Source organism: Sander lucioperca, chromosome 16, assembly GCF_008315115.2.
Source record: "Sander lucioperca isolate FBNREF2018 chromosome 16, SLUC_FBN_1.2, whole genome shotgun sequence".
Taxonomy (NCBI): Eukaryota; Metazoa; Chordata; class Actinopteri; order Perciformes; family Percidae; genus Sander; species Sander lucioperca.
In genome coordinates this window covers 4,236,243-4,308,331 of record NC_050188.1, presented here as the reverse complement: position 1 = coordinate 4,308,331, position 72,089 = coordinate 4,236,243, and the positions used below count along the sequence as shown (strand labels likewise).

At 37.9% G+C, this 72,089-nt stretch overlaps 1 protein-coding gene and 1 long non-coding RNA gene across 3 annotated transcripts in view; one reads left to right on the top strand and one right to left on the bottom strand.

Annotated features, from left to right (window-relative positions):
- Positions 1-20,453: 20,453 nt before the first annotated feature.
- LOC116041267 (solute carrier family 66 member 2) lies at positions 20,454-51,522 on the bottom strand. Of its 2 annotated transcripts, XM_035993038.1 has the most exons (5): positions 50,687-51,522; positions 49,317-49,450; positions 44,315-44,365; positions 33,995-34,211; positions 20,454-21,527 (listed from the first exon to the last, which is right to left on the bottom strand). In XM_035993038.1, the coding sequence occupies exons 1-5, from the start codon at positions 50,887-50,889 to the stop codon at positions 21,317-21,319; spliced, it is 816 nt and encodes a 271-aa protein (XP_035848931.1). In that variant the 5' UTR covers positions 50,890-51,522; the 3' UTR covers positions 20,454-21,316. The 2 variants fall into 2 exon arrangements, with proteins under 2 accessions (XP_035848931.1, XP_031143018.1); XM_031287158.2 differs by lacking the exon at positions 44,315-44,365 and having other exon boundaries at positions 50,687-51,521.
- Positions 51,523-62,452: 10,930 nt separating this feature from the next.
- LOC116041306 overlaps positions 62,453-72,089 on the top strand; it is a 28,123-nt gene continuing 18,486 nt past the window's right edge. Inside the window, exon 1 of the long non-coding RNA XR_004102902.2 lies at positions 62,453-62,488. This is a non-coding gene — a long non-coding RNA (uncharacterized LOC116041306). The remainder of the gene's footprint in view (positions 62,489-72,089) is intronic.

Below are 72,089 nucleotides of genomic sequence, written 5' to 3'. Positions count from 1 at the left end.
ATAGAGGGTTCAATTCTAGTGAGGCGCGTAGAATTTTAAGGTCTAACAGTTAAAGCGAAAAAATGAAATATGATCTAAAACATTTATAAAGTGTGTCAGATTGGATGGCTCAGAGTAATAGAACGCTGGTTTAAAGAACACAGCAGTTGTGGGTTCTATCCTCACAAGGTGTATTGACTTTTAAGGTCTAATACTGAAAAAGAAGATGTAAAATATGCCAGGAGAACAGTCCTAAGAGTAGCAGATTTGGGGGAGAGAGTACTAATTAAACACACTCTATGAGGATTGAACCCACAATCTCTTTGCTCTTCCAAACAGCATTCCATTTCTCTAAAACATCCGATCTGACAATTTACAATGTCAAAAATACATAGTATAGTATGTTAAAAAAAGGCATAAAAACCCATAGTATAGCATGTCGGAAAAAGTCATAAAAAGCCATAGTATATTATGTCGAAAAAAATAATAGTATAGTATGTCGAAAAAGTGATAAAAAAGCCATAGTATAGTATGTTGAAAAAGGTGATAAAAAAACAATAGTATAGTGTGTCGAAAAAGGTCATAGTATAGTATGTCTAAAAAAGTGATGAAAAAGCCATGGTATAGTATGTCGAAAAAAGTCATAGTACACTATGTTGAAAAAAGTGATAAAAAAGCCATAGTATAGTATGTCAAAAAAAGGGATAAAAAAACAATAGTATAGTATGTCGAAAAAGGTCATAGTATAGTATGTCGAAAAAAGGGATAAAAAAGCCATAGTATAGTATGTCGAAGAAAGGGATAAAAAAGCCGCAGTATAGTATGTCGAAGAAAGGCATAGTATAGTATGTCAAAGAAGCGATGAAAAAGCCATAGTATAGTATGTAGAAAAAAGTCATAGTATAGTATGTCGAAAAAAGTAATGAAAACACTATACTATAGAATGTCAAAAAAGTGATAAAAAAGCCTTAGTATAGTATGTCAAAAAAAGAAATACTATAGTATGTCAAAAAAAGTGGTAAAAAAGCCATAGTATAGAATGCCAAAAAAAGTGATAAAAAAGCCATAGTATAGTATGTCGAAAAAAGTGCTAAAAAGCCATAGTATAGTATGCCAAAAAAAGTGATAAAAATGCCATAGAATAGTATGTCGAAAAAAGTCTCAGTATAGGATATCAAACAAAGTGATAAAAAACCTATAGTATACTATGTCGAAAAAAGTAATGAAAACGGCATACTATAGTATGTCAAAAAGAGTGATAAAAAAGATATAGTATAGTATGTCGAAGAAAGGCATAGTATAGTATGTCAAAAAAGTAATATAAAAGCCAAAGTATAGTATGTCAAAAAAAGTGATAAAAAAGCCGCAGTATAGTATGTCGAAAAAAGTGATAAAAAAGCCATAGTATAGTATGCCGAAAAAAGTGATAAAAAAGCCATAGTATAGTATGCCGAAAAAAGTGATAAAAAAGCCATAGTATAGTATGTTGAAATAAGTAATGAAAACGCCATACTATAGTAAGTCAAATAAAGTGACAAAAATGCCATAGTAAAGAATGTCTAAAAAAGTCATAGTATAGTATGCCGAAAAAAGTGATAAAAAAGCAATAGTATACTATGTCGAAAAAAGTAATGAAAACGGCATACTATAGTATGCCGAAAAAAGTGATAAAAAAGCCATAGTATAGTATGTTGAAAAAAGTGATAAAAAAGCCATAGTATAGTATGTTGAAAAAAGTGATAAAAAAGCCATAGTATAGTATGTCAAACAAAGTGATAAAAAAAGCCATAGTATAGTATGTCGAAAAAAGTAATGAAAACGCCATAGTATAGTATGTCAAAAAAAGTGATAAAAAAGCCATAGTATAGTATGTCGCAGAAAGGCATAGTATAGTATGTTAAAAAAGTGATAAAAAAGCCATAATATAGTATGTCAAAAAAGCCATAGTATAGTATGTCGAAGAAAGGCATAGTATACTACGTCAAAAAAGTCATAAAAAAGCCACAGTATAGTATGTCGAAAAAAGTCATAGTAGAGTATATCAAACAAAGTGATAAAAAAAGCCATAGTATAGTATGTCGAAAAAGTAATGAAAACGCCAAACTATAGTATGTCAAAAAAAGTGATAAAAAAGCCATAGTATAGTATGTTGAAAAAGGTGATAAAAAAACAATAGTATAGTGTGTCGAAAAAGGTCATAGTATAGTATGTCTAAAAAAGTGATGAAAAAGCCATGGTATAGTATGTCGAAAAAAGTCATAGTACACTATGTTGAAAAAAGTGATAAAAAAGCCATAGTATAGTATGTCAAAAAAAGGGATAAAAAAGCCATAGTATAGTATGTTGAAAAAGGTGATAAAAAAACAATAGTATAGTGTGTCGAAAAAGGTCATAGTATAGTATGTCTAAAAAAGTGATGAAAAAGCCATAGTATAGTATGTCGAAAAAAGTCATAGTACACTATGTCGAAAAAAGTGATAAAAAAGCCATAGTATAGTATGTCAAAAAAGGGATAAAAAAACAATAGTATAGTATGTCGAAAAAGGTCATAGTATAGTATGTCGAAAAAAGGGATAAAAAAGCCATAGTATAGTATGTCGAAGAAAGGGATAAAAAAGCCGCAGTATAGTATGTCGAAGAAAGGCATAGTATAGTATGTCAAAGAAGCGATGAAAAAGCCATAGTATAGTATGTCAGAAAAAAGTCATAGTATAGTATGTCGAAAAAAGTAATGAAAACACATACTATAGAATGTCAAAAAAGTGATAAAAAAGCCTAGTATAGTATGTCAAAAAAGAAATAGTATAGTATGTCAAAAAAGTGGTAAAAAAGCCATAGTATAGATGCCAAAAAAAGTGATAAAAAAGCCATAGTATAGTATGTCGAAAAAAGTGCTAAAAAGCCATAGTATAGTATGCCAAAAAAAGTGATAAAAATGCCATAGAATAGTATGTCGAAAAAAGTCTCAGTATAGGATATCAAACAAAGTGATAAAAAACCTATAGTATACTATGTCGAAAAAAGTAATGAAAACGGCATACTATAGTATGTCAAAAAGAGTGATAAAAAAGATATAGTATAGTATGTCGAAGAAAGGCATAGTATAGTATGTCAAAAAAGTAATATAAAAGCCAAAGTATAGTATGTCAAAAAAAGTGATAAAAAAGCCGCAGTATAGTATGTCGAAAAAAGTGATAAAAAAGCCATAGTATAGTATGCCGAAAAAAGTGATAAAAAAGCCATAGTATAGTATGCCGAAAAAAGTGATAAAAAAGCCATAGTATAGTATGTTGAAATAAGTAATGAAAACGCCATACTATAGTAAGTCAAATAAAGTGACAAAAATGTCATAGTATAGAATGTCTAAAAAAGTCATAGTATAGTATGCCGAAAAAAGTGATAAAAAAGCAATAGTATACTATGTCGAAAAAAGTAATGAAAACGGCATACTATAGTATGCCGAAAAAAGTGATAAAAAAGCCATAGTATAGTATGTTGAAAAAAGTGATAAAAAAAGCCATAGTATAGTATGTCGAAAAAAGTAATGAAAACGCCATAGTATAGTATGTCAAAAAAAGTGATAAAAAAGCCATAGTATAGTATGTCGCAGAAAGGCATAGTATAGTATGTTAAAAAAGTGATAAAAAAGCCATAATATAGTATGTCAAAAAAGCCATAGTATAGTATGTCGAAGAAAGGCATAGTATACTACGTCAAAAAAGTCATAAAAAAGCCACAGTATAGTATGTCGAAAAAAGTCATAGTAGAGTATATCAAACAAAGTGATAAAAAAAGCCATAGTATAGTATGTCGAAAAAGTAATGAAAACGCCAAACTATAGTATGTCAAAAAAAGTGATAAAAAAGCCATAGTATAGTATGTCAAAAAAAGTCATAGTATAGTATGTCAAAAAAGTGATAAAAAAGCCATAGTATAGTATGCCGAAAAAAGTGATAAAAAAGACATAGTATAGTATGTCGAAAAAAGTGATAAAAAAGCCATAGTATAGGATGTCGAAGAAAGGCATAACATAGTATGATAAAGAAGTGATGAAAAAGCCATAGTATAGTATGTAGAAAAAAGTGATAGTATAGTATGTCGAAAAAAGTGATAAAAAAGCCATAGTATAGTATGTCAACCAAGTGATAAAAAAGTCATAGTATAATATGTCGAAAAAAGTGATAAAAAAGTCATAGTATAATATGTCGAAAAAAGTGATAAAAAAGCCATAGTATAGTATGTTGAAATAAGTAATGAAAACGCCATACTATAGTATGTCAAACAATGTGATAAAAAAGCCATAGTATAGTATGTCGACAAAAGTAATGAAAATGCCATAGTATAGAATGGTAAAGAAAGGCATAGTATAGTATGTCAAGAAAGTGATAAAAAAGCCATAGTATAGTATGTCAAAAAAAGCCATAGTATACTACGTCAAAAAAGTAATGAAAACGCCAAACTACAGTATGTCAAAAAAAGTGATAAAAAGCCATGGTATAGTATGTCGAAGAAAGGCATAGTATAGTATGTCAAAAAAGTGATAAAAAAGCCATAGTATAGTATGTCAAAAAAAGCCATAGTATACTACGTCCAAAAAAGTCATAAAAAAGCCACAGTATAGTATGTCGAAAAAAGTGATAAAAAAGCCATAGTATAGTATGTTGAAAAAAGTAATGAAAACGCCATACTATAGTAAGTCAAAAAAAGTGATAAAAAAGCCATAGTATAGTATGCCGAAAAAAGTGATAAAAAAGCCATAGTATAGTATGTCAAACAAAGTGATAAAAAAGCCATAGTATAGTATGTCGAAAAAAGTAATGAAAACGCCATAGTATAGTATGTCAAAAAAGTGATAAAAAAGCCATAATATAGTATGTCAAAAAAGCCATAGTATACTACGTCAAAAAAAGTCATAAAAAAGCCACAGTATAGTATGTCGAAAAAAGTCATAGTGTAGTATATCAAACAAAGTGATAAAAAACGCCATAGTATAGTATGTCGAAAAAGTAATGAAAACGGCAAACTATAGTATGTCAAAAAAAGTGATAAAAAAGCCATAGTATAGTAGGTCAAAAAAGTGATAAAAAAGCCATAGTATAGTATGCCGAAAAAAGTGATAAAAAAGACATAGTATAGTATGTCGGAAAAAGGGATAAAAAAGCCATAGTATAGTATGTCGAAGAAAGGCATAACATAGTATTATAAAGAAGTGATGAAAAAGCCATAGTATAGTATGTAGAAAAAAGTGATAGTATAGTATGTTGAAAAAAGTGATAAAAAAGCCATACTATAGTATGTCGAAAAAAGTGATAAAAAAGCCATAGTATAGTATGTCAAAAAAAGCGATAGTATACTACGTCAAAAAAAGTGATAAAAAAGCCGTAGTATAGTATATCAAACAAAGTGATAAAAAAAAGCCATAGTATACTATGTCGAAAAAGTAATGAAAACGCCAAACTATAGTATGTAAAAAAAAGTTATAAAAAAGCCATAGTATAGTACGTCAAAAAAGTGATAAAAACGTCATAGTATTTTATGTCGAAAAAAGTGATAAAAAAGCCATAGTATAGTATGTCAAAAAAGTGAAAAAAAAGTCGTAGTACAGTATGACGAAAAAAGTGATAAAAAAGCCATAGTATAGTATGTTGAAATAAGTAATGAAAACGCCATACTATAGTAAGTCAAATAAAGTGACAACAATGCCATAGTATATAATGTCTAAAAAAGTCATAGTATAGTATGTCGAAGAAAGGCATAGTATAGTATGACAAAAAAGTGATAAAAAAGCCATAGTATAGTATTTCAAAAAAAGTGATAAAAAAGTCATAGTATAGTATGTCGAAAAAAGTGATAAAAAAGCCATAGTATAGTATGTCGAAAAAAGTGATAAAAAAGCCATAGTATAGTATGTTGAAATAAGTAATGAAAACGCCATACGACACTATGTCAAAAAAAGTGATAAAAATGCCATAGTATAGTATGTCTAAAAAAGTGATGAAAAAGCTATAGTATAGTATGTTGAAAAAAGTAATGAAAACGCCATACTATAGTATGTCAAAAAAAGTGATAAAAATGCCATAGTATATTATGTCTAAGAAAGGCATAGTATAGTATGTCAAAAAAGTGATAAAAAAGCCATATTATAGCACAGGGGTGGCCAACCAGTTAGGTATAAAGAGCCACAAAAAAAACGCACCATAGCAAAAAGCCATACAACACATGCACGTCCACACTACAACAGCAAGATTAGATTGACTCAGTCGGAAACCTGACAGTCTTTGTTATCCACAATCCTCTTCAGGTCTTGCTTGAACTCGGTTGTGGCCACTCGAAGCAACTCTCTCACTCATTTGTCACTAAAGGGGCTTTCAAACAGTCGGATTCAGCAGTGAAAGGGTTAACGAGGAAGGTGATCTGTGGCCGCTGTTTTTCCTCAGGTTGCAGAATCTGTCCTCAAAACTCTGCTGCATTATTTTCCATTTTAAAATAATTGGCAAATGTATTGGCAGTATTGGCAGATGTATTCAAATGTGTGTTTTTTTACTTATCTGAAATACTGTATGTTTCAGAAAAGTTAAAAACAACAATCAACCAATGACACAGCCCCCAGCCACACAGTAAGAGCCTCACAGGAGCAGGCAAAGAGCCGCATACGGCTCAAGAGCCACAGGTTCGCCACCCCTGGTATAGCATGTCGAAAAAAGTCATAGTATAGTATGTCAAAAAAGTGATAAAAAAATCATAGTATAGTATGTTGAAATAAGTAATGAAAACGCCATACTATAGTAAGTCAAATAAAGTGAGAAAAATGCCATAGTATAGAATGTCTAAAAAAGTCATAGTATAGTATGCCGAAAAAAGTGATAAAAAAGCTATAGTATAGTATGTCGAAGAAAGGCATAGTATAGTATGTCAGAAAAGTGATAAAAAAGCCATAGTATAGTATGTCGAAAAAAGTCTCAGAATAGGATATCAAACAAAGTGATAAAAAAGCCATAGTATACTATGTCGAAAAAAGTAATGAAAACGGCATACTATAGTATGCCGAAAAAAGTGATAAAAAAGCCATAGTATAGTATGTCGAAAAAAGTGATAAAAAAGCCATAGTATAGTATGTCGAAGAAAGGCATAGTATAGTATGTCGAAAAAGTGATAAAAAAGCCATAGTATAGTATGTCAAAAAAGTGATAAAAAAGCCATAATATAGTATGTCAAAAAAGCCATAGTATACTACGTCAAAAAAGTCATAAAAAAGCCACAGTATAGTATGTCGAAAAAAGTCATAGTATAGTATGTCGAAAAAGTAATGAAAACGCCAAACTATAGTATGTCAAAAAAAGTGATAAAAAAGCCATAGTATAGTATGTCAAAAAAAGTCAAAGTATAGTATGTCAAAAAAGTGATAAAAAAGCCATAGTATAGTATGCCGAAAAAAGTGATAAAAAAGCCATAGTATAGTATGTCGAAAAAAGGGATAAAAAAGCCATAGTATAGTATGTCGAAGAAAGGCATAACATAGTATTATAAAGAAGTGATGAAAAAGCCATAGTATAGTATGTAGAAAAAAGTGATAGTATAGTATGTCGAAAAAAGTGATAAAAAAGCCATAGTATAGTATGTCAACCAAGTGATAAAAAAGTGATAGTATAATATGTCGAAAAAAGTGATAAAAAAGTCATAGTATAATATGTCGAAAAAAGGGATAAAAAAGCCATAGTATAGTATGTCGAAGAAAGGCATAACATAGTATTATAAAGAAGTGATGAAAAAGCCATAGTATAGTATGTAGAAAAAAGTGATAGTATAGTATGTCGAAAAAAGTGATAAAAAAGCCATAGTATAGTATGTCAACCAAGTGATAAAAAAGTGATAAAAAAGTCATAGTATAATATGTCGAAAAAAGTGATAAAAAAGCCATAGTATAGTATGTTGAAATAAGTAATGAAAACGCCATACTATAGTATGTCAAACAATGTGATAAAAAAGCCATAGTATAGTATGTCGACAAAAGTAATAAAAACGCCATAGTATAGTATGGTAAAGAAAGGCATAGTATAGTATGTCAAGAAAGTGATAAAAAAGCCATAGTATAGTATGTCAAAAAAAGCCATAGTATACTATGTCAAAAAAAGTCATAAAAAAGCCACAGTATAGTATGTCGAAAAAAGTGATAAAAAAGCCATAGTATAGTATGTCGAAAAAAGCCATAGTATAGTATATCAAACAAAGTGATAAAAAAGCCATAGTATACTATGTCGAAAAAGTAATGAAAACGCCAAACTACAGTATGTCAAAAAAAGTGATAAAAAGCCATGGTATAGTATGTCGAAGAAAGGCATAGTATAGTATGTCAAAAAAGTGATAAAAAAGCCATAGTATAGTATGTCAAAAAAAGCCATAGTATACTACGTCCAAAAAAGTCATAAAAAAGCCACAGTATAGTATGTCGAAAAAAGTGATAAAAAAGCCATAGTATAGTATGTTGAAAAAAGTAATGAAAACGCCATACTATAGTATGTCAAAAAAAGTGATAAAAAAGCCATAGTATAGTATGCCGAAAAAAGTGATAAAAAAGCCATAGTATAGTATGTCAAACAAAGTGATAAAAAAGCCATAGTATAGTATGTCGAAAAAAGTAATGAAAACGCCATAGTATAGTATGTCAAAAAAGTGATAAAAAAGCCATAATATAGTATGTCAAAAAAGCCATAGTATACTACGTCAAAAAAAGTCATAAAAAAGCCACAGTATAGTATGTCGAAAAAAGTCATAGTGTAGTATATCAAACAAAGTGATAAAAAAGCCATAGTATAGTATGTTGAAATAAGTAATGAAAACGCCATACTATAGTATGTCGAAAAAAGTGATAAAAAAGCCATAGTATAGTATGTTGAAGAAAGGCATAGTATAGCATTTCGAAAAAAGGGATAAAAATGCCATAGTATAGTATGTCGAAAAAAGTCATAGTATAGTATGTCAAAAAAAGTGATAAAAAAGCCATTGTATAGTATGTCGATAAAAGTAATGAAATGCCATACTATAGTATGTCAAAAAAAAGTGATAAAAAAGCCATAGTATGGTATGTTGAAGAAAGGCATAGTATAGTATGTCAAAAAAGTGATAAAAAAGCCATAGTATAGCATGTCGAAAAAAGCCATAGTATAGTATGTTGAAAAAAGTCATAGTATAGTATGTCAAAAAAGTGATAAAAAAGCCATTGTATAGTATGTCGATAAAAGTAATGAAAACGCCATAATATAGCATGTCAAAAAAAGTGATAAAAAGCCATAGTATAGTATGTTGAAAAAAGTGATAAAAAAGCCATAGTATAGTATGTTGAAAAAAGTGATAAAAAAGCCATAGTATAGTATGTCAAACAAAGTGATAAAAAAGCCACAGTATAGTATGTCAAAAAAAGCCATAGTATACTATGTCAAAAAAAGTCATAAAAAAGCCACAGTATAGTATGTCGAAAAAAGTGATAAAAAAGCCATAGTATAGTATGTCGAAAAAAGCCATAGTATAGTATATCAAACAAAGTGATAAAAAAGCCATAGTATACTATGTCGAAAAAGTAATGAAAACGCCAAACTACAGTATGTCAAAAAAAGTGATAAAAAGCCATGGTATAGTATGTCGAAGAAAGGCATAGTATAGTATGTCAAAAAAGTGATAAAAAAGCCATAGTATAGTATGTCAAAAAAAGCCATAGTATACTACGTCCAAAAAAGTCATAAAAAAGCCACAGTATAGTATGTCGAAAAAAGTGATAAAAAAGCCATAGTATAGTATGTTGAAAAAAGTAATGAAAACGCCATACTATAGTATGTCAAAAAAAGTGATAAAAAAGCCATAGTATAGTATGCCGAAAAAAGTGATAAAAAAGCCATAGTATAGTATGTCAAACAAAGTGATAAAAAAGCCATAGTATAGTATGTCGAAAAAAGTCAAAGTATAGTATGTCAAAAAAGTGATAAAAAAGCCATAGTATAGTATGCCGAAAAAAGTGATAAAAAAGACATAGTATAGTATGTCGAAAAAAGGGATAAAAAAGCCATAGTATAGTATGTCGAAGAAAGGCATAACATAGTATTATAAAGAAGTGATGAAAAAGCCATAGTATAGTATGTAGAAAAAAGTGATAGTATAGTATGTCGAAAAAAGTGATAAAAAAGCCATAGTATAGTATGTCAACCAAGTGATAAAAAAGTGATAAAAAAGTCATAGTATAATATGTCGAAAAAAGTGATAAAAAAGCCATAGTATAGTATGTTGAAATAAGTAATGAAAACGCCATACTATAGTATGTCAAACAATGTGATAAAAAAGCCATAGTATAGTATGTCGACAAAAGTAATGAAAACGCCATAGTATAGAATGGTAAAGAAAGGCATAGTATAGTATGTCAAGAAAGTGATAAAAAAGCCATAGTATAGTATGTCAAAAAAAGCCATAGTATACTACGTCAAAAAAGTAATGAAAACGCCAAACTACAGTATGTCAAGAAAGTGATAAAAAAGCCATAGTATAGTATGTCAAAAAAAGCCATAGTATACTATGTCAAAAAAAGTCATAAAAAAGCCACAGTATAGTATGTCGAAAAAAGTGATAAAAAAGCCATAGTATAGTATGTCGAAAAAAGCCATAGTATAGTATATCAAACAAAGTGATAAAAAAGCCATAGTATACTATGTCGAAAAAGTAATGAAAACGCCAAACTACAGTATGTCAAAAAAAGTGATAAAAAGCCATGGTATAGTATGTCGAAGAAAGGCATAGTATAGTATGTCAAAAAAGTGATAAAAAAGCCATAGTATAGTATGTCAAAAAAAGCCATAGTATACTACGTCCAAAAAAGTCATAAAAAAGCCACAGTATAGTATGTCGAAAAAAGGATAAAAAGCCATAGTATAGTATGTTGAAAAAGTAATGAAAACGCCATACTATAGTATGTCAAAAAAAGTGATAAAAAAGCCATAGTATAGTATGCCGAAAAAAGTGATAAAAAAGCCATAGTATAGTATGCCGAAAAAAGTGATAAAAAAAGCCATAGTATAGTATGTCGAAAAAAGGGATAAAAAAGCCATAGTATAGTATGTCGAAGAAAGGCATAACATAGTATTATAAAGAAGTGATGAAAAAGCCATAGTATAGTATGTAGAAAAAAGTGATAGTATAGTATGTCGAAAAAAGTGATAAAAAAGCCATAGTATAGTATGTCAACCAAGTGATAAAAAAGTGATAGTATAATATGTCGAAAAAAGTGATAAAAAAGTCATAGTATAATATGTCGAAAAAAGTGATAAAAAAGCCATAGTATAGTATGTTGAAATAAGTAATGAAAACGCCATACTATAGTATGTCAAACAATGTGATAAAAAAGCCATAGTATAGTATGTCGACAAAAGTAATGAAAACGCCATAGTATAGTATGGTAAAGAAAGGCATAGTATAGTATGTCAAGAAAGTGATAAAAAAGCCATAGTATAGTATGTCAAAAAAAGCCATAGTATACTATGTCAAAAAAAGTCATAAAAAAGCCACAGTATAGTATGTCGAAAAAAGTGATAAAAAAGCCATAGTATAGTATGTCGAAAAAAGCCATAGTATAGTATATCAAACAAAGTGATAAAAAAGCCATAGTATACTATGTCGAAAAAGTAATGAAAACGCCAAACTACAGTATGTCAAAAAAAGTGATAAAAAGCCATGGTATAGTATGTCGAAGAAAGGCATAGTATAGTATGTCAAAAAAGTGATAAAAAAGCCATAGTATAGTATGTCAAAAAAAGCCATAGTATACTACGTCCAAAAAAGTCATAAAAAAGCCACAGTATAGTATGTCGAAAAAAGTGATAAAAAAGCCATAGTATAGTATGTTGAAAAAAGTAATGAAAACGCCATACTATAGTATGTCAAAAAAAGTGATAAAAAAGCCATAGTATAGTATGCCGAAAAAAGTGATAAAAAAGCCATAGTATAGTATGTCAAACAAAGTGATAAAAAAGCCATAGTATAGTATGTCGAAAAAAGTAATGAAAACGCCATAGTATAGTATGTCAAAAAAGTGATAAAAAAGCCATAACATAGTATGTCAAAAAAGCCATAGTATACTACGTCAAAAAAAGTCATAAAAAAGCCACAGTATAGTATGTCGAAAAAAGTCATAGTGTAGTATATCAAACAAAGTGATAAAAAAGCCATAGTATAGTATGTTGAAATAAGTAATGAAAACGCCATACTATAGTATGTCGAAAAAAGTGATAAAAAAGCCACAGTATAGTATGTTGAAGAAAGGCATAGTATAGCATTTCGAAAAAAGGGATAAAAATGCCATAGTATAGTATGTCGAAAAAAGTCATAGTATAGTATGTCAAAAAAAGTGATAAAAAAGCCATTGTATAGTATGTCGATAAAAGTAATGAAATGCCATACTATAGTATGTCAAAAAAAAGTGATAAAAAAGCCATAGTATGGTATGTTGAAGAAAGGCATAGTATAGTATGTCAAAAAAGTGATAAAAAAGCCATAGTATAGCATGTCGAAAAAAGCCATAGTATAGTATGTTGAAAAAAGTCATAGTATAGTATGTCAAAAAAGTGATAAAAAAGCCATTGTATAGTATGTCGATAAAAGTAATGAAAACGCCATAATATAGCATGTCAAAAAAAGTGATAAAAAGCCATAGTATAGTATGTCAAAAAAAGTGATTAAAAAGTCATAGTATAGTATGTCGAAATAAGTATAGTATGTCAAAAAAAGTAATGAAATGCCATACTATAGTAAGTCAAAAAAGTGATAAAAAAGCCATAGTATAGTATGTCGAAAAAAGTCATAGTATAGTATGTCAAAAAAAGTGATAAAAAAGCCATAGTATAGTATGTTGAGAAAGGCATAGTATAGTATGTCAAAAAAGTGATAAAAAAGCCATAGTATAGCATGTCGAAAAAAGCCATAGTATAGTATGTTGAAAAAAGTCATAGTATAGTATGTCAAAAAAGTGATAAAAAAGCCATAGTATAGCATGTCGAAAAAAGCCATAGTATAGTATGTTGAAAAACACCATAATATAGTATGTCAAAAAAAGTGATAAAAAGCCATAGTATAGTATGTCAAAAAAGGTCATAGTATAGTATGTCAAAAAAAGTAATGAAATGCCATACTATAGTAAGTCAAAAAAGTGATAAAAAAGCCATAGTATAGTATGTCGAAAAAAGTCATAGTATAGTATGTCAAAAAAAGTGATAAAAAAGCCATAGTATAGTATGTTGAAGAAAGGCATAGTATAGTATGTCAAAAAAGTGATAAAAAAGCCATAGTATAGCATGTCGAAAAAAGTCATAGTATAGTATGTCCAAGAAAGTGATAAAAAAGCCATAGTATAGTACGTCAAAAAAAGTGATTAAAAAGTCATAATATAGTATGTCGAAAAAGGTCATAGTATAGTATGTCGAAAAAACTGATAAAAAAGCCATAGTATAGTATGTTAAATAAAGTGATAAAAATGCCATAGTATAGTCTGTCGAAAAAAAGTCATAGTTTAGTATGACAAACAAAGTGATAAAAAAGGTGAGCGCCCCCTATATGGAACTCTGGTGGAACTGCAACCAGTTCAGAAGCCGGAAGTAACGAGAGAGTGGAACTTCTTCCCATATTAGAAATTCTTTGTTATAGTTCTATGCACGCATTGGCGTAAGGATGTTTTGGACATTCCCGGTTACCGGAAGAAAACATTAGACAGTGACAGTAGACCGTTATGATGGCAAAGATGAAGTTTACAATGTGTTTGCTGGAGTTGCCTAAAGTATCTGTTAATGATATACGGAGGTCGTCCGGCCATCCAGTACAACACCATGTAGCAAATTAAATAAAGGCTTCAAATTTTACGTTTCGTCATTTCTTTGCAACTTTGAAGGTAATTTGCTAACGCTAGCTAGCCTGAGCTAGAAGCCTTGCTTTGGTGTTTTAAGTCATGACTCCGTCCTGCTTCAGGTTAACCATGTTTTAAATAAAGTTTAAGCATGTGTATACCTCTCACTGTGTTTGTACTTTTATGAAAGTATCAGGTAAAAACAGGGCTACAAATGAGATCTCTGTGAGAGACCAGCTAACTCCTAGCAAACTATTATGTAGCTCAATGCTGGACATTTCACCCCTAATTCCGGTCACTTTACTGTATTTGTATTTGTTTAGTATTTGGTTTAGAAGCCTTTATTGGTGATTTTTTACGGTACAAAGTCCTGCTATATACGTACATAGCTAGCTATATATGCTCCGCTATGTCGCGTTAGCATGCAGCTACAATAGTTAGCTATGAGTATGCTAACGTTAGATTGTAGTGGAACGAAGCAGCACTTTCTAACGTCAAAAATCGCGGACCAAACACTACACAATGGGACATGTTTCAGCAGGAATGTGACCCGGAATTGGGGAGAATTTAACAACATTGCCAGCTAAGATGACCGTTAGCATGTAGCTACTATAGTGTTTACTGCCGTTAGTATGTAGCTACTATAGTGGTATACAGCAGTGGTGGCTGGGAGAGCTGTTATCCCATCTTCAAAACACACTTATGTACGTTTACACTTCATCGCATTAATAATAGACAGTCTATGGTTATTAGTTAAGACGAAGTATTAGGTAAAAACATTAACGTAAACAACACAACAACGATGTCGCTACACGGTTTTGGATCAGTGACAAGTTTCGAATGTTTGTAGCTATGACTATTGTATAATAAAGATTTAATAAAAAAAGATTTAATAAAAAAGTTGTAATGTTTGGTCGTAAAGTGTTGACACATGTTACTTATATACAGTCTATCGTGCAGGCAGAACGGATCGTGTACCGACAGTTACAAATCGCACAGGGACATTGTTAGTTTTCTACTACGTAATTATGCGCATGCACAGAACGGATCTTACAGGCGGTACTGGCCAATAAATGCTATTGAAGGGCGGGTCGTGGCGTGGCGGGAGTAACTTCCGGGTCACGAAAAAAATACCAATGCAAAATTAAGGAATACTGTCGGTTCTGCCTGCACGATCCGTTCTGCACATGCGCAAGATAATACTGTTTTACGTATCCATACGACCTGCACGATCTGTTCCACGCTAGCCTATGGCTAGCCTCCACCGGGAAGCTAACGTTAGTTTAGCTAACAGCTAATTCAGCTAACCGCTAGGTGACAGCTAGATTCAGTCTAAAATAACGTTAACTCAAACGTAATGGGAAAAGCAGGCTACAGCTAAATTAAGACTTCACAGTAATAACAATAAAGACAAGTATTGAGTGATTGTATTTTAAATGAGCACAAGTAAAGTAGAACTGACGTAACAGCTGTTATATATGTCAACGTTTATTTTCAAGTTTTATTTTGAGGGTCTTTTAAAGTTATTACATGCTGTCTCAGCTAGCAGTTAGCCGAATTAGCTGTTAGCTAAACTAACGTTAGCTTGGCTGTCGACCGGAAGCGTGGAACAGATCGTGCAGTGTCGTAAATCCTCGTACAACCGCGCATGCGCGAACATTTTGCGCATGTGCAGAACGGATCGTGCAGGCAGAACGGATCGTGTACCGACAAATACGACTTATACACACGTATTTTAATTTCCGAGTTCCATCTACAAATACATCAAAGACAATCGGATAACGAGATTGTTTTTCGTTTTCCGTTTTTTAATATCAAAACAAAAAACGAATAATGGGTTGTTTTCCGTTTTTTGTTTTCCTATTTACTAATGGTAATTGGGAAACTGGCCGTTTTTCGTTTTTGTTTTTTTCCTTTCAAAACGAAAATCCGTTGGCCACCAAGTACACGGACCCTATACTATGGCTTCTTCACTTTTTTTCAACATATTATACCGTGGCTTATTTCGACATACTATACTATGTTTTTTTTTTCATCACTTTTATCGACATACAATACTGTGACTTACTTTTACATTATATGTTATGGCTTTTTTATTTTTTTTTACTTTTTTTGACATACTATACTTTGAGTTATTTCAACATACTACACTATGGCTTTTTAATCACTTTTTTCAACATACTATACTATGGCTTTTTCACTTTTTTTGACATACTCTACTATGGCTTCTTTTGACATACTATACTGTGGCTTTTTTATCATTTTATTTTCGAAATACTATATCATGGCTTTTTTATCACTTTTTTCGACAAACTATACTATGGCTTATGTCGACATACTATATCATGACTTTTAATGACTTTTTTCGATATATATATACTATAGCATGGCTTTTTTATCACATTTTTCAACATACTATACTATGACTTTTTATCACTTTTTTCAAAATACTATACTATGTCTTATTTGGACATAATATGCTATGGCTTTTTTCATTTTTTTCGACTTACTATATTATAACTTTTTTATCACTTTTTTCGACAAACTATACTACGGCTTATGTCGACATATGATACTATGGCTTTTTATCACATTTTTTGACATCCTATACTATGGCTTTTGAATCACTTATTTCGACATACAATACTGTGACTTATTTTTACATTATATACTTTTTTTATAATTTCTTTCGACATACCATACTATGTCTTTTTTCACTTTTTTCAACATACAATACATTGGCTTATTTCGACTTACTATATTTGGCTTTTTTTTCGACATACTATGGCATTTATATCACTTATTTTGACATATATACCATATGGCTTTATTTTTCACGATAAGGTTATCTATACTGTATATGTGATCGACTGTGAAGAAAAACGATAACACTCAAATAGGTAGGCTAGTATCTGGAAATGAAAATGCATCTATATATGTATATCATTTCCCGACGTATGTTTAAGTCCCTGCGAAGTAATACAGCTTCTTCATCAACGGGATCGTCAACAAAAGGAAATGCCATGTTTTGAAAAAAAAAAAAAACATATAGTCTGCCTAACATAGTTAATAAACCAAAACTGTTTTTTTTATCCATGCAGATAAACTGCGCTAAAATGCGCCTGATACAGACTGAATGAATGAATGAAGAAAGGAAAGGGCGCTGTGTCAGAGGGAGGAGACTGAGAGAAAACCTGCTCCCGACCAGGTTAGGTTCACAGGCTCAGTTACCATAGTAACTGACTCTCTTTCTGAAACAGGTTGGAGTTACCCCTCTCTCTCAGTTTTAAATAACCTCCCTTTCTGAAACTGAAAACCCAGAGTTTCCCTCATCTTAGGGTTAACAAACTCAGAGTTTTCACTAAACCTGCTTTCTGAAACGGGCCTAGCTGTGTGTGGTCTTGTTTTTATGTTCTTGTCTTTTAGCATTAGTATAATCAACTTTTATTGTATAGGGCCGAATCTGTATGTATTATAGATAGCTTAATTGTTTTATCTCGTTTTAGGGTGACCTCTCACCAGTCCGAGGACAGCAGATGTAAAATAGCCTCCAGGCTAATTCTGGCACATTTTACTTTTATGTGTTGTTAGTGTGCATTGTCCCTGATAAATAAACCTGAAATGAATAAAATAAAAAGAGAGTTAATGGCACAATGAAAGACTTTGAAGGAGAACATTATAAATCTGGGTCTGCTTTTAGAAAATGCCTTTTCAAATCCATCTTTTTACCCCTCGGCTGGCACATCCTTTATCTGTGTCCTGCCCCCTCTGTGAACCACTTGTGAGCCTGATGTGACAGCCCTACACATTACAATTCATGTGCTTAGATGGCATGTGCCCAAAGACGGACCACGGCTGGTTGGCTTATTCTTCCTTTGACAATCGATGTCTGCCAGAACTGCATCGCTGATGGGGGCAGAGGCGGATTGAAAGTGGAACGGTAGCACGACTGACACTGAACATTCTCCATAAACAAAACATGACACGAGTCTCTCCATGTCCTATTTATTGGGTGTCAATGCCACGCTTGATTCTCAACTGTACTTGGTGTTTAAACAGGTGTATGACACCAATTTACTGAGATGGACAATTGGCAGTTTAAAAGAAAGGTGAAACACAAACCAACAATGTAACAGAAAAAATTATATATATATATATAAAAAAACATAATAGTAATAATATTTTTGGTACATTAACAATCTAGGTGTGGGTTTCCACACACAGATGGCAATGGACAACATGGCAGTTTCTATGGTAAAATACCTTCACATGATAAAATGAATAAACAAAATGATAAAAAACACAAAGTAAAAAACAAAAAAACAATACATGGAATGAAACAGTAAATTAAGTGACACTCATTTTGTCATTTGATCCTGTTGAGTAGAACAACAACCTGTCAGGTATCGGACAATATCTAAACAACAGTCACCACCACTCACCACTGCCTGAATAAACAGGCATGCACTACCTTACATTGGCATTTGAAGATTTATAAAAAACAGATAAACAGAATGAATAGTTTGAACACAAAAGGTGCACATCCATAACAAAAAAAAAACAAGTAGCCACCACATCTCTCCCCCCCCCCCGCATATTTAGAGCTAGGAAAGAAATATTTATAGAAAAGTCTTGCCACGTCCCTCTGGAACAAAAGGGAACTTTCCATTTCTTGAAGCTTAGAAGAGGAGGACAGAATCAGGTCACTGAAGGCCTAACAGTCCTGACACCTCCTGGTTTGGCATTTCTCCGCTCCCCAGAGAAAGATTACAAAACAACAACAATAAAAAAAAAAGCACGGTGTGGCTGATTCTCGATCTGAACAGGAAATTAATTTCTTATGACAAAATGGTGATGTCCAACGCAGTGATGTGGAGTCATGAGTAGGGATACCATGGGATGTTATTGGATTTGCAGTAGACCTAATCTTTTCTTTCTTTTTTCAACATACTAAAAAGTCAGTGCCACCCACAGCTAGGATTGGGCATCGAGAACCGATTCCTACTTTTCGTTTCAAAAATTACGATTCCAGTAGAATCGTTTCTTTATTGGAATCGTTTGGAATCGTTTAGAGGATTTGGTTTCAAATCCGATCATCGCTTCCCAATTTAATATGTGCAAGTTTTGGTTTCCGTAGCGGCCAGGCGCTTGTTGTGTTGCAGTCTTGGAGCACAGTAAGCAGCGCTCTAGTGTGGCTTTATTTTACGTTGACAAAGCCCTGTAAAACTGCAACCCACCATTGAATCAAAATAAAACTTATAAGCATGTGATCCGTTTAAACTCCACCCCTCAAAGAATCGGAATCGAGAATCGATAAGAACCGGAATCGAAAGCAAGAATCGGAATTGGAATCAGAATTGTTAAAATCTAAACGATGCCCAACCCTACCCACAGCCAACATGATGGGAAGTGGATATATGATTTGGCTGGACATATTCAGAAGTATCAGTCAATGAAAAAGTGAACTTGCCTAAAAGGATAATTTGGCTGCAATTTCTATCGGCAATAATAACTTTGTATTATCTTTGTAGCGATGGCGCTGCATTTCAAGATCTCAGCAATTAACTTGGTGCCTATGTTATTCTTACAGATAGGAGTGATGGTCACATTTGCAAAACAATGCAGTATCTATGTCATGTTATTCAGACCGTAAATCAGAGCAGCCAAGAAAAAAACAAAAAAAACAGCTGCAGCTAGAAAGCAGTGTATGCATACGAGTGTATGCAGAGTTTGTCAAGCAAGCCTCAAACTGATCTCAGTTGAACTCCAGTTCTTTCTGTTATTTACTCCAGTATTTCTCCTTTTTGCTATTGTCCCTGTACCCTTTGGATTCATAAACCCACAGGATGAATCAGATTTTGCGCAAATGTACACATTTTCAACTCAGGCTGACTCGTTCTTGCTTCACTTCGCTAAGGTTGGGCATCGTTTTGATTTTAACAATTCTGATTCCGATTCTGATTCTTCCTTTTGATTCTGATTCTTATTGATTCTGATTCTTTGAGCGGTGGAGTTGAAATGGGTCACGTGCTTATTTCACAGATACGAGGAAAAATGTATTTTGATTCAATGGTGATTTACAGTTTTACAGTGCTTTTTCTAATGTAAAATAAAGCCACACTTTAGAGCGTCGCTTACTGCGCTCCTTGGCTGCAACACAACAAGCTCCTGGAAGTACGTCAGCCGCTACGGAAACCCAAACTTGCGCATGTTAAATTTGGAATGGTGATCGGATTCGTAACCAAATATTTCCAATAAAAAAAAACATTCCACTGGAAATTGTAATTTTTGCAACGATTCCAAGTTGGAACCGGTTCTCGATACCCAATCCTACACTTTGCCCTGGCCAGAGCACATCCCTGCCCACTTGTAGTAATGACTGTATGCAATTGTGCTTTGCACTAAATCCGCTTGGTGTTCAGTCTAAATACACCTCAATTCCTTTGGGGTTTTGATATTTGTGGAATGAAAATGATCAAAATGATATACAAAATGTCAACATCTTCAGTACAAAAATCTTGGCGTCTGCCTTTCTTGCAGCCTGAACACCGGTCATGATACTTAATGATGCTTCAGATAGAAGACTGCCCTTATGTTATATATATTATTTTTTACAAAGCTCTGATTTTCTCATCGCTTCGTTACCATCAAGGCCACTAATATATTATGATCCTTTGTTTTTATAAAAGCCAATACATTGCATCTTCAAGCCTTTGGGATTTATCTTCTTTTAGCAAAGTGTGATTGCCTCTACTTTCTTACAATTCCATTCCTCAGTTGTCTGTCCAACAAGTGGTAGACTTACCAGCATTTCTCCACGGTGTTGGGAATTTTTATTTTTTATTTTGTACATTCAGTAATGTTGTATAGTAGGATTTCCTTTTCTCCCTTTTGATTAATTCATACATGTATATTGCTTGTAATGCAGCAAGCCATGTTTGAATGGGTGGGTTTTAAGGCAGAGGGTCCATGCAACAATCATCAGCTAATGTGGGCGACAGCAGCTGGTCCATGTTTCCTTGAGCACGGATTTCAGTGCATGCTGTATATCTCCAGTTATTTACAGTATACACTCAAGTATGTGCATACTATTCTCCACATGCACATGTGGATTCAAGGACATATTCTTTGTGAAGTATGCATTCCAAGACAAAAGCATATTGTTGCATTGAGGAGAAGTCAGTAGGATAAATAAATAAAAACGAAAAAGAATCTGAGTTTGTTTGTAACAAGTGTCCGTCAGGTATCGCTGCAGACACCAACACCACCAAGTCTCTGTGTGTGTTTTTGCCTGATTCATGGGTGTGTATGTGTCCTTATGTTTACTTGGGAGTGAGGGTGAGCAGCCTGCATCATCTCATGGTGCCTCTGTACTGGCATCTTGTTATACATGTCCACAGCGCCTCAGTGCTTCCTCGCTGGTGTTTGTTGAGTGTTGACATGTCCTCCGAGAGCTTCCAGAGGCTCTCAGAGGGCTTTGGCACTGGTGGTGTGGGAGACGGTGTGGGACACTGGTTTCTGTGGGTAGCGGCTGTAGTAGTAAACCTGGAACAGGATGGTGAAGTCCACCAAGACCTGCAGCAGGCCACACGTCCAGAACTGCACCGGAGCCTGGGTGAGCAGGAAGTAGCCCGTTTTAAAGGTGTCGCCGCTGGTCCACATCAGCACCATCTTGATGCTGGGAGGAAAGAGTGAGACAAAGGGAGAATGAATAAACGAGACCGGTGCGACTGTTATTAAAACTCATCATGAACACTTATCTCAAACTCATTACCGTGAAATGTTATTTCATCATTCTTATTTTTATAACAACTAGCTAGCGGTAGGCTAACGTTAGCTGCTGTCGAGTATAGTGTTAACTAGCGTCACGTGCAGCGGTGTTTGTGTTGCCTGTATCGTCTTCAGAGCATCAGAGAGAAGTTCAGACATATCAGTGGCACCAGATTTCAGTAGCCAGGATTGGCAGGAAGAAGATTTTTACAAGTAAATGTTCCAATTAATGATCCAAGCAGAACATTCTCGTCTCCCTCCTTCATCTTACAGTCGAATGGTGGCTAGAACGGCTCTGGGTCAAACGTCAATATGGAATAGATTAATCTGCGTTATTTTTTTTAACGCATTATTTTTTCTCAGATTAATTAATCGAAATTAACGCGTTATTTTGACAGCCCTAGTTATTTTGGCATTTTTTTTACAGAAGCCCTGAGAGACAAGGTGAATAACAGTTTTGTTGCAGGCAATGTTGGGCAAAAGCGAAGTTTCTCCTACATATGAGATGTTTTCTCCTACGTATGGGATGTTATCTCCTAAATAGTACATTATATCTAAAACTTTATTACCTATGTAGAATATATTATTACCTATGTAGGAGGGAAAAAAAACTTTTAGGCTTACTTAGGCTGTTTTAAGAATCAGAAAGCAGCATAAACAATAGGTTTTACCTTTTCAGTCAACTACAAATGTCCACTGTAAAACTCAACGTAACTGTGCATAGGCGACGACTTGGGTGAAACAGTGGGGAGGGCAAAACATTTAATAATGTCTGATGAAATCCTATCATGATGGCGTGTTTCAACCTTGTTTGGGCTGTTTTGGTAGCTGTCGCTGTAATCGCTTGCAGGTGCTGGAAAGGCTTATTTTTAATGTCAATGTCAACACTTTTCTGGTGTGCCTCAGCTTAGCATCTTCTCTTGTTACCAGACCTTTAATGCATGTTAAATACATTTCCACCTGGTTTTGATATATTTTTTTGCTCCGTCCAAATTTAATTTGGTTACTAAGATCATAAAAGGGAACACAGAAATGCAATATCAGTTCAGTCTAGAAGGGAATAGCAAATGTGCCACAATAACAACCATGGGAAATTGAAATAATGAATCTTCTCAGGGAGCAGGGTTCTCATGAACTCGACCTCTTGCGGCACATTTCTAACTATTGAACTCATAAGAGTGTTTCTGGTACACACTGAGCTGGCTGTTCATAGGGTGCTCATTAGACAACCCGGAGCATATGTGGCTCTTTAGCCCCTGTCCAGTGGCTCCCTGTGGCTTTGACAAAAAGTTTTATGTAAATGAATTATTTCTATATCATGTATCATTGTTGAAGGCCTAAAGTGAATCTTACATTCTCCATTTAGGCTTCATAACGTTTTAGTCAACTAAAATGTGCATCATAGCCTCCCGTAAGTCTAAAGTCCGGCGCCTTATCCTTTAGATTTTGCCTAACCTCAACAGCGATCTTGAGTTTCCATGCACTAGCTATGGATTACAAATCTAAAACCAAGTAATATTGAAAGACAATTTCCATAAAAGGCACACAGCATTTGCTGAAAACGATCCGGCTGGCGATGAGAGAAAGAGAGAAATTTCAGAAAGCAGAGCAAATGTACAGTAAGAAATGTATCAAACGGTCAAAAGACAAACATTACCATATTAATGAACGCTCATTTAGACCTATGAGTAATGGTGATAGAATAATTTAGACTTAAAGGTCCTATGACATGCTGCTTTTTGGATGCTTTTATATAGGCCGTAGTGGTCCCCTAATACTGTATCTGAAGTCTCTTTTATATAGACCTTAGTGGTCCCCTAATATTGTATCTGAAGTCTCTTTCCTGAAATTCAGCCTTGGTGCAGAATTACAGCCACTAGAGCCAGTCCCACAATGAGCTTTACTTAGGATGTGCTATTTCTGTGTCTGTAGCTTTAAATGCTATTGAGGAAGGAGAGAGGGGGGGGCAAGGTGGAGGGTGGAGGTGTGGCCTTGACCAAGTGCCATGCTTCGCTTGTTTTCAAGCAATGTTAAAAAACCTAATTTTCATGCCATGGGACCTTTAAATAGACTTCACGGGGGGGGGACTGGAAGCGACTGGAAAAGAGTGTCCATGTGATTTTGAGAAGGCAGAGAGTTCATTTAAGCATAAGCTTTGTCGTTCATGCTCACAATACAACTGCACTGAAGAAATGAGGGTACACTCCTCTAAAAGTCCTTGTCCTGGTTATTACAAAAGAATCAACACACCCCTCCACTTCTGCAGAGCGTTTTGTTTTCATAAACTTTTTTATGCATGAGGCACGGATAAGTGTAGGCAATGCTGGCAAGGAAAAGGACTGAGCAAGCACTGTGTCTACAATGCACCCATGTGCACGTATACACACACAGCAATCTTCAGATGTCCTTCCTAAAGCAACCTGCCTTTAACAATACCAACACATACCGAGACATTTGAAATCTGTTCACTCGAGTGTGTCTGTTTGGTTGGTCAGCACAATTTGAATAAGCTTCGTGGGAGAGTTTTTTTTTGTCACTGCGCAAAGTGCTACTTCAATTTAAAGGGTCGGTTTATTCCCCAGCGCCATCTAGCAATGCAAGACAATCCGATGCATATTAAGCAGAGGTAGTAAATAATCAGCAACATATCTTTCTTTAGAATCAGGGTTCCCGTTGCTCTACAATGGAAAATCCATTTCTCTGGGACTCTTCTACGAAATAATACTTTTATATTTTTCAATGATGTGTGCTCCTAAGATGAAATTCAGTTCATTTCTATATTGTAGTGAGGTGTAGGTAGAAATCCTAGAGATGGATATCTCAAAATCAAGATCAAATAAAAGCTTAACTATATGGCCAGAAGCATGCAGACCGCCCTACCCTTATACTTTGGAGTACTTTTGGTCGCAAGAAGCATGGTGATTTATGCCGAGTCAAATAAAAAAGGGAAGAGGCAAGAGACTTGTTTATTTACTTGCAATGTTAGCCGCGTCATGGTCTGCCTCCTGCACGCTTTACCCAGGCACCACCCCTCGTCTTAACCACACAAAGTCATTTTAGTAGGTAAGAACGTGTTTGACACGGACAATCTCCTGTTGTGTGCTACACGTGTGAAGGGCAAGTTATGAGAAAAAGGCCTAATACTCTTGTAGCTGAATCAACTATATCGCAGGACACAACATATTGGGCGATTCATTTTTTTTTTTTATACGACAACATAATTGTACAACCACTGAATTGGAGCAAATCCTTGCAGCCAGGGTCCAAAATCTTAAGGAACGCCTTTCCAGACGAGTGGAGGCTGCTGTAGATTAATGCTCAAGCTTTTGAATTGAGATGTTCAATATCACATATGGGTGGTATTGTTTGTTTTGTAATTTGAGTGAACTAACACTTTAAGCACAATAACTTACAGATGAATGAAAAAGTAATGAAAGGACCTATCTAGTGTAGCCTGGTCCTACCAGACTCTCGTACATTTCATTTGTACAGAGAGTCTGGCCTCTCTCCATTGACAAGTGTTAACTTCCTTGAAGGTGGGTACTCTGTTGAAGTTTAAAACTATTGGATCTGCCCAGAACCACTCTGGATCTGCCATAACCAATCGCTAACGTTTGGTCGTGACGTATGTCATGTGCATGTGCAACAAGAGGGGAGACCGACAACAACTATCTGCTTATATTTAGCATTAGCATCGCTAGCGTTAGCCTTAGCCAACTCCTTCACCATTAACGGAGCGAGCTGGAAAATCAAACTTTTCCCGAACCGGGGAAACCGTGGGGAGGAGGGCCACAACATCATGGCCACCAACACAACTCAGCAAAGATTGTTCTTGCTCGGGCTTTAACTTCTGGATATTCGGCAGCGTTGCTGCTACAACGGACCGAATGGCTTCGCTCGCATCTTTCTAGTGCACGTCCTCAACGACATCGTTCTCAGCCACTCCCTCTGTTCGCTGATTGGACCGCCAAATATTTGACCGGAGAATACCTAAGAATATACCGCAAACCCAGACGGAGTACTGAAGGGAAATGAAAATTGAGCGGAAGTAAGTAGGAGGGCGGAGCCAGGCTATATCTAGTGTATATCTTGCACTTTTTTTTAAATCAATGACTGTGTCCTCAACAATCGACTCTCATTCATTCATAACTGAATTTTTGTCCGACGGAACATCAAATCAGCACAGAACAAAGCTTTGATTCCTGCAGCAGGTGAAACATGGTGGTGTGGCGATAAAGCAAACAGGATGAGTCTTTGTGAGGAGCAGATTCCCTGCCTTTCTATAAGCCTCTTAACAGATGTAGAGGATGGATGAGAGGTAATCTAGTGTCTCTCCCCCCAGCAGAGCTGAGTGTAACCCCAACAGTCTGTCTGTCTTTCAGCCTCGTCGGGGCAAAGCCTTGCAGCCAAATCTCCTTTTGCATTACATATACCTCCAGTTTCACCTTAGCCCTTTTCATTTGTAAGGCAAGTTTTTGCAAACCTTGCCAGTTTCCTCATACTCCTACTTTTTTGCCTTTTTTCATAAGCCCACTCTATACAGCACTTCTCTCTTTCTCCTTGTCCATTCATCTTCCTACCACCTCCTCCGCCTCTCTATACCTGTTTGCATTTGCCTCCCTGCCTACTGTCCTCACACTCTTTTTTTCTCTTAGGAGCTTGTTAGCTCTGTAGAAAGAGATCCTACCGCTACTACCCCCCCCCACCCCCATTCCTCAGTGGCTGCTGTCTGAGTTGTGGCGATGTGTATCTGCAGGTAATGATGAGAGAGGCAGGATTCGTGTATGAGCAATTTCTTTGCTGGTTCCCTAATAAGAGGTAACGCGAGGAGGGCCGGGGAACAGGGTGCGAACATGTCTGGCTACTTACTTATCACCTTCTCTGTGACATATATAAAGGGAGGAAGAGAGAAAACATGCGGAGCTCTGGGGGCTGATAAAACGACGGGGGAGAACTAGAGCTGCACTGGACCAGACAATTTCTAGAGCGGGCTGCAGATGCACTGTATAGCAAAACTGGCTTTGTTTGTATTGCTTAGAATACAATAAGATATATTCTAGGTTAACGCACATACTGATTTATTTTTAGGCTATTTTAAGCCTAGATGAATAAAAGTATCTTGGAGCTGTTTCAGGGTTAAATAAAATGACTTTGACTATGTGCAAATATTGACAAATAATGGGAAGAGGAGCTTAAGTGGACAACACAATTCCTACAATACAAGTGCTGTACAGGTTTGGGTTGTACCCAAGCAGCAACCTCCGGGCCTAAAAAGTGAAGCCAATGCGGAAGTGCTTTAAACTTGCATTCTTTCTAATGGCCAGCAGGGGGTGACCTGACTGGTTGCAAAAAGAAGCGTGATTGTATAGAAGTCTATGAAAAAATTATCCTACTTCTCACTTGATTTATCACATCAGTAAGCATTTGCGTAATTAGTTTATGGTCTTGTTCGCTATTGTTTCAAGGCTTCTTCAATACAGCACGATGTTCATTTAGTAAATTATGGTCCTATTTAAGAGTAAAATAGACGACAAAGAAGGGTATGGTTTAGGGCTTGGCTACCTTGTGATTTACAAGTCGCTAAAAAACTGAAGTTACCCTTTAAGTCACGTCACATGTTTTGCCAGGTTTGATTCTATTACTCTTTTTCACATTTTGCTGATTTTTCAGTTTGCTGATACACTGATTTTCAGCTTTTTCACTCTGATTTTTTTATGTGCAAATTGAAAACGTGAATAAAAACAGGTGGATGAAAAACACACTAAGTGTCCAGTATGGATAGGAAAGAAAATGACAGCTAACAAACAATCTTTCAAAGAACATATGAGCAGGTGAGTATTGTTTTTAGACACTTGAAAACAAAATGTGAACTTAAAAGTGGAAAACTGGCTTGTAAAGGGTTACCAAGACAGTTTCATATAGTATCATTTCACACAGTATTGGGGATATTAAAGGAAAACTATCATTGTGAAAATATTTGCAGAGATCTGAGATTTGACACTTGCAGTACCTGCGCTCAAACTCATCATTCAATTGTCTTATATTCAGGGTCTGGGCTGGAACAGCATTATCATATGTGGACAAAGCAGTTTAGTTGCAACTGCATTGAGTTTCTTACAACAAGTAACTTTATTTTTGTTTTATGAGAGTAGATGCCACGTTATTGAAATTCGTTTTGCTGTTCTTTGTGATCTTTGCTTATATCATCCGGTATCGTCTTTTGCCTTGACTAAATTATGTGTAATTTGCTTTGATAGAAAAACTCATAGCATACAAAATGCAGAGCAATTTCCCTCACAAAATAAGACTTTACTTCCATTGCCACATCTCAACAGGATTTTCACCCTGAAGGAACAGAAACAAATTGATTCATTTTTCATGTATCCTGATAAAGAGGAAGCATCCCTCTGAGTGATGTGAGCAGATGGAGGGAGGAAGGGTTGGACAGATGATCTAAAGGTTCTCCAGCTGCAGGGAGCCAGAGCTGCTCTGTTCTACAGCCCTATGCACACAGCAGCACCATGCACCCGGACACATGGGTGATGGCCCAGAGCATCAGTAGTCAATACAGATCTCTCATCTCTCCCAGCACGTGGCTGTGAGTGTCTGTGTGCATGTGCATGTGCTTGTGCATGCGTGCACAGAAGCCTGCAGACTAAATAAGGCTCTGGCCATCTTATCTAGCATACTGGGAAGCAGCTCAGGACCACAAGCCTTATAAGGCTGCAGTTGTCTGTCTGAATGTCCCATCTCCCTGTTTTGTGTTTGTCTGTGTGTGTTGTATTTGATTTGTTTTATGGCAGGCTGGTCAGTATCAGCATGTACCTCTGGCTCTCTAAGCTGGGGACCATCTAATAATAGCAGCAGCCTGAAAACTATTAACACTAACACTTCAAAACCCTGTCATCCCCCACACACAAACACCTTTCATCTGGCCTAATGTCCCCTTTAAAATGTCTATCTTCAAGTACAGTAGCCCTGGCTGAGATATTTGCACTTGGTTCCAAATCCGGTTTTAACTATAGTTCAAAAGATTCAAGAAAAATTCTAAATGAAAAATAAAACTAATACAAATAATAATAATAGAAATTTAAAATTGGACCATGGTATCCCAGCCAGCAAGGTCACTTAGTTTTAATTATTTTTTTGCTGCATATCTGTGTTTTCAATTCAATGAATCATGGCCCTTGTCCTTTTTAAGGTATCATTTCTCGAGAGTCCGGATGAGCTGTTAAAATGGGAGGCCTGGGCTGTCAGTGGCTGTATGGGAGCTGTTTGGCCTTAATAACTGCATCAGTGCAGCGTGATAACCAAAAAGGGCAGGGCCCTTGAGTAGATGCGCAAAACACAAGAGCTGGCTTGCTTGTATGTACACAAAGAAGGAACAGGGCGCTGTTTTTTCAGTCCAAAAATATGGGTGAAATTTTGACTTGACTTTATGCTCCTAGCAATTGATGGAAGGAGTGAAAAGACACAGTTATGAGCCAAAGAGAATGCACACACAAGCTGAGATGAGAGAAGCAGTACATTCACAACATCCTCTTTCAATATGACCAGCGTGAAAAAGGCTACCAGTCGTATTGGCAATGGTGCCATTTGCTTCAGCACTTATACAAATGTAATACATTTTATTTACTACAATGTATTATTGTTGAGCAGTGCATGTCGCTAATACTTTTGGAGTGAAGCATAAGGTTTTACATCGGAACGTATACACCTCTCACCCATACACTATTCTCCTGTCAATCCTTGGATTTCTCCACATGATAAAGTGGTGTTCCTGGGGGTGTAGTAAAGGCACCTCACTACCTCAAGAGTTTGTTGTTGAGTGGTGTCTTTTTCTTAAGCCTTTTCAATGCTAAAACCACAACAGCACAAAACTGATTATTAAAGTGTGCCTGGCTTACTAGCTTACTAACTACAGTAGTAACAGAGCGTTGCTTCCAGGAGTTAGCTAACACTAACTAACTAACGTAACCGTGTCCATGCGCGGACACCTTTTGCAATTATTGGCCATATCCAGACACATTGGGTCTGAGAGTTTCCGGCCTTTTCGCAGTTTCCAGTCTTTTCTCACAGGGCTTTTTTCTGGGCTATCACACCCAAAGTGCAAATAAAAGTAATTTATACACATCTAAGAATCTATGTGTGAATTTTCATATATGTACATTTACATGTCTAATTAACATACGAAAGTGACTTTGATGAGAGAAAGCAGTAAGAATGCTTGGGCGACGCCGAGGTGGCAGTATAAGTTCACATACATAGTGGAAATAAGTTGTTTAAGCACGCCATTTTATTGTGAAGAACTAAGGTACGGTCGCGGATGTTTTTAAAGCGGGCAGAGTGTCCGAGTACGCCCAAGGATAGTGCACAGCTAATTGACCGCTATTAGCTTCCTTTAGTTGTCTCTTGTAAAGACAAAGCTAAAGTAAATGATTAAAATTATATTCCATTAGAAAAGGCAAGACGTTACACTTTAGTTTTGCCCAATTAAATTAACTGAAACGGTGAAAATTACAACACAAGCAATGAAACATAAATCTAACTTCTGTTGCTTGTCCAAGTCTAAAGTAAGCTAAGCATGTAAACAGGGGTTATGATTTAACGAAATAACAGTGTGATCTTATATTTTTTCATGTCATGGTTTCACAAATGTGTGAGAATGTTTTGGTGGTAAATCTGCCCCTGTTGTAATTGTGAACTGCACAAGTTACATTTGAGAAGGGGAGAAGAAGTACTAACATGACCAAGGGGATAGAAAAAAAAAAGTTGGATGTAACAGAGAATAGCGCACTCAACACATGCACAATGTATGAGTGGCATTCATGCAAACCTCCAAGGACCCATTATGGTAACAGAGCAGTTAGTGGTGGCAAACAGCATCAGTGATGTTACCAGAGAACCTGGGTAGTATGTAATCCTCATGGGACTAACGCCTCCAATGCAGGACTCATCACCCTCCCCCCAAACTCTATCCATATTTCATTATTAAAAACTGCGTTGCACTGCATGTTTGACAGTGTGTAATGGTGCAGTGCCAGTGTGTATACATACTGAGGATATCCAATATGACTCATTCTACTGGCAACATTTACCCTGCTCTGACTCCATCCCCTGCCTACTTGGGAGGGTGCATATACAGTAAGGTGGTAAAGATTCCTACTGCAAGCACTGTGTTTCACTGTGTTTCTCCGGTCGCAGCAGGGTAATCCTGGCTGGCCCATTAACTAGGAGGATGTTTTTCCACACTTTCGTGCTGCATGGGATCTTGTTGCAAGGGGCACTCTACTTCTCCTGTCTGTTTGTTTTTGTCTCTGCAAAATGCATGTGTGCGCTTGTTCATTCTCACACACACACACACACACACACACACACACACACACACACCTCTTGAACGGAGTGCTGAGGTAAAGTAACCTAGCAACAGCCTGCCAGACCCAACAGGTTGTGCACAGAGGGAGGAGAGGACACAAACAATAAACAGAACTGGAAATGACAATGTCCTCTGCCTCCTACGGCAGCTTTATCTGCACCGGCTGATGGCTGGCAGAATATGTTGCAGGGTAAGACAAGAACTGACAAGCAGAAATGACCTGACACCTCTTGTTTCATACTACCTGGGTATTTCAGTATTTTAGAATTAATTTGGCTCTATGTCAAAAGTTTAAATGTGCAAAACTCTCAAAATACTATATTCCTTATTTTTGGCCTTAAAATCTTGCATAGCACATACAATTTAAATGTATATAACACATTAGGTAATACATTCCAGTGCTGGATATAGATCGTATCAGAGCTGTATTAAGTAGCTGATAATGCAAACTGAACAACCTGCTTCACATTTAAAGAGTATCCACATTTTTGGAATTGTTTGACAGCAGATCATTTACATTTTTTTGGAACAAGCTGGACCAACTGTAAGTATACGATACACCAGTTGCTATTCTGTTGAATTTCTGACAAAGTGGCTGCTAAAGAGTGTTTGCTGTCGTATTAAGCCGCGCTTGCCGTTACCACGGAAACCATGGGCATCACCCAGTAGACCAACAAAGTTTAAGGAAAGAATTTAGAAAGTCAGTTTTGCACATTGAAACTTTGTTGTGAAAACTGAGCCAGAGCAACAGTAAAGAGGATGTAATCCATACAGAAATACTGTGCATGACTAAAAACTGCTTTGTATTTCTGCACCCACTGCAGTGTTTTGTTGTGCAGTTTATCTCCATGGGTAACTGGTAAAGCGTAGACGAAATTATACTTCCTGCTGTGGGGTTTGACAGCAGAAGGTTGTTGGGCTCTTTCTAAAACTTGAATGGCAATCATTGGGTATTGTTGTCAGGACTTCAGAAAAAGGCTTCAACAATCGGACAGAAGGAAATCCATCATGTAAGTGGCATACACAATAAGTTATTCCTCTACAGTAGGCGAAATAGACCAGAGTGCATTGCAAACACAAGAAATGCTGCCTTTTGAGTATAGGGTGTATGTATAGATACCCTTATGACCACCCTGATTGAAAGCATGTTTACAACTATGGTCTGGGGCTTTGTTGTAATGCATGCTGCGAAACCACAGAAAACAGCTAATTAAAGACGTCACTGAAAGTCGGGACCACCAAAAGGTCAGACACACAAGCTGATCACAACATAAGAGAACCGTGTGTAACTGAGAGTGGATTCCTCCTGTAAGCACATACTGTAGACAGCTTGTTGAACAATGAGAGTGGTGGGCAAAGTGTCGGGTGGGTAGGAAGTACACACAAAAATAAAATCAAAAATAAATAAGGCATGGGCCAGAGAGGTTATGAAAAGCGCAGCGTGGGAGCTGTCATGGCCGGTTAAGTGGACAGGCAGCCCTGCTGGAGCTCTGTTATCTGTCTGCTGCAGAAAGCCAACCCGCAGAGCGAGAGAGAGACGGGGGCACACTGCTCTGAGGCAGGACCCACACCACAAGAAAGCTCTTTTAATACATACCTTATCAGTTTCATCTTTGTTTAATGACTTTCTATACAGCTTCAACATTTCTCCTTATCATATTTCTTTTGCTCTGTATCTTGTGGCGCTCTTAAGTTCTTTGTAAATCCATTAATGTCTCATTGCTTTTTATTAACCGTTTAAAAGTGCTACACACTCAATGTTGTGTATACTATTAAAGTTGTTTCAAGGGCTGGGCTACGGCTAGTACAATAGATTTTGAAACTGTATATGCTTTCAAAAATGTATTGTATGCCAAGGCTTCTAATTACAGCCTGAGACTTGAAGCAATCAACATTAATGAGCCAAAATGATACATTACAGCAAGACAGAATACTTCATCACCGTATTGATTTTCAGAGAAACTTCAGGGGGTCGATTGTCATGTTTAGCATAATAAATAGTTGTCAGGAGCCAGTCCTTACTTCCTGTTCGACAGGTGCCAGAAATACTTAATAAGCATGTGTCAGTGTTAATGATCATATTCGAGACAATATAATCTGGAGCCATTACTCACAATTGCGTGCTGAAATACTTCACACCCTCAGTGCTGCCTGTGATGGAACTGGCACTCACAAATAAAACAACAATCAGCAGGATGAAGACATTATCATCAATGAAGGATGCAACAAGCTTTGTTTTGATTTCCATCTGACTGACTGTTGGTAAATTATACTCAAGGCCCCAAATAGTTGAGGAAAAAGAAAGAGTGACAGTAAGGCTACATCTGCACTACATCTGTTTGAAAACTAAACTGACCTTCAGGAACGGCAACGCACGTCACTCAGTCTTATCGGTTAGGTAGGCTTACATACCTTTCAGTAACAGTTCCACCACATCGTTGGTCCAAGCAAATAAATCCCTGGACTTTTCGCCATTGTTGTTCTTTCTCCAAGGTATTTTCTGTGTTTTCAACTTCAAAACTCTGCTCGAAAGATGAAAATGTAGTAGTGCAGATGTAGCCTAAATAACCTTCACATTCAAAGTGTGTTTACACTGTATGAATTTGAGCTCTCTGAGATGAGAGTTGACAATTGTGAAAGAAACTTGGTGAAAACTTTGGCCGTCGTTGTAAAACAGTGGTCCTAGATCGCACTGTTTGGAGCTTTGGTGACCAAAGACAGCCTGCAGCTAAATTCTGACAGTGTCAGAAATACAGAACCAAATTCCCACACGTGTGACTGCTGTAATGACCCATGTCTACAACCCAACCAATCAGAATACAACAAGAAAGGACATCGTCATTGATGTATTAACTTTTCATGTGCTTGTGGTTCATTCTTTTTTTATTACTGATGTTTTTTTCTTCAATACCCCTTCCTAAAATGTGAGTAATATATAATTCACTCCCCTGCCCAGTTAGCGTCAGCGTAGCGCAGGATGTTCAGCATTGAATCCGTACCTCATGCCCTCTGTGGACTTATTCTGATAATTGCAGTAGAGCTGCGGTGTGCCCAGCATTGCTTCAGAGAAGACGGCCAGGAAGCCCAGGGTCTCCACGAACAGCGCAGAGTCCAGGAAGAGGTAGGTGATGTAGGCTGCCATCAGCGTGAAGGCCAGCACACACTGCATGTAGTCCACGAAGCGACTCCACAACCAGAAGTAGCTCCAGTCAAAGTCTAAAAGGTGCACAGCATAGGGAAATCAGAAATGAGTCCACAGGAATGAATTCTGTTTCTAAATACTAGCAACTCAAGGAGGTTCTTAACCAGCTGACCAATACTGGCATAATAACAGAAACATTACTTGATGTGTGCACTGTTCCTGTAAGAAAGACAGTAAAGCAAAGCAGTTCCAAAAAAAAACAAACACTGTTATTCCTGGTTGAGACACAAAATTATTTTTTCCAGACACATCACAGTGGGAGGGATTTTTTCGGAAAAAAAGAGAGGGAGTTCGATTTTTAAGTGGCATGTGGCACATGCCAGTGGCATGTATTTCCGGTACTCTGTATGCCAATTGCGTGTGAATTGACGCCATAGCGAGTAGTATCAAATGGCGAAAATCCCTTTAGGTACGTTGGTCGGGGTGGAGGATGGGTAAAACACAGGACTTTCACCCAGGAGAGTGGGGATCGAGTCCCGCGTGTAACTGTGTCCCATGATTGATATTTCCTTTTTTACGTTTGTTGTTTTCCTAACCCCGTTCTTCTTTTCCTAATCCCAACCGTGTGCTTTAGAAAGTGCCACGTATATTTTAACAAAATCTTACGTTATAAGTTATATTTTAATGTTATAAGTTATATTTTACATCTTACGGTGAAGAACATGCCACTTCTTCAGTGGTCCTCTTAGGTTTCTCTCATGCAGTCCTTGGATTGTTACTGGATTATTTAAAATCGGTCAAATATTGTGGAGCTTTTCCTTTAGAAAGTCTTAACTTGAAGAACCAAACTCTATCACAGCAAAGGGAAAAACTTTACCCAGATGTACCTGTGGAATAATGGAGCCTTGATTAAATGGACTATCATGAACAGAAGCACATACCACTTAAAAATCTAACTCCTACTGGGAAAAAAACTAACTAAAAGTGTAGCCAGTGGCTCCTAGAGGAACAAAATGTTGCAATGATTTTCCTGTTTTTAATGGGCAGTCCACTAATTTTACACATACAGGTCAGTATAAGTGTAAGGTCTGATGTATAATGTTTTCTATGACTCTGGAGGGAGCTCTCTAAAGTGTGGCAAATAACCCTGAATCATCCAGGTTATCTCAGGCTTCATCCACACTAACACGTTTTCATTTCAAAAGGCATTACATTTGCTACATTTACTGTACGCCTGGCACCCACACTACTCCATTTAAAAACGCTGCTGACCCGGTTATAGTTTGAAAACTCCAGGGTTGTGTTTTAGTCTGGACGGGCAGAAACGGATACCTTTGGAAACGATGACGCAGAGAAACCGCGTTCGCTTCCTGATTGGGTCTTATCAGTCCCGACGTGTCCTTCCTGTTTCGTGATGACTTGTCGGTGCTACATGTTGTCGTAGCTTGTAGTGTATGCAACTCTTCTATATCCATGACACACAAATTGTGGTTTCGATTTCAGGTTAGTTCGTCCAGCACTGGAGGAAATAATTACCTACTAATCCCATCTGTTCTTTTTGTCGCGTTATCTAGTGAACAAAAGGAAGCAAAAACCCTATTATTGTGAAATTCTTTAACTAACTTCAAACTTGAGCGGCACCCACAATCCTCTTCTCGTATTCAGAAAAAAAACGATATGTCACTACCACAAATTTGTTCTCATTCAGATTCTTGCAAAACAGAAGCTTTTAGCCTCAAGGTCCTCCGGGAGGGGGCAAACCCCACTGTGAGAAACACACAGTGGTAATGGGCTGGGTGGCAATCTGGACACTGATGCATGATGATTTAAACCCCGTTTTCCACCCTAACACCTCTCGTTTGTGTTCTTTCTTCAAGGAAATGATTAGATAAAGATTCGGAGCACAACAACACTGACATCCTGTAATAGGCAACACAGCCAACACCAATCATACTGTGATAATATCTCAACTTGACAATGCCACAGTGTGTAGATCGCTTCAGGTGCTACTTTAACTATAGCTGATAAAGGAAGAGGTACAATAAGCAATGTCAGACATTTTAACATGTAATTCATTCTCTGCGAAACCCCATTCAACATATCTTTATGGTATAAGGGTTGTGGGGGAAAAAGTGCATGTGTATCTGCTGGTTTAATTTGTGAGCAGAGGACATTGAAAGATTTTTATCATGAAAATCTAATCATGGATGAGAACCAAAGATGTTTCTTCACTGCTGTCCTATCGTAAATGGGATTTCTACAAGCCTGAAATGCAATAGAGCCGATTGGTTTAATCACGTTTAAATGAGGCTCTCTTTATCTAAGAGGCGCATCTAAGCACTCAAAGGAAGCAAACTGTATAGGCATGCAAAGGCCTCCAGAGAAGAGCCCATACAGTCGATAAAGCAACAAAGAAAAGAAATATTGTTTGGAATAACGCCAGCACTAAATAAAAAGTGGCTAAATTGAACAAACCTGTTATTTTTCAAGACTTGATAAAATCAGAAGTGAAAGAGTGAAAGCGTTGATGGCATTTAAGTTTCTGGTTTAATTAAATATTGTTCCATTAGAGAATTAATGGTGACCGATTCTGACATTTAGATGGCATTTCGATGAATCCGCATGGCCGCCACGTACACGTGCAAGGTAACCTGGCTTTGCAATATTGAACAAATCCAATTGTTCCTTTCTGACGGACAGGTTAAACAAATCCCATAAATGTAACCAAATGAATCTCAAAGAGCAATTCAGACCAGGTCACAGCCTTCGGTCAACCCACTACAGACTCCACACCCACCAAGATGCACCATGCAAAACGTTACAACTGTGTAGGATGGCAACACAATATAGTGTTGAATGAAAACAAGCAAAGAGTTCGTAAAAGCTATAACAGGGCATGCATTTCTGTTCCGAGTATAATCAACACCAAGAATATCCTTTGAGAGCTGATAAGCGTACTGCATAGAGGTGTTCATTCTGTAGGTGTTGTAGCTGCAGATGCCTGGCGTGGCTGTGGAGCCCTGTAGGCAGCAGAGGACTGTGAATCTGGGCCAACTAGCACCAGGCTGGGGCTGCCTGATAACAGCCAAACACAGAGGGAAGCAATCAGGGGCAATGGGAGAAGCGTTCAACACCAACCTGGCAGCTAAAGGAATGCACAGCTTTCACATGATACATTTAAAATAATGGCTCAAAGTGATGATACGACTGGGCCCCAGCTTGGATAGTATAACAGAGAAACACATACAGAAGTAATGGTTGGCGGGAGCCTTGGAAACATTTAGTGTTTTGCTAGCCTGTTGGCTAATTAGCTAGCTAAGTATGTTCTGCCTAAGCAGACTTCTGGAGTAGAGACCAAGGCTAAACACAAAACATTGAATTAGCTTTAACACATTTACTCAACAGTGTGAAAGCCCCCAAAAAAGAGCTAAAAGAAGAGTGAGTACTGGACTTCTATTTGTCAGGCCAAAAACACCGCACTGAATGAATGCTTACGTCGGTGCGTGCAAACACGTAAGCCAAAACAACTCCACCGTGTGTCGGTTAGCTTGTTCCTTCTGCACTGCAAGTGGCTAAGCAATGCAGTTAAAGTTAGTAATATCCTTCAATGTAAAATATAGCTGTAATTTTAGGATGTATGTGGTCTTGCTATTCCATATTATGTTAGTTTGTTTTTTTGGGCTTTTCCACCTTTAATTGATAGGACAGCTTGGTGAGAAAGGGGAGAGAGAGGGCGAAGACATGCAGGAAATCGTCACAGGTCGGACTCGAACCCTGGACCTCTGCATCAAGGCATAAGCCTCTCAGTATATGTGCGCCTGCTCTACCACTGAGCCAACCCGGCCAGACTATGCAAGCTTGTTTAAAGTGTGTCATAGTTTTGAGTTTATACAGTATGTTCTGAGATAAATAAAGTTTAGTATTAAAAGTCTGATATTCTAAAAAGTGAGATTTTCACGTCTTTTTTTTTTATTATAAAGCAGGTTGAGGTGCTATACTGAAAAAAAGGCTTAATCCACAGAGAAATGCACACAACCCATATTTAGAAACTGTGCCTTTAGAAAGGGCAGATGCAGAAGACCCGGAAATGCAGAGCAGACTGGGCTTTTTTGGGAGGGGGGCTTAAAGAGACAGGCACTAAAAGAAAGTGTTTTTAGGGAGAGGGTCAAAACAGCTACATTCGGAAATACAGTATGAGAAAAAATAATGTTTTTTGATCAGTAAAGCATGTAAACATGTTCTAGTAGAAATCCGAAAAAAAAAAACGAGAATAAGCCTGAAAGTTAGCATAATATGGGTCCTAAGTATAACTTTCCCTTTGGTGTGTAGTGGAAATGAGTCTCTTAGCAAACAGCCAGTTCCTCAAAAATTGTACTTCTTACATATTATTTTAAAACCTCAAACTTCTTGACCATTTATTTGTTCTAAAATTAGCAAATATGAATGAATGACTTATGATCTCAATGATGCAATGATTGGCGACATGATTGCAAAGAGTGTATATGCATGAGCAATTCTTTATTAACATGAACTTTTCTTAACCCCCCCCCCCCCCTCCAGTCTCTGCTGTCAGGGCGTGGGAAGTGGAGGATAGATAATGCATGAAATTTCTTCTGTGGTGAAATTAAACTTAATTTGGTGGCCAGTGATTCTGCAAAGAACAGAACACATTTCTTATGAATACTTTCGACTCAAACAAAAAGAAAGCCAACATTGTGATTATGACATGCTTTTGAATTATTTGTGCAGTCCTCGTATCCCGGCTCACGTTTTAGTGATTACGCCCCTTCATGCTAGTGATGTGCTGTCATCATCCCTTAATCCTGCTTGTGCACACTTTGAAGATGCACGCAAATCTGCCTCCAATTCTCAGCAGCATGCAAATGTAGAAACCATTTCTTAAAAGGCAGAACAGTGTGTCACACCATTCCACACTGACCACTAAGGGGCATTTATCACAGTACTGTACCTCCTCTGCCATATCCTGCCATACACCCTGTCTTGCTGTGCCACTTGTTTACCCTGGGCATTCTCCTCCTCATCTTTAATCCCTGTGCTGTGTGGGAACAGACTGGAGCTGCATACAGTAGGCTCCCTGTACTGGCCAAACTTGTCTTGTGCACAGCTCACAGGAGTCCCACAGAATTGTGGTACATGTGTAGGAAGACAAGGGTCAGAGTTGGAGATTTCAATTGCTTGTTTACCAACTGTTCCCTGCCAGATACAGTTAGGCCCCAGGAAAGGTCTATGGGGGTAGCTGAAATAATGGCTTGCCGTCACTCAAAAGCACCCGCGGGAGCAGCAGGAACGTTATTATGAAAGACAGTTATGACTGGAAATAGAAGCTCAGATTTCAACGAGCTTAATTTTCTGAAATTTGGACAGGGAGCTTTCTCACAATGACTAATGGGCTTTCACTGCCAAGCCAAAGCACAGAAACTTTTCTGCACTGCCACCTAGACTAAAGTCTCTTTAGAGGCTAAGTTAGGCCTCTAACCTGTCCTTAGGGAGAGGATAACTACACCTACAGGATACGGTGATTTATTCTAAGCTGACAAACTCAATAAAGCCAAAGGTACAGACCCCCATGGGACCAGAATGAGCCATTACCAAACAACAGAAAGAAAATGGAAATCTCTTGTATTACAGAGGTCTGTAACATCACACCACTCAATCATTGTGACATTTGAGCGGGCCACAGACAGCGCGGGGACAGTGGATTTTACCTTTTTGTGGAAAAGGTTCCAAAAAGTGGTGTCTTTTTTTCAATTTGGGGATGCTATTCCAATAAACCAGCTGTTATTTTCTTTGCTGGTTAGTGACTTAGCTTGTTCACAACTATACGCTGTGTAATAATAAAAAATGTATGTCAAACAGACCGCGCTCGACTTCACCACACCACAGACTGTATGAGTTGTAGCTGCTGCAGTAGTGGGCCAATCACACGTCACATTAAATCGAAGAACGCTTTCAGCGTCTTTTTTTTTTCTAGATCTGGGTACAAAAAGGATCAAAATGCAAGTATCGTTTGACTGGAGAACAGTCGATGCTAATTGGTACTGGGTTATTTCCTATACTCGCCTTGTATACCTTTAAAGTTATACAAGGTGAGTATATAAAGGCTTACCCTAAAGTTTGCATACAGGATTTTCAATCATGGAGCAGAGGCCTATTTAATGGTTTGCTTGCTGACACAAATTAATTTATATGCTGCTGGAGATTTTGAAAAATCCAATCAGGGTTTCCTCGGTCGGGTCTTCAAAGTAACTAAAAGTACATTTTGACTCTGTGGCACACGTTAGAGAAAGTGAAACTTTCCCCAGCGTCAACTTTTTCTGCAAATATTTCATCTTACTTTTTCCTTCCAAGCCCTTCTACCTCCACCTGAGGGATCACCTGCATTTCTGATCCAGACACAGCCAAATGATCTGATCTTTTAATCTCCTTAAAAAGGATTCCAGCAGGCAGTCTTCCATATAAATCACACTGAGCTGCTATTACACAAGGATTTCTCCCGTCTTAAAAATAAAAACTACACGGCCTACAACATAGGACACGCTGTACAGCGCAGATGTGGCACACCACCGGCGTTCATTTTTAATCTAAACATCATGTTACCATTGTCCATTGGTTTCATGTGGTTACCTGAGCTACCAAATTGCACATGCCTACACAACGCCTCTACATAAATTGTTCACAGACCAAAATAGTGGAAAATATGAAGAAAATTGGGAAACTGCAAATATGAATGTAACTGATTAGTGTTTTGAATTGTAATTCGGTTTGTTTGATATTATGTACATAATGCATGTATGGTATTTATGTTGAAATAAAAAAAAATTACAATTCAGCTACACTGTTTTTCATCTTCAGTACAAATGCCCAGCTGTTTGATGGAAGTGCCTGGTGTGATTATGATGTAGATCAAATATGTGCTATGATAAAAGGGAACATAAAGGGAACAAACTGAACAGTAAGGGAAACGTACAGGTTTTGAATGTGCCCTGCTGACTAATCAACACTATGGTGAGTCACTGCAGAAAGATACACTGTGAAGCTGTTCCACCTGACGGCTGCACACTGACACCAGTTTGGTGCGATATGTTACACTGTTAGCTCTCCAGAATTGGCTTTCCCTTTGCTGCATCTCTGATCCTCTATCTATCTTACAGCCCTGACACTGACCACAGTTGCTCCAGGCCTCGGAGTGATGCTGCATGTCTAACCAATCCACACTTCACTTCTTCATTTCTACTTCCCTCTGCTTGGCGGTTTTCACGCTTCTATCAATAGTAGACAACATGCTTACCCTTGAATATTTCCACTAGCAGACCAGCAAAGCTGCGATCAAAGAACACTGTGTTTTGTCAATGTGGTGCTCTGCAGAGTTCACTGATCAATGACCATTTATAAAAGGCGCTGCAAAGCAACGCCGGTTTCAACATCTGGGCACTGAAGACAAGGAAATAATACTGCTCCTCCTCGGATGCCACAAACACGTAATCAGGCTTGAACCATAGGAAAGCACAATTTTGTTGAAACTAATTTTACTTTTCTTAACATCATCCAACAAAAGGGTATGAAATAGCACTTCAATACCGAGCCATCTAGTGTGCACTAGTCAGTCCCAAGAGGCAAATTTGTAATAGATTATAACGTGCTGAGCCAAGTGTACTCTCTGCTTCTTTTACATCATGTATATAGTTTCATACTGCCATCTAGTGTCCATACCAGGAACAACAGCCCTTTCTCCACTAGTACTGTGTCCTAAATCTGTAGTGCAGTTTAGAATGGAAGAAATCAATCAGACCAAACAGGAAAATATTACAATCAGACATTAATCAGACTGCAACTTTAGAATGTTATTGTCAATTAAACTCTAACAAAAGGCATAACGTTTGTTTTTTTTTGCAGCTGTGAGAAGGGCCCACATTTCCTTTGTGCAATGCATCGTGGGACAGTAGTTTACATCAAAAGCACACAAATATCAACCTTTTTTAAGCATACTTTGTCACTAAATGTGAAGTTGCTGAGAGAGAGTCTGGCGTATCTCATATTTTTCTTACTGTCAACAAATCCATTAAAAAGACCAAAACCGAGGATGTGTCTCAAGGTACTTTCCTACTTCTCTCCGCTGTCTGCTGTGCCACTCAGCCCCAAGCCCATCTGTTCCTACTGAAGATTTAAATCTTTAAAAAATGGATGACACATATAGTTTCCTTTTTCCTAAAAACAGCTGGGCAATGTAGTCTTCAGCAAATGTTACTCAAACAGGACAAAAAAAAAGTACATTTGTTGGGGACTATTTCCAGCTGCTAGTGAGCATTCACAGCAGCAGGATGGTGTGTGTGGGATTGAAAATAAACTACAGTGTGTGTGTGTGTGTGTGTGTGTGTGTCCATTGTAATGAAGTAACAGGTCATCCAGTCCAACAGTGTTTGTGGCTCACTGATGTGTCTCAAATAGTTGTTGGACAACAATGGAGCTCTATGGCACAGCGGAAGGAGATATATCAGGCTTTGGATAAACAGGCAATACTTGTTAGGATCAATTCATTGTTGGTTCTTTTCTTTTCATTGGCGTTGTTGACAATAAGAAAAATTTAGAATATTACCAGATTTGTCCTTAAATTAGGCACCAGCTAATGTTATCTCCTGGAAAGTGTGAAAACACACGCGCGCACACACACACACACACACACACACACACACACACACACACACACACACACACACACACACACACACACACACACACACACACACACACACACACACACACACACACACACTTCATGACATATCCATTATAAAAGGGGCATTGTGCTGAAACCAAGTGTAGTTCAAGGAACAATTTTAAAAAGCTGGTTAGAAGACAACATCAATTTGCATAAATCAGCCAATAAAAACATGCTTTACATTCACATTTCAGGGCATGCTAAAATAAGCATGCACAAGTTTAAGGGTCATTAAACACAAAAAAAACACATTTGGTTTTAGAGCTAATATCAAACAATCATTTTAAACCGCAAAAACAAAAGCATAAAGTTAGAAAAACTACAAGATGCAAGTAAAAGACTTTGTAGTGTGTCCTATGAACAGGTTAGTCTACTGTTAGTGTGACCTATCTCCACAGCGATGTGGAGTAAGGATGGCTACACCACACTGTACATTCCAGGATCTGAGAAAAAAACAAAAACGCTCTGGGTTGTTTGCATTTCTTTAAACCAATCACAATCATAATCTAAGTTCTGGACGCGGCGATGGTGGCTCTGCAAAATAGTTTCGGGAAGGAACTTGTTTTGGTGGAACATTTGCACCCCGCAAAATAAAATGCCACATACGATAAAAAATGAAGTTAACTGTTTACACAATACAGTAACGTAAGCTATTTAAATTAGCTGGATACAAGGTTAAACGTAATTTGTTCTTACCAGTGTATCTCCGTGTGTATTCCGTTCATAGCAAACCCCTGCCAATCGGTCCCAAAATGTCCCAGTTAGATAGTAAATCCCGTAAACATAATCTTTGCAAATCTTTACAATCATTCCCCGAAAGAACCGACGCAGGCCTGCCTTGTTGCACGATTCCAAATTTTCTTCAAAACCTGCCATTTTCAGCATGTAGCTTGCTAGCTCAAAGTTTGTTGTGGTTGTTGTTTCCCGTATCAACCCGCAGAGAGCAGAAGATGCAGGGCGAAGCCTGACATCCGGCGGGTGATTTCAGGCTCTGTCCTGGAAATGTACTTCCGTTGATCCAGACTAGTCTACTGTTAACCACTGATAACGTGTCTAAGTGAGTATGGAACACATGGGCTTTTGATTTCTTCCTCAGCCGTCATTTTTATATACATGAAAGCACAAACAGTACATACAAAAATCACATTTCACACGGGTCATTTGGTGAAACCTGAGCCTTCATTTGTACTGAAGATGTGAAGGATCACATGCATTGGAAGCATCATAGCAGTGGCTCCAATGGACGGACTCTGTGAATCAAACATTGATGCAGCGAAACAGGACTACATGCGGGTGGAATGGGCTCATGCTTCATCCAGACATGCGGTAAATGGTGTTAAGAGAGCCACACTGGGTCATCATCATGCACAAGACAGAGATGGAGAGGCAGATGAACTACAACTGATGTTTCATGGCAGACACAGAAAGTTCTGTACATACCCAGAAAGAGCCTCTTAGGGATTCTGATCTCCTCGTCCTTACTGTCTGTTGCTACAGACAAAACAAAATAAATAAAGAAAACAAAAACAGGGAAAGAAAAAATAGCTTGGTTTTCTTCTCTCTTTTTTTTCAGCAAAGCTAGAGGTAAGCCGTGTTATAATAGGTTACTGAACTTGGGCATTACTTTGCAATATTGTGTGACGGTTGGTCAGACATTTCAGGTCATCACAAAACTACTGATAGTCTGATTCCCGGATTAGTTATATCACGGATTGCAGTGATATAACTAATCTGTCATCTGGCGTTGAAGACCACAACAAGGCAGCAGTGTTCCCACTGGCAGACTTCGTTCAAGTATCATTGGCATCTTTGCACCCCCTGAAAACACGTTTTCTCATTTGGCTTCCAACTATGAGTGATTTGGTCCTACATAAAGACACAGGTTTCTGCCAAAGTTAGAACAGTTTTCGGTTATTTCAGATAGAGAGAATTTTTGTATTTCTGTTTTTTTTCTGTGCTCTTCTTAACAGAGATGGGAAGTAACGAAGTACAAATACTTTGTTACTGTAATCAAGTAGATTTTTCAGATATTTTTACTTTACTATTTATTTTTGTGCCAACTTTTTACTGTACTCCTTACATTTTTAACACAAATATCGGTACTTTCTACTCCTTACATTTTACAAAATTGGCTTGTTACTTTAGTTTCAAATAATTTCAGTGGAGTTACCGTTATTATTTTTCGAGTTATCAATACCGAATTCAATCTAATTGGATGGGAATATACGTTGTTATAATATGCTGCAAATTGTGCCAACCGAAACACCACCAACTGCTGGCTTTCAAGAATTCACCATCAAATTTGAAAAAACATAGAGGAAAATGCATCTTTTTGTTGTTATCAAAAGCTATTTGTTGTTTGTTTCAGTAACTTTATTAAGTTTACGTTAATGGTCAGTTACATTTGTTCTCCTGCTAGCAATGACGATGCCTTGGTTCGCTAGCATTTAGTTACGTAACGTTAAGGTTAGCAAGCGTTTGGTTTATTTGAAAATAATCTAATACTAGCTGATACAATATCTGCATGTATAGCTTTATATTAAAAATTAATTCAGTAACTTGATTTAGTGTAACAGTGTTGTAGTAACGTTACTCAAGGCGTTCTTGTGTTTGAGACCACTTAAGTTAACTTTACTTGGTATTTACATTGGGCTAATGTTAATGTCTCAAACCTCTCAGAAGTAAGTTAGAGGGCTCATGTTTGAATTCTCACAGAATCACAATTGAATTCAAATCTTGCTACTCAGTCAGAATCTTATTAACCTGGAGTCCCAGTCTCTGTCACAATAATCATATATGTGATGTTTTAGGCCTATTGGCAGACATCCATTTAAAATGTAGGCAATGGCATATAAAGAGCCTTTTTCCATGTCCACTGAAGTTTCTCAGCTTACACTCTAGTAACATTTGTGTGGTCCAGGTAGCTTTGCATAAAAAATGGTTGTCATTTCGAATGTGACCAGTTTTAGCGCAAACCGCTAACTAGTTTATAACGCTAGTGGTAAAGTAAAAAGAAATCGCTATTTCTATAAAGGCTCAAAATAGCACCACACTTCCACGGTAGCATAATGAGGGTCCCTACATGTAAACCGAAGCATTGAGAACTTTGTAAGTGTACAGAGAGTTTATTAAAAAGATTGTTTATAAAGACTGTACCAGTGCTCCGACGACTAGCGTTATAAGCTAATTAGCGGTTTGCGCTAAAACTGGTCACATAGCATGAAAACATATCCCAGAGAACGGTCAACTCGGTATGTGTTATTAACCCCTAGGTTCATTTTGCGCCGGAATTGTCCTTTAATTACCGAGCTTTAGAGTTGCTGGTGGGCAGATTTTGTTACCTTCTGACAAAGCCGGACTAGCTGTTAACCCCTGCTTTCAGTGTTTATGCTCAGCTAAGCTAAGTGGCTGCTGGCTGTAGCCGTATATTTCCAGAGAGGGACAGTCTGGTTTGCACAAAATGCATACAACATAAATATAAAGAAAACACCTCCCCTGCAAAGTAGTAAATCCACCAATCTGTGAAGTCTATCTAGAAGCTGTCTGGGAAATTAAATCTTTTAATGCTGGACATTTAGCCTGACTCACACTGGTTGTCAAGATGGCTGACTGCTCTGCAGCTACAGGGTTCTCCTTTTTGATTGGAGACTACAAATATGTTAGTGATTTCTGTACTACAGTTCTAGAGTTTATTTCATTTCCTCTGTATTTTATCATCTGACACTGAGCCTGCGGACTCACTACGGGAAGAACAGCTGAAGCATCCAATCCTGGAACAGAAACAACACGTGATACAGGCCTTGAAACACATGACCGAGAGAACCACAGAGGGCTGCTCCTTGTCCATTTGTTTGCAAAAGTATGTACATGTAAAAAAATAAACGGATCCAATGTGTGTAAACATGTTGGGTATTGAATAACTTTATGAGGCTGTTAAGTAAGACACTGTGGTTTTGACTTCTGTTTACAGGAACAGAGACATCTCAGTTTCTCTGAACTGTATTGCAAATGGCAGAAGTCTTTGCAACGGGGAAATTTTGGATTATTTCCCTTTGTTTCAATTGCTTCTTAAGGGAGGGCACATACCAGTCAGATAGATTTGGATGGCTAATATTGTTATAAAGTTGTAACTAAGTGCTAGAATCTAAAAATATCCCGTACTTTTTCACAACTAAACTACCTATTATAATACTGGACAATAAATAAGGCATATATCAACTATTTTAAACAGGTACATGTCTACTAATTGAATACTAGAAGAAAGAAATCTTTTTTGCATTAAACAAAGTGATGCTTTCAAGCTTTTGGGCCACTAAATACATTTACAAGTACTGAGGAGCAGTATGAAGCCAGTGTTTCTTTCTTTTAGAGGGCTGATTTTTCAGAATTAGTTTTAAATTATCTCTTCACAAACACATCCTGCACATCACATCATCGGCAACAATCATCAGTGTAGCTAAAAGGCAATGTTCACATGTGTTGAAACAGGTTTAACTGGATTATTCAAACAGTACCATTTTAAGGAATGACGCTAGGGTCACTCACACTGGGAGGTAACGAGACTCGCACACAATCATTCACACATTCTTACAAACAGTCACACATGCACCACCTGCCTACACACATTCACACTTCGCTCCCTCTCAGATATTTTTATACTCTCACACACAATCCCACCTCACACATACTCTAACCCTCGCTCACATACACTCCCAAACACCCACACGCTTTTTCGTGCCCATAACATTTGAAGCAGCACTTAATAAAAGCACACGCAGACCTTATCGCTCAGTAAACTAAGATACAGTGAGGAAAATAAGTATTTGAACACCCTGCTATTTTGCAAGTTCTCCCACTTAGAAATCATGGAGGGGTCTGAAATTGTCATCGTAGGTGCATGTCCACTGTGAGAGACATAATCTAAAAAAGAAATCCAGAAATCACAATGTATGATTTTTTAACTATTTATTTGTATGATACAGCTGCAAATAAGTATTTGAACACCTGAGAAAAGCAATGTTAATATTTGGTACAGTAGCCTTTGTTTGCAATTACAGAGGTCAAACGTTTCCTGTAGTTTTTCACCAGGTTTGCACACACTGCAGGAGGGATTTTGGCCCACTCCTCCACACAGATCTTCTCTAGATCAGTCAGGTTTCTGGGCTGTCGCTGAGAAACACGGAGTTTGAGCTCCCTCCAAAGATTCTCTATTGGGTTTAGGTCTGGAGACTGGCTAGGCCACGCCAGAACCTTGATATGCTTCTTACAGAGCCACTCCTTGGTTATCCTGGCTGTGTGCTTCGGGTCATTGTCATGTTGGAAGACCCAGCCTCGACCCATCTTCAATGCTCTAACTGAGGGAAGGAGATTGTTCCCCAAAATCTCGCAATACATGGCCCCGGTCATCCTCTCCTTAATACAGTGCAGTCGCCCTGTCCCATGTGCATGATGCTACCACCCCCATGCTTCACAGTAGGGATGGTGTTCTTGGGATGGTACTCATCATTCTTCTTCCTCCAAACACAGTTAGTGGAATTATGACCAAAAAGTTCTATTTTGGTCTCATCTGACCACATGACTTTCTCCCATGACTCCTCTGGATCATCCAAATGGTCATTGGCAAACTTAAGACGGGCCTTGACATGTGCTGGTTTAAGCAGGGGAACCTTCTGTGCCATGCATGATTTCAAACCATGACGTCTTAGTGTATTACCAACAGTAACCTTGGAAACGGTGGTCCCAGCTCTTTTCAGGTCATTGACCAGCTCCTCCCGTGTAGTTCTGGGCTGATTTCTCACCTTTCTTAGGATCATTGAGACCCCACGAGGTGAGATCTTGCATGGAGCCCCAGTCAGAGGGAGATTGACAGTCATGTTTAGCTTCTTCCATTTTCTAATGATTGCTCCAACAGTGGACCTTTTTTCACCAAGCTGCTTGGCAATTTCCCCGTAGCCCTTTCCAGCCTTGTGGAGGTGTACAATTTTGTCTCTAGTGTCTTTGGACAGCTCTTTGGTCTTGGCCATGTTAGTAGTTGGATTCTTACTGATTGTATGGGGTGGACAGGTGTCTTTATGCAGCTAACGACCTCAAACAGGTGCATCTAATTTAGGATAATAAATGGAGTGGAGGTGGACATTTTAAAGGCAGACTAACAGGTCTTTGAGGGTCAGAATTCTAGCTGATAGACAGGTGTTCAAATACTTATTTGCAGCTGTATCATACAAATAAATAGTTAAAAAAATCATACATTGTGATTTCTGGATTTTTTTTTTTAGATTATGTCTCTCACAGTGGACATGCACCTACGATGACAATTTCAGACCCCTCCATAATTTCTAAGTGGGAGAACTTGCAAAATAGCAGGGTGTTCAAATACTTATTTTCCTCACTGTAACTGTGCTTCATCTGTATCTGTAAAGAGGCCGTGTAGAGGGTTTCTGACCTATGAAGGAGCGTCTCTTTGTGTTGAGTTCAGTAGCCGTGCGGACGTCGGTGCACAGGCTCAGCATGATGAGCATGGTGACGATCATGATGATGCTCTGCCACAGCAGCAGTGTCTCGAAGTATCGGCCAAATCTGATGGAGTAAAAATTACCAATTATGTAACATGTAATATGTAGTGGGCATGAAATACAGTGAAAGCTTTGCCACACATGCTTGATTTTCTAGTTTTCATACAGAATCTGTGCTGCCGCAAAGACAGACTAAATGATGGTACTTAGTTGCAGCAGCTTGTAAAATGATTCCTTCAGGAAGATGTAGAGTAAATCAATTTGTTTACCCCTGCAAAACGTATTCCAGTATTTTCTCCCTTTCAAATACACATACAGCACCTGCCACATTAGTTTAGTTGGCAAACAATAGTTTAGTTGGCAAACAATAGTTTAGTTGGCAAACAATAGTTTAGCGTAAACTACTCAGTAGTTTGGGGTTTTCAGAGCCCTTGATGGTAAGGGACCAATGTGCCTTTACGTAACTGGTTAGTACTCCAGTTTAACTCATTAAATAAAATGCAACCATACATTAAAGACCTTATATGGATAATTAGAAACCATAATTTAATTCAACATACATCCAATCCACAAGCAGCTGCTATTCAGTTAACTTGTATAAGTAGCAACTTGTTCATCTGTTGTATCCATCACTTGGATTGAGTGGGTCGCAACAATGCAATGGCAGCTCGTGAGACGACCTCTTTTCAGCCAAATTTCAGAGAATAGCCCATTGATTCTTGAAGCATCCTAACTTTTTTTCTATAAGGTAAATACGTTGGCTTATAGGCAGAAATGTATAGCCTACAATTAGCAGATTTTTTGAATGCTTTGTACAAAAGTGTATGGTGTGCGTGAACAGGCATTGGAGGCAGTGGTGTAGTCTACGTGATACGCAGGTATATGCAGTATACCCACTATGAAAGCTCCAGGATTTCCATATACCCACTTAAAAATGTCCAGTGACACGCAACAACATACTTTCCATTATATTTTTGATATATTTTGAATTGTCATCTGTGTTTTTCTTCTTCGCATAGACTAAATAAAGGTATTTCCACCGTAAATTGGTGAATAAAAGTTATCTGAATGCAGGAAATGAAGTCTTAGACACTCAAAATAACCCTGGGGGAGGACAGCCAGAACTCCCTCCACTATGATATGCCCCCCTTCCCCCAAAGGCAGATTCTGGCCCATATATATATATATATATATATATATATATATATATATATATATATATAGGCCAATATATTTATATACAGTACAGTATACCCACTACAATACATTAGACTACACCACTGATTGGAGGATGTGTTACCTAAAGAGTATCCGTAAGATGTTTGCCACCAGGAGGACCAGGCACACATATGTGGAGAAGCCCTCTGCATTCTGAGTCCGGCGGATGTCTCTGTATTGTGGGATGTAGGGCACCACCCCACCGAACACCATGGCCCCGGCAGCGACCCACGACACCAGGTTGTGAAACACGAACACAATCTGGTCAAACACCTCATCTTCCATGTTCAGTCGCTCACCTGTCCCACACCTGGACAACAAGTTGTGAAGTGATGTGCGCTGGCTTTCACTGGCTCAGTGGAGATTATTATGACGCGTGTATCCTCCTCTGGTTCCTTGTAGCGACTTGACAGTGTAAAAAGAGTAACATCCGTGTTTCCTATGCATAACGTTGGTCCCTACACGGATTACATAGACAAAAAGACAGGCTACTGCCACGCCATCACAAGCCGAGCAGTGTATCTGAAACAACGAGCCCGGGGGCTAACGAACAGTAGCTCCAGTAATATCTGAAAACGATAGTCCAAACAGTGAGAACATTAATATATTAGCTACAGTACCGACAGAACAACGCTCGCTAAAGGCAGCGGTGGTGTTTGCAGTGGAGTAGACCTCTGTTATTCTGCTTAATAGGTCCCGACTCCCGTTTCTATAATTCAACACTTCTGTTGATGCTAGCTCGCCTGCTGAAAATGCTGCACTAAACTCAGAAGAAACTCCGAAGGTTCCTAAAATTGTCTAAAGCCCTTGATATTGTCAGGAAAACTGGAACTATTTTTTTGTTGCACAGGTTCCCTATGTTAATATTGTTTACTCACTGACTGTCCCATATGTGTGTTTCTGGTTTCTATCTATCATATCGTCTTTGGTCTCGTCCACACTTCCTGAAACGTAACACGTCATGCGTTACGACAAAGCTGTTAGACTCGATCAAGATAGTTCTCGCACTACCTTAGTCGTGTTAGTGGTTTTTAGACAAGAATGTGTGGATATGCACGGCTATTTATCAAGCTTTTCCTTTGAAAGATAATTATTTCACAATTATTGAATATAAATAATTATATGATATAAGTTAGCTAATCTATCAGCATCGCCTGACTGCACCAACTCCACTGTTATTTGCCACAAACAATCAATTGTGGCCAATAAGTAACTCTAGGGACCCTGCGGCCCCCATACTTAATCCTGCATTGTATTGTATTGTATTGTATTGTATTGAAGAGTAACATTTTGCAGAATATAAAGTGAAGAATCTCACCATGCCTGTGTTTTGCCCTGTCAGCAGAGCTTCATCATGTTAAATATTTCATATAACCATGGACTGTAAAAAACAAAAACAAACATGTAACCTGGTTTATTTTAGTAGACCAATTGCTTAGCACATCCCACCAGTAGGCTACACAGTTTAAATGCAACATATTCAGCAGGAATGACTGTCACAGACAAAAAAATCCAGATTATACAGATTTATAAAGGTTTAATGAAAGTTATGAAACCCTCGTGGCAGAAAGCCTTTCATCTCTCATCTGTCACTAATGCCAGTTGAGAACGGGGTCTGTGAGCTAAGATAATCTCTTAGCCTATATTAAAAACCAAAGCTCAGTGTGAGGAGAGGGAATTGTCCTCCTCCACATCCCACAGAACACACCGTATAAACCAACCCAGTCTCAGGATAAACTAGTTTGCAAAGAGTTAATAAAAATGCTCTGTCAAAGTCGAGCTAGTCAAAGTAAGTCAGCATAAGAGTCTTGTGTTGTTGCAGAGGAAGCATCAAATAGGTAGCCTACAAACAATGTTATGTAGCGTAGTTACTGCCGTGTCTTGGTGAAAGTCAAGGGCGTAACTTTGGGTTCAACATTGGGGTGGGGGGGGGATTTTTAACATAAAATTCTTCATTTTCTGCATTCTGGGGAATTCTTCTGCAACAATTTGTGTATTTTTCTGCATAAAGTTATGGTGCAAATGTCTTTATTCATGTAAAGGGAATTATAATAGGTTTTTGGGGTGGGTTCCACTGGCCAGTTTTGATTATTGGGGGGGTGGTAACCTCTCCACCCACCCTGTAAATTTCGCCAGTGTTAAAAGTAACTTCACATGTTGTAGATGTAGACACATTTGCAGCCTTTAGATTCCATATCATAAACACTAAACAGACACACACTAAATGTTAAATCTTTATAACCAAAACTGCCTTTTTTGATCGAGATCCCTTTCATTTTCCATTGGAAATTGTTATAGTGTGACATTGTGACATGCTGCTAGGTTGTCCGGCATGTTTGTTAATGGCTTTTGTCTGTGTTTGTTTTGAGCCTAAGACAATATTGCATATTTATTTTAAAGTAAATATAATTCCATCCTTCACTGACACTTATCATCATAGCTGTAACGGTAGCCTATTTGTACTTGTTACTTCTCTTTGAGACTTGACTTTACTGAAGAAGAAAACAATGTTGCAAATGCTTTTGTCAGGTGACCTTTATTTTGAAACGATGAACACTCCAAGAGGAAGTCACAATTTTTTCACCCTGTCGACTCAAATCACCTCAAAGTTATGGGAGTCTGCTAACGTTTTTTTTTAGGTGAAACTGTGAATGGGGATTTTTACAGTCATTGTTACAGCCCAGTACGACCGAAATTTAAATTTCCATCGAAAGATTAGTGTGCTCTTGAAGGAACAATGTCAAAAACAGACTGCAAAGTAGCTAAAGATATGACTGAGGCGGAGCGTGAGGTGAGTATCTTGTTAAAGTATACTGGAACGCAAACATTTTCATACATATATTTTTCTGACGCTTTTCTTTGCCTTTAGATGGAGGAATCGATGCAGCAACTTCGGGAAGCATCCCAATTAGTGTATGAACAGCAGGAGCCCCAATATATCCTTTTTTGTAACCTGTTCCTATACTGTTACTATATTCATTTTAGGGAATCTTCATGTATAGCCTATGTATATTTTGCATATTAGATATACATTTTTCAAATGCAGCTTAATGAAAAAATAAATACTGTGCGGCAAAGCTAAAGACATAAAATTGTGTTACAAAGTACAAAATTGTGTTCTGTACTTTAGGCTTTTTTCACATCAGACAGTTTGACTTGTGTAATTGGAAAAGGCACAGATGTTACTGTCGTTAATATTATGATTTGCACCTGTGCTTTTGCTACTGTTAAAATGTCTTCAGTGAAAAATGTAGTTACACATTTTCTGTTTTTAGCCTTGTAGCCCAGTCCAATTCGTCTTGCGACCCTATAATTAGGTGTTGTAAACAGTAGACTTGCAAGTGGGACCCTTGTCAGGGGCGATTCCAGGATTTTTTCTAGTTAGTCTAGAAGTCTAGGTTAGCCGGGGGAGGGGGCCCTTCTAGCCCTTCTAGCCCTGACCCTTGTTTAAAAAAAATAAAGTACAGTTCCTGGCAGTTTTTTTCCTTCACTTTACCACTGGCTAAGATGGCAACTCTGAAGGCACTCTCACCAACGCAGGCCGCTTTCTATCGCAGACTGACGAAACTTTACTGCAACATTACAACTACAGACTCAGACGAGCAGCACTATACTGAGGCCTGGACAACGGGCCAGAGGAGAGGGACAGTCGGCTTCTGGAGAGCATGAAAGGAATGAAAGAAGAGGTGGAAGAGTACAAGGCCGCTCTGAAGTTCACACAGGAGGTAGTGGCATCGCTCACTGCATCGGAAGCGAGCCTTACCCAACAGCTGGAGCAATGGCGGCAGCTCGAGAACATGTACCAGAAATTTATGATAGATGAGCAGCCTAAACGGAAGACCAACTCACATTGGTGAGAGGGCAACCACTCAATGACAGGGGCCCTCTAAGTGAAAGTTTCTATATCAGAAATTTGGGTTTCTTTTAACCAAATTGTCAAAGAAAATAATGTGGATGGTTCCATACAACACTCTTCACAAGTAAAATAAATGATCAGCTACTTTCATTGAATTTGGGTGTTTTATTAAATGTTACAGCATTTGAATTTTTTTTATTATAAAAGAACGTTGAAAAAAGTGACAAATATGTCATAAAAAGTTTCAAAAATGTCAAAAAAACCCAAAAATGTCCCATAAAAAAGCGCAGAAAAGGACAGACAAAAACATCGGAAAAAGTGACATAAAAAAATTGGAAAAAAGCTTCAAAAACGTCGGGAAAATGGGACTAAATAATGTCGAAAAAAGTGATAAAACCATCGGGACCAAAATGTTAAATTTTGACCCAGAAAAACAAAAAGTTGCATGGTCGATGGGAAGACAACACAAGGGTTAAGTACAAATTTGAGGTTTTTGTACTTTGCTTGTCTTTTCTTTTCATGACACTTTCTACTTCTACTCCGCTACATTTCAGAGAGAAATTTTGTACTTTTTACTCCACTACATTCATCTGTCAGCTTTAGTTACTAATTACTTTACAAATTTAGATTTTTGCACAAAACACATGTAGTTTAGTTATAGATGAAACTACCCAACAACATTTTGGCCTGGGGTTATATATATTATTATAACCCTAATAGCTGAAATGATTAGCCGATGAATCAATGAATTGACTAACAGAACTGTTTGGATTGTTTTCATCGTTTGGCTTCGCAAATGTGAGGATTTTTCTGTATTGAGTACTTTTACCTTTAAAGGTGCAGTAGGTAAGCCTTATAAAACTTACTTTCTGTCATATTTGCTGAAACTGACCCTATGTTCCAGTAGAACTACATGATGCAGGTAATTTGCTCTGGCACCACCTACAGCCTGTAGTGCGATTTGCAAAAATCCACAGCTCCCTGTTCAGATGCACCAATCAGGGCCAAGGGGGGCGTCTAACTGCATGTCAATCACTGCTCATGCACATGTATTCATTCTCCCTTGTGGGGGGAGGGGTTTAGGAGACCGTTTTGGACTTTAGCAAAAAGGGGGGAGGGACTGAGAAGTTGTCGATGTTCAAAGTTTTTGGCTAAGTCCTGGATCTTCACAATCCTACCTACAGCACCTTTAATACACTGAATACATTTTCCTGTCGATACTTACATACTATTACTTAAGTAACATTTTCAATGCAGGACTTTTACTTAGAACAGAGTATTTCTACAGTGTGGTATTAGTACTTTTACTCAAGTAAAGAATCTTTTGGTTCTTCCACCACTGCTCAGTAGTCAAACCACTCACTGATGGATTAACTGGAGCTGATAGTCATGTGACTGATTGAAGTAACTGGATGTGATGGTCATATCATTGTTTTATTATCTAGAGTTCACGATCATGTTATTGTTTGATTTTTATAACTGCACCAGAGTCCCATCTTCTCGCCTAGAGGAGGGCAGTAAGAGATAGTTTGACAACAATTAGTATGAGCACTTACGCACTCAGCATATTTGGTATGCAACATATATACATGTGTGCCTTAAATGTCAGTGTTTAGCCACAGAGCATCATGTATCATCACATACTTTTAAGTGTGGTTTCCCAGCAGATTCCATAGATGTGCCAATGTTGTTTTCAGCTTGCTAAAACTATGTTAACGCCAAAAGCAGCTCACAGCCGTGTGAATGAAATGAAGCACCCTATAGCCTATAATCATTAAAGTGTTATTATGTGTATTCTGTGATAGTATGGCACCGTGTGTTTTTTACCCTGACTCCAAAACAGGAAGGGGGATGTGTTATGTAGAAGTGTCAATTTGCATTACCGGAGATATCTCTGTCTGTTTGTATTTGTTTGTGTGTGTTTGTGTGTGTGTTTGTTTGTGTGTGTGTGTGTGTGTGTGTTTGTTTGTGTTTGTTTGTGTGTGTGTGTGTGTGTTTGTGTGTGTGTCTCTCTCTCTCTCTTTCACTGATGGAGCACATCACAGGTGTGAATGATCTAATTCAGAAAGTTGCAAGCTCTGCAGAAACGTGCCAGAGAGTGCAAGCTCAGCAAAAAACGGGACTTTAAGAATGATGTGTTTGGTTGTTTAAAAAAAAAAGGAAGATGGGCAGTCTAATGGTAAATTACTGATTTGTTGTTTTATTAATTGAATCTTTACCAGTGTCTGCCTTCAGCACAAGTGTTTCAAAGCTTTATTTCAGATTTCACCTATGTATACAATTTCCATCACAGCAGTCTACAAATATATTGGTGTCCAATGAGTGGATGTCCAATATTTCTAAACCTTTGATTGAAGAAATATTATAAAATAGGGGAGGTTTTCCCTGAGAAGGGGCCCCACCAGGGAATATTTTTGTAGGTTCCGGAATCTGCTCGGGTTTAAACTGTGTATTAAACTTTGTGTGCACATTAAACTCTTTTTGCATCAAACTCTGCCTGAATCCAGTGTTTTTTTGAAAGACTTCTGGGACTTCAATGATACATCAGTAGATACAGCTAAAAAGTGTTTGATAGAAGAAAGTTATTAGAAGATCCGAACCATCATTGGGCTTATGAGTTGACATCATTCTGATATAACTATAGACGCAGAGGAGCAGCACTATACCGAAGCCTGGACGGGCCAGGGAAGAGGGAAGTCGGCTTCGGGAGAGCTTGAGAGGAATGGAAGAAGAGGTGGAAGATTACAAGGCAGCTCTGAAGTTCACGCATGGAGGTGGTGGCATGGCTCACTGCATCGTTGGCGAGCCTTACCCAACAGCTGGAGCAATTGCAGCAGCGCGAGAACATGTACCAGAAATGTATGAAAGTGTATGAGTAAACGGAAGACCAACTCACATTGGTGAGAGGGCAACCACTCAACGACAGGGGCCCTCTGCCATGCATAAAGTATCTGGGTTACCCACCAACGTTAACAAAACAAACCTCCAAAGAAATTAGGGCTGCACAAACAATCGCAATTTTATTGGGAAAGTTTGCCTCTAAAGTTAGTTTAGCCAAATGTTTGTTTTCCAAAGTGCTACCATGCTGCTAACATATGCATGTGCATTTCTCAGTACTAACACTAATCCCACTGCCTGGTTGACACCAGACCCTTCTCAGTTGTAACTGAGTTGTAACTGAGAGTGGGTCTGGGGAAGGTTCATTCACAGCTCATTTCCAAAGGGGTGTCACCAACGGACGCCGCTCAAATGCCTCTGGGCGCAATAGGATAGTCCTTCAACCAATCAGACCAACGATCCGGGTGACGTAGCAGTGACAGCGGCATCAACGGGTTCTCTTAATACATCCATGGTTGCTGCGCTTCGGTGGCTGTCATGTTGAATGTAAACAAAAAGCTGCTTGCCGTTGCTGCCTATCGTCATCGCATAAAGCCCGTCTCAACGGTTGTGATTGGTGTAAAGCCTGCCTCAACGGTTGTGATTGGTGCCTCGATTTGGAAAAATGGGCTTGAATGGGTTCTTGGCCAGACGGACTTGCAGAGCAAATCTCAAATTTGCCGGAAGTTTGTCAGGGTTTTCCCATACTAATCCCAGGTTAAGGAGCCTTGGAACACAATGTAAACACATTTTTAGTTACTACAAAAAAAGGAAAATGGTTTTCTGACCAAGAAGCGTAATGTAGAGATGTATATGTATGTAGAATTTTCAAACCATTTTTTTTTTTTTTATTTGTACCCTCAACGTGTAAAGAATACATTGGATGCATTCATATTGCTTCATACAATATTTTCAAAGCAGACTAGCATCAGTTTCTGAGCGTTGCATTGGTAATTATACAGAAGGATTTTTTTTCTTCAAACTTTAACCATGATTGTTGTTCATTAAGTCATAACTATTTAATGTTATCAAGAAAACCCTATAATTTGGAACCATTTTCAGGGCAATAGTAACAGTTTGACATTTTGGGAAAACACTTATTCACTTCTGTTGGTTGCTGGTGAACCTCACACTGCTCCCGGCCAAGAAGTAGTCCTGCACATATCTATTAACTAGTTGCTAGTCTATATCCTCGATGTTCCACTTCCAGGATTGCTCCATTGCCGACGGAAATCCCGCCGGATTTCACTCATTTAGGCCGGATATCCATTGCCTTGGGCTTCCTTTGTGCTGGCATTTTAAATTCCGGATGATTTATGAGTACTATGGTTAGCTGCTCCTCAGATCTCTGCAGGGTAAATCAAGACAGCTAGCTGGACTATCTGTCCAATCTGAGTTTTCTGTTGCACGACTAAAACTACTTTTGAACGTACACGTTCCACCAAAACAAGTTCCTTCCCGAGGCTATTTTGGCAGTGCGGCTTTTCCCGGTGCTTAGAGCCGCCCATGAAGATTGTGAGTGGTTTAAAGAAATGCCAATAAACCAGAGCACGTTTTTCTCCCATCCCAGAATGCTGTGTGGATTAGCCAGACTCTCCTCCGCAGCACTGTGAAGGAAGGTCTGGCAATGCGAGACTATCCTACATAACCCCTTGGAAAACTAAAACTTGTTGTTTTAACACTTCGATTTTGTATGGAACAAACAAGATATAATGTGTTAATTAGTGAGTTTTAAAGTTGCTGGGGGGCAGATTTTGTTACCTTCTAACAGAGCCATGCAGGCTCGCTGTTTACCCTTACTCCAAATTCAACACTGCTGTTGATTCTATCACATGGATGTATTATAGACTAACACTAATCCTTTGGTCTAGCCCACACTTCCTGAAACGTCACGCGTTATGACAAAGTGTTCGACAAATAAAGATAGTTGTGTGCCCCCCCCCGGCCCCTGCCTGAGTTAATCCTGCAGGCAATACATATTGTACTGAAGAGTAACATCAATTGCAGAAGGGGCCTAACAGAAAGTGAAAAATCTCAACATAGCTCTCAGCAGAGCTTCATCTTCTATGTAACCATGGACTGTAAAAATAAGCATGTAACATGGTTTGTTGTAGTAGACTAATTGCTTAGCACATCCCACCAGTACCCAGTTTAAATGCAACATATTCAGCAGGAGTGACTGTCACTGACACAAAACTCAGATTTATAAAGGTTTAATGAAAGTTATGTAACCCTCGTGGCAAAAAGCCTTTCATCTCTCATCTGTCACTATACGATCCAGGATAATCTATTATATAAAAACCAAAGCTCAGTGTGAGGAGAGGGAATTGTCCCTACTCCTCCACATCCCACAGAACACAAAGTGAACAGGGTACACTAGTTTACAAAGAGTTAATAAAAATGCTCTGTCAAAGTCAAGCTAGTCTAAGTAAGTCCGCAGGAAATGGGAAATTCAGTCAAATGTACCTTCATATTAAAAGCGTATAACATGTCAACTGCGGGAAATGAGTCTTGTGTTTCAGAGGTGTGGATGAATCAAATAGGTGCAAACCATTTTATGTAGTTACTGCTATGTCTTGTTAAAAGAAACTTCACAAGTTGCAACGTAGACACGTTAAATTCCATAAAAACTTACCACAGTAATCAGATACAGACTTACATTTTAAATCCTACATAAAAACTGCCTTTTATGTTCGAGATCCCATTAATTTTCCTTTGGAAATTGTTAATGAATGACCACTGGTGGAATGTAACTAAGTATATTCACTCCAGTACTGTACTTAAGTACAAATTTGAGGTATTTGTTCTTTCTACTTCTACTCCACTACATTTCAGAGAGAAATATTGTACTTTTTTACTCCACTACATTCATCTGACAGCTTTAGTTACTAGTTACTTACTACAAATTAAGACTTTTGCGCACAAAACACATGTAGTTTATGAAATACAATGTTTTATTATGAATTAAACTACCCAAAAATATAACGGCCTACAAGTACAGCTGAAATAATTAGCAGATTAAACACTTAGTTGATTGACAGAACTGTTTAGATCGTTCCCAGTTTCTAAAATTTGAGGATTTTTCTGCATTGAGTACTTTTACCATTAATACTGTAAGTACATTTTCCTGATGATACTTACATACTTTTACTTAAGTAACATTTCCAATGCAGGACTTCTACTTGTAACAGAGCATTTTTACAGTGTGGTAGGCCTACTAGTACTTTTACTTAAATTATCTGAATACTTCTTCCACCACTGAGTATGACATGCTGCTATGTTGTCTGGCATGTTTGGTAATGGCTTTTGTCTGACAATTTGGCATATTTATTTTAAACTAAATATGGTCTACCACTCATCTCATCCTTGACTGGCACTTAACTGCATAACTGTATTTGTATTTCTTTATTCTCTTTGAGAGTTCACTGAAAAAGAAAATGTAGCAAATGCTTTTGTCAGGTGACCTTTATTTTGAAGCGACGAACACTCCAAGAGGAAGTTACATTGTTTTCACTTCCTTCGACTTATTTTCCCGCAAAGTTAAGGGAGTTTGCTAACGTGTTTTGAGGTGAAACTGAGTGGGGATTTTTACAGGCGTTGTCACAACCCAGTTTAACCAACCAAACAACTATATTCAGGTTGTACGACCGAGATTTAAATTTCCATCGCAAGATTAGTGTGTTGTTGAAGAAATGATGTCAAAAACAGACTGCAAAGCAGCTAAAGATATGACAGAGGCGGTGAGTTTGTCTTATGTGAGCTGTGTCTTGTTAATGCATTACTTGGCACGCAAACATTTTCATACATATTTTTTTCTGACGTTTTTCTTTGCCTTTAGATGGAGGAATCGATGCAGCGACTTCAGGGAAGATTCCAACTAATGTCTGAACAGCTGGAGTCCAAAAATATCCTTTTTCGTGACCTGTTCCTGCTGTAAACACAGCTGTTAACTTCACTGCATGCTTCTCTTTTTTTGGCGTTTCCCGGTTTACCTCAGAAATGTTTACTGCAGAGACGGTTTAGAGGATCTTTGGTAAACAGTTAGCTAAAAAAACCACCTGAGAGCACTTATGTGTGAAACACATAGTAAACAGGGGAAATTCAAACTTAGTTTGACGGGGGTCAACTTGCAAATCCACAAAACCTCAACCTAGGTTATATTAAATGTAGGGAATCTTCATGTGTATATGTATATGTGTGTGTGTATATATATATATATATATATATATATATATATATATATACACGCTATGTGCAGTTTAGTGTCGCAAATTATTTTCCAAAAACTGAATGTCCCAAATTTTGAGACAGGTTAAGGTTAGGGGTAGGGTTAGGGTAGCACAGGTGGTTTAGCAGGTTCATAATTAATTAAGGACATTGTATGGGGAATTTGTGACACTAAACTGCACGTATACCAGATATACATTTGTCAAATGCAACTTAAAATGTGAATGAAAATGAAGTGTGCGGCAAAGCTAAAAACATGAATTGTGTTCTCTACTTCAGGCTTTTTCCACAGCAGACATTTGTGTAATAGGAAAAAGGCACAGGTGTTACTAGCTAGTTGTCGCTAATATTACGATTTGCACCTGTGCTTTAGCTACTGTTGAAATGTCTTTAGTGAAAAAAGCAGAGAGTAGAGGTACACATTTTCAGTTTTTAGCCTTGTAGCCCAGTCCCATTCCTCTTTAATTAAACCCTCCTTTAATTAGGTGTTGTTTACAGTACACTTGCAAGTGGGACAAAAAAAAATAAAACAACGAGGAATACACGTCGCTGTAAATCATTAACCCTTGTGTTGTCCTCCCGGGTCAAAACTAAAAATGAACACTTTTTAATGCTTTTTTTTCAACACTTTTGCCGCTTTGTTCCCCACTACCACCAGTGTGTACACTAGGGGTGGAACGGTACATGTATTCGTATTGAACCGAAACGGTACGGGCGTCTCGGTTCGGTACATGAATTTACACGGAGAATACACGGTATAAAAAATAAATAAAACTCGCGTGCAAATGAATTAATGTAATGTGGAACTACTGTTACATACACGTTTCTTAGGGACACCTAATCTGTAGCCCCGCCTTAGCTCTGAAGCTCTGAAGCTCCCAAGCTCCGCCTACATGTCGAGTCGGTCCCTTCTTATATACTGTGGTCGGTCCAGTGAGTCCACACGAAACAAACTAGTCCCTTCCATTTACAACCAAACACGGATGTACTGTAGCTGTATCCCTTCTTGCCTCGACCACAAATGGCTTCCAGGCCCATTTGCTTCGCTGTTAGCTCCGCTGTTAGCTCCGCCGTTAGCTCCGCCGTTAGCTGTTAGCTCCGCTGTTAGCTTTGCTGTTTACTGCTAGCTCCGCTGTTAGTGTGTGAAGCTAACGCCACAATTCGCCAATTGCTCTGTGTAACCGAAGCTACTCTTTTAACACCCCTGCTCTGTGCATTCACATATGAGAGCAGAGCTTGTCTCCCATATCACACTACTAGCTGATTGTCTTATTTTGTTTACAAGTTCCAGATGGAGTCTGGAGATGATGTGGGGTAGCCTACTTATTGTTTACTGTTTACATCTTACTTTATACGCTTCAGACTGTTGCAGCTAGCTCAGGGGAGAGACTGGATGACACTAGGTGGTACAGCCTGAGACATGCACAATAAAAAAAAAATTGCCTCCTGCATTTTTGTTATGCTTTTCCCTCCATTGTACCGAACCGAACCGTGATGTCTGAACCGGGGTATGAACCGAACCGTGACTTCAGTGTACCATTCCACCCCTAATTGTACACCACTTACACCAACTTATTACCACGAGTTTTACAATTATTTTTTTAATTTGTGGTCAATAAACCTCATTTATATAAAATCTAAAAAATAAAAAGATGAAATTATAAATTGTTTTGAAAAATAGTTCAAATCAAAGGCAAAGTTTAGTCAGTCTTGAAACCATTTAAAAAATGTTTTCAAGTGATCCGATCCTACATTTTACTTGCGAACAGCGTTGTATGGAACTATCCGTGTTATTTTAGGGGCAATTTGTTTGAAAGAAACTCACATTTTTGATATGGAAAGTTTGAAAATGGGTCAAATTTGACCCAAGGACAACAGGAGGATTATTATGAGGTAAATCAGAATTTAATCCTGTGTTGTGTTGTTGCTGTCTAGTTCTAACTGGATAAAATGTACAGTTGCTGGCAGAGTTTTCCTTCACTTTACCACTAGAGGAGATGGGAACCCGCATTGATGGCCTTGAAAAGAACGTGTCTGAGCTCATGACACAGGCTGGTATGGAGGAGCAGGCCATTTCCAAGTGACCGCAGGCCTGCAGTCATCTGCCCGTCAAAAACTGAGGGGTTCCTCTTGCTTTACCAATAGTGATGTCATTTTAGTGGTGACTACAAAGTTCCTCACATTCATCAAACATTTTGAAACATTTGAGATTGGCCAAATGTATGCGTTTTCCAAGGTGCTACCATGCTGCTAACAAATCCATGTGTATTTCTCAGTACTAACACTAATTCCAGGTTAAAGAGCCTTGGAACAGCATGTCAACAACACATTAGCACTACAAAAAAAAGAAAATATTTTTCGGTCCAAGAAGCGTAAGGGTGCCATGTAAAGATGTATGCATGCAGAATTTTTAAACCATTTTATTTTTTTTTATATTTGTACCCTCACAGTGTAAGGAATAGATGGGATGCATTCACACTACCTCATACAATATTATAAAAACCTTTTTTTTTAATATCTTGAAACCTGCATTGTGTACATGGTGTAGTGTTCTGTACTTTTACTGGCATATTGCCACTTTTTACCACCCCCAACTGTAAATATGTGTGCATATGTGCACATTATGTGGACGTATTTCCCTTATGCAAACAATGCAGGGACCTGCTTGGCAGAACATTGTTGCTCTACAGTGCCTCCGGTGGTCAAACACTCAACAGGCTACACTTAAAGGGTAACTACCCTTCAACCTGGACCCTATTTTACTATGTTTTTGTGTATAAGTGACTGATGGGACTGATGGGAACAACAATCTTTGACATTGGTCCAGTATTAAGCAAGATCGCTGCAGTCAGCAGCAGTGAAACAAGCTAGAATGTAAGTTAACAGGGCAATTGTCCAGCTTGTATTTACCTTCACGAAAGTGCTCGTTTTGCCGCTGACAGGCTCAGATTAATATTCTAAGTGTCTGACAACATTATGGAAAGGATTTCTAAGGAGGTTGACCTTTCTGTTAAAGAGTAAGATCCTTTTTTTGAACATAAAAACATCCGTGAAATTGCATTCGCTAAACCCACCAGACTCCATGTTAATAAACTAAAAACAAGAAATTTTAGCATCGTAAAATACACTTCATTCAAAGTCGACAGAAATAAAATAACTATGAAAAGCCGTTTTGGTTTGTCTTTCCACTTTTCCAACCATCAACACACGGTTTACTGATTTTACATGTAAAAATATGTTGGCTCTATACACGCTAAAAGTATTGCTTTTTTAAATGGAGTCTGGTGGGTTTAGCGTTAGCGACTTCAGAGCTGTTTCTGGTCAAACAGAAAGGTCTCAGAGGTTTTAAAGGCCTATCCTTGAAGGGTCCGTTCCATAAAGTTGTCAGACACAATATTAATCTGATCCTGCCAGTGACAAAACAAGCACTTTTGTGAAGGTAAATACAAGCTGGACAATTGCCCTGTTAAGTTACATTGTAGCTTGTTTCGCGCAGCGATCTTGCTTAATACTGGACCATTTTCAAAGGTTGTTGTTCCTATCAGTCACTTAAACACAAAACATAGGAAAATAGGGTCCAGGTTGAAAAAAATTGTAGTTACCCTTTAAACATAGAGGAAAGAAAATAAAGTCTTAACACCAAAGAAAATGTACAGCATGTTATGTGAGCAGGCAGTCAAGCTGTTGACAGCAAAGCCAAGGAGACAGTCAAGCTGAACTGGTACTTTGACTGTACTCTGGCGTCCATACACACACTTAACCATGTCATTTTAACGAGGGTTATCTTCATTTTTATTTTTTTAATCAAAATAAGTGTGTATCGCTGTAGTCCTACCATGTCTTTTAAATTTTAACCTGAGCTCTGTGCACTGTATATATAGGTTGTCTATATCCTGAATAAGTCACTTAATGTGCACACAGTGGCATCTAAAATTAGACATGACGTTATTGGTAGAAAATCTAGTTTTGAAAGAATTAGTAACCTATATGAAAAAAACACCAGTCATTTGAATGCTTTAAACAACTGACTAAATGTAGTAATTTATTTGTTCATAGAAATACAGCTCACCATATCCTTTTGTATCATTTGCAGTACACTAATGTTACACCATATCAGGTTAAAAATGTCATGTAAAGTGAGATATTCAGTAGCTTTAAAACTGTACGGTGGAAGTGGTGACTACTACCCATACAGTAGGTTGAAATGCTGCTAATAGAGCCAACAGGATTTGCAAACTGAAGGATTTTTTTTAAAGTGCTTATTTTCAGGTTCATAATTAAAATGTTATATCAGAATAGGTTTACATGGTTTAATTTTCAAAAAACACCATATATTTGTTGTACTGCACATTGCTGCAGCTCCTCTTTTCACCCTGTGTGTTGAGCTCTCTGTTTTAGCTACAGAGTGAGGCATCTCACTTCTGTTCCATCTTTGTTGGGAGTCGCACATGCGCAGTATCTAGGTAAGGACCACTAGCCAGTCAGAAGCAGAGTATGAGGGCGTGCCATGCTAGCAGCTAGACAGAGCATTATAACGTGTGTTACAAAGTGACGCACGTTCTCTGAAGTAAAGGCTGGACTACAATAGAGCTGTTTGGAGCAGTTTGTGAACAGTGTTTTCTGTTGGAGATGGTAAGTCCCTTTGGGGTGGACTTTGGGCTTTTCACTTTGTAAACCTATAACATGCTCAAAAAAGATATATAACACAATAAAGGAAAGGGAAAAAGCCAAAAAGCATAATATGAGCACTTTAAATTGTTTAATTGTTGACTTTAACGTATCTTTATTTCTAGGTGAATATACTGTTTATCACATCTATGCAATTTATTCCTGAGCATAATACTGTATAATGTAATGTACGTATGTCGTGCCATGTGTCTTCCTCTGCTCTACCTGTGTGTAACCACCACTGTTTAATGCACTTACATATAAGCCATTAGATAAACATAGTGGTTAGTAGATACTGTAGTTCTGTGACTGTTAATCACTGTGTGCACCAAAGTTCACATGCAACAGCTGCATGTTTTTTTTTTTATTTAAAACTTTAAGTATTTACCTTTTGAAATAAAAAAAAAGTGTATTCATTTAGTTCATTTATTTGTTGTTATTTGCATGTCACATAGTGACAAAGTCATATCTACTGTATGTCTCCACAATGCATGTGTTGATACTTTACCCTACTGGTGCATTATGAACAGTGTTTTTCTTTTGTTTTAATTTTTTTTCAAGTCTTTGTCACTAAAGAGTCATATCAGTTGATCACATCACATTAGCGTCATATACCAAAGACCCTTAGGACCCATTTTAAAGTCTAACATAAGTTAGAGATAGATAGATTAGAACACCAGAGCTAAATACCTGTTTTCCATCGCTCAGATGTTCTACCTCTAACAAACAATACTTCAATTGTTTAAATTGTTTTTGAATTCCTCTTAGAAATGACACATCACAATGTTTGTTAACAATAACGTCCAGGTGAAATGAGACTGGCTAAACAAGAGGTTTTGTTTTTAGAGCAGCCTGAAAAAGAGTTAAAATAAAGCTTTAATTGGACATTTTAAAAGCCTTTAATTTCATCTGATTCACATACAACAGCTTCTCACCTTTCCATTGATGCCCAACATGTCCATATATACTGTGCACTGCCCCCAAATTGCCAAATATGGTTTCCAGTTTAATTTGTCACCTGATTCACATACTACATTTCGAAGGATGCCCAACATGTCCATATCTACTGTGGAATTATGGAGAAAATCCAGCTCAAAAATCAAGATTTTCACAATTGTATTGCCAAAGTTCTTGACTTTGCACTGCCCCCAAATGGCCAAATATGGTTTCCAGTTTAATTTGTCAACTGATTCACATAGTACAGCTCCTCACCTTTCTAAGGATGCCCACCATGTCCATATCTACTCTGGACGATGGAGAAAATCCACCTCAAAAATCAAGATTGTGACAATGCTATTACTAAAGTTCCTGACTTTGCACTGCCCCCTCAAATGGCCAAATATGGTTTCCCGTTGAATTTGTCACCTGATTCACATACTATAACTCCTCACCATTCGAGAGATGCCCAACATGTCCATATCTACTGTGGAATTATGGAGAAAATCAATCTCAAAAATCAACATTTTGACAATTCTATTGCAATAATTGCTGATTTTGCACTGGCTCCAAATTTCCAAATATGGCTCCCCCTTGAATTTGAAAGTTGATTCACATACTACATCTCGTCACGTTCACATTGATGCCCACCATATCCATATCTACCCTGGAGTTATGGAGAAAACCCAGCTCCAACCAAATCAAGATTTTGACAATTCTATTGCTAAAGTGCCTGACTCTGCACTGGTCCAAAATGGACACATATGGCTCCCCGTTGAATTTGAAAGCTGATACAGATACTACAGCTCCTACACTTCACAGTGATGCTCAGCATGTCCATATCTACACTGGAGTTATGGAGAAAACCCAGCTCCAACCAAATGAAGATTTTGACAATTCTATTGCTAAAGTGCCTGACTTTGCACGGTCCCCAAATGGCCAAATATGGCTCCCCGTTGAATTTGAAAGCTGATTCACATACTACAGTTCCTACACTTTCCATTGATGCCCAGCATGTCCATATCTACCCTGGAGTTATGGAGAAAACCCAGCTCCAACCAAATGAAGATTTTGACAATTCTATTGCTAAAGTGCCTGAATTTACAATGGCCCCAAATGGCCAAATATGGCTCACCATTGAATTTGAAAGCTGATTCATATACTACATCTCCTCATGTTCACATTGATGCACAGCATGTCCATATCTACCCTGGAGTTATGGAGAAAACCCAGCTCCAACCAAATCAAGATTTTGACAATTCTATTGCTAAATTGCCTGACTTAGCACTGGCTCCAAATCTCCAAATATGGCTCCCCCTTGAATTTGAAAGTTGATTCACATACTACATCTCGTCACGTCCACATTGATGCCCAGCATATCCATATCTACCCTGGAGTTATGGAGAAAACCCAGCTCCAACCAAATGAAGATTTTGACAATTCTATTGCTAAAGTGCCTGAATTTACAATGGCCCCAAATGGCCAAATATGGCTCTCTGTTGAATTTGAAAGCTGATTCACATACCACAGCTCCTACATTTCCCATTGATGCCCAGCATGTCCATATCTACCCTGGAGTTATGGAGAAAAAAGAGCTCAAACCAAATCAAGATTTTGACAATTCTATTGCTAAAATGCCTGACTTTGCACTGGCCCCAAATGGCCAAATATGGCTCACCATTGAATTTGAAATTTCATTCACATACTACATCTCCTCCCTTCACATTGATGCCCAACATGTCCATATCTACCCTGCAGTTTTGGAGAAAACCCAGCTCCAACCAAATCAACATTTTGACAATTCTATTGCTAAAGTGCCTGAATTTGCACTGGCCCCAAATGGCTAAATATGGCTCCCCGTTGAATTCTAAAGCTGATTCACATACTACAGCTCCTACACTTCACATTGATGCTCAGCATGTCCATATCTACCCTGGAGTTATGGAGAAAACCCGGCTCCAACCAAATCAAGATTTTGACAGTTCTATTGCTAAATTGCCTGACTTAGCACTGCCCCCAAATCATCAAGTATGGCTCCCCGTTGAATTTGAAAGCTGATTCACATACTACATCTCCTCATGTTCACATTGATGCCCAGCATGTCCATATCTACCTTGGAGTTACGGAGAAAACCCAGCTCCAACCAAATCAAGATTTTGACAATTCTATTGCTAAAGTGCCTGACTCAGCATTGGTCCCAAATGGCCAAATATGGCTCCCCATTGAATTTGAAAGTTCATTCACATACTACATCTCCTCATGTTCACATTGATGTCCAGCATGTCCATATCTACCCTGGAGTTATGGAGAAAACCCAGCTCCAACCAAATCAACATTTTGACAATTCTATTGCTAAAGTGCCTGACTCTGCACTGGTCCAAAATGGGCACATATGGCTCCCCGTTGAATTTGAAAGCTGATACAGATACTACAGCTCCTACACTTCACATTGATGCTCAGCATATCCATATCTACCCTGGAATTATGGAGAAAACCCAGCTCCAACCAAATCAAGATTTTGACAATTCTATTGCTAAATTGCCTGACTTAGCACTGGCCCCAAATCTCCAAATATGGCTCCCCCTTTGAATTTGAAAGTTGATTCACATACTACATCTTGTCACGTTCACATTGATGCCCAGCATATCCATATCTACAATGGAGTTATTGAGAAAACCCAGCTCCAACCAAATCAATTTTTTGACAATTCTATTGCTAAAGTCCCTGACTTTACAATGGCCCCAAATGGCCAAATATGGCTTTCTGTTGAACTTGTAAGCTGATTCACATAATACAGTTCCTACACTTTCCATTGATGCCCAGCATGTCCATATCTAACCTGGAGTTATGGAGAAAACCCAGCTCCAACCAAATCAAGATTTTGACAATTCCATTGCAAAATTGCCTGACTTTGCACCGGCCCCAAATGGCCATACTACATACAGCTCTTCACTTTTCTAGGGATGCCCAACATGTCCATATCTACTGTGGAATTATGGAGAAAAGCCAGAAAATTCCAGAAAAAAGCCAACGCAAACAAATACAGATTCCGACAATTATGTTGCTAAACCTCCTGACATTGCGCTGTCCCCAAACGGCCAAATATGGGTTCCCGTTGAATTTAAAACCTGATTCGCATACATAAGGTCTTCACGTTTGTAGGGATGTCCATATCTACAGTGGAATTATGGAGAAAAGCCAGAAAAAAGCCAACTCAAACAAATCCAGATTTCGACAATTATGTTGCTAAACCTCCTGACTTTGCGCTGTCCCCAAACGGCCAAATATGGGTTCCCGTTGAATTTAAAACCTGATTCGCATACATAAGGTCTTCACGTTTGTAGGGATGCCCAACATGTCCATATCTATTGTGGAATTATGGAGAAAAGCCAGAAAATTCCAGAAAAAAGACAACTCAAACAAATACAGAATTCGACAATTATGTTGCTAAACCTCCTGACTTTGCGTTGTCCACAAACCGCCAAATATGGGTTCCCGTTGAATTTGAAAACTGACTTGCATACTACAGCTCTTCACATTTGTAGGGATGCCCAACATGTCCATATCTACTGTGGAATTATGGAGAAAAGCCAGAAAAAAAACAACTCAAACAAATCCAGATTTCGACAATTATGTTGCTAAACCTCCTGACTTTGCGCTGTCCCCAAACGGCCAAATATGGGTTCCCGTTGAATGTGAAACCTGACTCGCATATGTAAGGTCTTCACGTTTGTAGGGATGTCCAACATGTCCATATCTACAGTGGAATTATGGCGAAAAGCCAGAAAAAAGCCAACTCAAACAAATCCAGATTTCGACAATTATGTTGCTAAACCTCCTGACTTTGCGCTGTCCCCAAACGGCCAAATATGGGTTCCCGTTGAATTTGAAACCTGATTTGCATATGTAAGGTCTTCATGTTTGAAGCGATGCCCAACATGTCCATATCTGCTGTTGAATTCTGGAGAAAAGCCAGAAAAATCCAGACAAAAGCCAACTCAAACAAATCCAGATTTCGACAATTATGTTGCTAAACCTCCTGACTTTGCTCTGTCCCCAAACGGCCAAATATGGGTTCCCGTTGAAATTGAAACCTGATTCACATACATCAGCTATTCACGTTTGTAGGGATGCCCAACATGTCCATATCTACTGTGGAATTATGGAGAAAAGCCAGAAAAAAGCCAACTCATAGAAATCCAGATTTGGACAATTATGTTGCTAAACCTTCTGACTTTGCGCTGTCCCCAAATGGCCAAATATGGGTTCCCGTTGAATTTCAAACCTGATTCACATACGTAAGTTCTTCACGTTTTTAGGGATGCCCAACATGTCCATATCTACTGTGGAATTATGGAGAAAAGCCAGAAAATTCCAGAAAAAAGCCAACTCAAACAAATACAGATTTCGACAATTATGTTGCTAAACCTCCTGACTTTGCACTGTTCCCCAACGGCCAAATATGGGTTCCCGTTAAATTTGAAATCTTATTTGAATACTTCAGCTCTTCACGTGTGTAGGGATCCCCAACATGTCCATATCTACAGTGGAATTATGGAGAAAAGACACAAAAAAAGCCAACTCAAACAAATTGCACACGTCAGCTATTCACATTTGTAGGGATGCCCAACATGTCCATATCTACTGTGGAATTATGGAGAAAAGCTAGAAAAAAGCCAACTCAAACAAATCCAGATTTCGACAATTATGTTGCTAAACCTCCTGACTTTGCGCTGTCCCCAAACGGCCAAATATGGGTTCCCGTTGAATTTGAAACCTGATTCGCATACGTAAGGTATTCACGTTTGTAGTGTTGACCAACATGTCCATATCTACTGTGGAATTATGGAGAAAAGCCAGAAAATTCCAGAAATAAAGCCAACTCAAACAAATACAGATTTCGACAATTATGTTGCTAAAC

Coding starts and splice junctions, on each gene's coding strand:
- LOC116041267 (XM_035993038.1), bottom strand. CDS start 50,889: ATGGAAGATGAGGTGTTTGACCAGATTGTGTTCGTGTTTCACAACCTG. Junction 44,366..49,316: donor AAAGAGACGCTCCTTCATAG/GTCAGAAACCCT, acceptor TTTTGTCTGTAG/CAACAGACAGTAAGGACGAG. Junction 34,212..44,314: donor CCCTAAGAGGCTCTTTCTGG/GTATGTACAGAA, acceptor TGCACCTTTTAG/ACTTTGACTGGAGCTACTTC.